Source organism: Cottoperca gobio, chromosome 3 (assembly GCF_900634415.1).
Source record: "Cottoperca gobio chromosome 3, fCotGob3.1, whole genome shotgun sequence".
Lineage (NCBI taxonomy): Eukaryota > Metazoa > Chordata > Actinopteri > Perciformes > Bovichtidae > Cottoperca > Cottoperca gobio.
In genome coordinates, this window is record NC_041357.1 from 10,158,193 (window position 1) to 10,210,767 (window position 52,575).

At 38.8% G+C, this 52,575-nt stretch overlaps 2 protein-coding genes across 3 annotated transcripts; one reads left to right on the plus strand and one right to left on the minus strand.

The window, feature by feature from the left end:
• Positions 1–1,976: 1,976 nt before the first annotated feature.
• On the minus strand, positions 1,977–9,473 carry LOC115005009 (serine-rich adhesin for platelets-like). Its single transcript, XM_029426783.1, has 6 exons — positions 9,418–9,473; positions 5,371–5,513; positions 3,115–3,846; positions 2,946–3,008; positions 2,764–2,842; positions 1,977–2,670 (listed from the first exon to the last, which is right to left on the minus strand). The coding sequence occupies exons 1-6, from the start codon at positions 9,438–9,440 to the stop codon at positions 2,493–2,495; spliced, it is 1,218 nt and encodes a 405-aa protein (XP_029282643.1). The 5' UTR covers positions 9,441–9,473; the 3' UTR covers positions 1,977–2,492.
• A 5,627-nt stretch (positions 9,474–15,100) lies between these two features.
• On the plus strand, positions 15,101–28,350 carry apip (APAF1 interacting protein). 2 transcript variants are annotated; one of them, XM_029428705.1, is made up of 8 exons: positions 15,101–15,215; positions 18,818–18,886; positions 20,711–20,811; positions 22,506–22,554; positions 22,678–22,795; positions 23,630–23,765; positions 27,441–27,608; positions 27,769–28,350. In XM_029428705.1, exons 2-8 carry the CDS (start codon positions 18,821–18,823, stop codon positions 27,866–27,868), a joined length of 738 nt encoding a protein of 245 aa, XP_029284565.1. In that variant the 5' UTR covers positions 15,101–15,215; positions 18,818–18,820; the 3' UTR covers positions 27,869–28,350. The 2 variants fall into 2 exon arrangements, with proteins under 2 accessions (XP_029284565.1, XP_029284564.1); XM_029428704.1 differs by lacking the exon at positions 15,101–15,215 and adding an exon at positions 15,558–15,632.
• The last annotated feature ends 24,225 nt before the right edge of the window (positions 28,351–52,575 follow it).

Sequence of the window (52,575 nt, forward strand, 5' to 3'; positions counted from 1 at the left end):
CCAAGCCTAAGAAGCAAAGCTTAGGACTTAAAGCATAAGAGCAGAGGGCGTGACCTTTAAATGTGGCAACAAACAGTACAGGATGTGTTGCAGAGAGCTGTAAAGCAGAAAATAGAGTACTTGAAGGGTGCCCTCACGGTTATTTATTCATTACTTTTTGTATATATGTTCTTAATGAGTGACTCACTGTGTTTCTGTTTGTAGTCAAAAAAGTTTGCCTGTGCACTTGAATTTCTGTGTGTGTTTTTGTGTGTTTCTGAGAGCAAGAGGAAGATTAACAAGGAAAGAAAGTTGGAGGTTCAACAAGAGAAAGAACAAGAGGGGGGGGGGGGGCTGTCTCTTGAACTCTCCGCAGGCCTGTGCATTACTCTGTGTTTTATTTCAAACTGTTAATTTCTTTGCTATATGACAACCTTGCCTTGACGATTTCAACTGCAGAGTGCAGTCAGTGTGACGACTAACACATTTCTGGATAAAAGTTACCACTGTTCATTTCTATAGAAATTTGGGACACACATTTCAGTAGAAGAAGTAAAGTTTCTCCATCTCCCAGCTTTAATGCTGGTTTTCCTCACAAGATATCACAGATTTCGTACAATGTCATTTTTACACTGCAGATTAAAATATAAATAACAAGCTTGCGATTACATGTAGAGTTAATTAGCTGTGGTCACGTCTGTTTAGCAAGTGCACACTAAATTCTGCCTCCAGCACTCGCATGAATCTAAAGCCGTAACAACAAGGTCATAGGATGTTGGCTGGATATGTATTTGAGTTTAACTCCGTGTAGCAACTCTGTTCAAACCAAGGTGAAAACGGGATTGTTTATTTCTCTTTTCATATAAGCGACAGCTTATATTCATGTTTAAAGTGCCTCCTTGCACTTTGTGTATATACTCTCTTTAGATAAAGTGTATAAATCAAATGTATAGAATTTGACATTTTCATGTCATTTATCAGAATTCTTTTTGCTATGCTAAAAGTTTCTATAAAGACTTTAACTATATATATGCAACGATGTTAGTACGATGTCAGTTTTATTTTTATGGGCCACTAGATGTCCCAATAGGTTGTGAGTTTAGGGTTATTTATTTAGAAACAATGCATTACATTTATCTGTTTTTAACAGAAACTACTGAGCTCCGAATGTTTTAAGGGAAGAAAGCCCAATATCTCTCACCTCTTCAATGAGTTATTGATTATTTAATGGTTATGAGCACATTAAGGCAGGCAGTTGTGTGTGTGTGTGTGTGTGTGTGTGTGTGTGTGTGTGTGTGTGTGTGTGTGTGTGTGTGTGTGTGTGTGTGTGTTGGAAACTATACAGTATGTCTACATGCTGCTGTGACACCTCTACAAACCATCCAGTGTTTGGCTCAAGCATCACCTTCCTCTAAAGAGTCGTCCTCAGTAACTATCACCATAGCCTGATTCATGTCCAAAACCCATTATCTATTAATTCATCACAGCACTTTTCCATCTATTGCATTTGATATTGGGCCTTGATCTAAATATGTCCTTAGTCGACTGGCCTAGTGTAGCAAGTGTTTTCTATGAACATGTGAAATTTTACAATCTTTAGATAATAAAACATATTTTCTATCTTTCTTTTTGATTATATGCACATTTAGGTCCAAAAACGTATTCAAAATGTCCCTTGTGTCTGACATTCATTGTGATGCAAAACATCTTTTCACTTTGGCTGACAAAATGCAAGCAGGATTCAATGCACTCGTACTAAATAAACTACGACAGAGCACATACAATATGTGTCAGGCAAATGGACTGAAAGTGTGTAAATGTTTTAATACTTGTGTGTAAATATTAATGGAAACAAATAAATGTTTATTGATGACGAGCCACCATTGTGTTTATTTCACAGATGAAGGGCACGTGTCTTACAGCATATGAACAAACAATAATTGCATGTTACCAGTGCGGCGTAGGTTGTCAATGAGTTAGTGAGCCGGGCACTGTTCAGTACTCAGAGCATCTTTAATGAAACAACAGAGCAGCTTAATATAAATTACAATCCACAACATAACGTTATTACAAAGAAAGCAATATTAAAACAAAGACACTTTTTCACAGAATAATGTTCTTATGTCCACTAACAGACCTGTGAGATATAAAAAAAAAAAACATTAATTATTTACAAAAAAACTGGAAATAAAACACTGTAAAGTCATTTTTTGAAATAAATGGCATTTATGAATCAAACAGTATTCTTCAGTTAACACAATGGCAATAAATGCACCAACACAAGTATTGCTGTATTTTCAAAGTAAAGGTACAAGTAGAGTTTTTCCTAGTCAGCAGGAAAAGCCAGTCTATGATTGTGGTTCAGACTGGGCTCAGATTTGTGAAAGTTCACAGAAACCTTTTCGCTCAAAAGCCCTGACAGTTTTCTTCCTCTGATCAAATCCATCTGCTTCAAACACAGTCTTATGGTTCTGTGATGAGTCTCAAACCTCGTGAGAGTCTGTGTCTGAACCTCACTGTGATGAATGTTTCTCTGGAAGCTCGTCCAGGGGGATGACTGTGTACTCTTCCGCCTTTCCATTCTCCCTGGGCTTGTCTTTGTGCAGGAATGTCTCCATCTCTACCTCCCTCTGCTGGTTCAAGAAGTTAGTTTTGGTCTCTAACTGGGATGACTGGCTTGGTCCGTTCCACCTGCGCAAAAAAAGTAACAGTTAGAATTTAATTCTACGCTTAATAGTTCCAATGAAAAAATATTTTAATTTGTTTATGATTTTAAAGTCTTACTTGTCTCTGGTAGCGATGGCAACGAAGAGCATTACCAGTGCTGCCAGCCCAACAATAAAACCAACGATGATGATCCAGCCTGGAGACATGAGAGAGTAGGAGTTAAGGAAATGGACTTTCTTAAGTTTAATCATGAAGAAATCTGGTTTATGAAATGTCATTTCATTTTTTTCTGGACTCACCTGGTGTATGGTGTCCTTTGTTCAGTTGTCCTGCAGTGGCAGGTTGTTCCACTAGTTGTTGAACTAAGAACAGAAAAATACAGACTTTAAGTCTTCCATCGGCAATCAATAAAATACAATATGATACTGATTGTAGGCATAACTATTAGGGCAGGTTTGGGATATTTACCAGGATTGAAACTTTCCAAATCCAACTTTCTTAGCTTTTTTGCCATTGTAGTAGTGGTTGGCACTAGTAGGGTCTCCATTCCTGATCCAGACAATTCGTCGAATCCTGATCCTTCGCTTCCTCCAAACATTCCTGGAGCCTTTTGTGTGATAAAAGCAGTCGTGAAGGTTGATGATTCAGAGCTAGTTTTTGTGTTGGAGCTGGTGGTCATACTGGGGATTGTAGAAGAGGACGGGCCAAACATCTCTCTATCTCCAGACCCCGATTCAGAACTCTGGGTGCTCAGGGAGTCAAAGCTGAAGACAGGGTGATTAGTAGTTTGAGAAAGTGAGATGTGGTCTGGAGTGATGCTTGACTCGACTTCATTTGGCACTGATGAAGAGCTAAAGCTAGACTGAGGGCTTTGGGTGGTGGTTGAATCTGAATTGGTGTCCCTTAATGGCAAGACTGTGGAGGTAGAGCTGTGAGCATGTGAAACACTCAGAGTTGTGGTTGCCAAATCGAGGGACCCAGAGGTCGTGGACTTGTAGTTGGTCACCCCCATAGCACTGTCCTCAGTCATGTCACTCTCTTTGGAGTTGGAGGTTGACTGCTGAGTTGCTTGAATGGTCGTGTTTATTTTGGACGATTCAGTTGTGAGTGAAGGGAGGAAAAAGTTTTCCACGAGGAACCCGTCCGTCACGGCCTCTCTGATAATTTCATCCTCAGCTATGGCGGAGATCTGGGTCACAGCTAGAACAAGGAGAGACAGAAAAATCCACAGGTCACCTTGAGTGATTACCTACCAGCTGTGACATGAGCGGAAAGGAAAGTTACCAAGCTTTTTTGATGTATTACAAAATCATCACTCAGAGCTTATATGTACTTTGCCCCAAATTCTTGTTTAAACTTGTTTTGCGTTGTTCTTTGAAGATGTGTGGTGAGAGACAGTAATGATTAACCTGGGTGACTAATTGTCTATGAGTGGGTTAACAAAAGAGGCAACTTCATCAAAGCATCAGTTTAGCAAGAGCCTACCACGCTTTTGACACACCCAGTGCAACAGAGAAACCTTTTCTGTTTTACTTGGATGGAAGCCATAGTCCGGGTTGTATGCCACTAAGGTTACAAAGCTCTTAAGAAGTGTATTTCAAACACACCATAATCAGTAATATAAAGAAAAGTATTTAGCTTTTAGCATGAGCTCAAGTATTGTACTTAAGTTAAGTAAAACCTGAAAACTGTACTTGAGTATTTCCATTGTATGCTTCTTTATACTTCTACTCCACTACATTCCAGTAGGAAATGTTGTGCTGTGTACTCCCTGAGCGCTATAACTGCTACTGACTTTACAGAAAAAGACTTACAGTTAAAATATATATGAAAAGTTTGCATAATACAATACAGAATAAACCAGTGGTCTATGAGTTCCCAGATGGTTTCATTTAAATGACGTTTCACGGCCCAAGGCGAGAAAGTATCGAATATATCATAATAAAAAAATTTAAAAAGCAAATGAATACAATTTTTTTAGGCAGAAATTATAATAACACTATGTTTACATTGTGTTATTGGTACTTCTCCCATGTCAGACCATAATAAATAAAATAAAAACCTGTTGCCTTATAAAATCTCAATGAAGTAAAAAAAAAGATTTCAAAATAGATAAAAAAAAGCCTAAGAATCAAATCACACATCTTTACTCTCCATTTCTGCCCACTCATGTTCCGGTGTTCCCTATGGAGTTATCGGATGCCCAAACTTGTGTAACAGCCCTTTGCTGATCTCTGGTTTCACATTACTCCAGACATACGCATTAATTCACCTCCTGGAGCAGCTCAGAACATTTTACAAAGATCCCCTTGTGTAATCTGGAGGTGCCAGTGAAACCTGTGCACCGACAATGAAATACTACTCTGGAATTTGTACAGAAAGAGTTAGACCTGAAACATAAAGAGCATCTTAGGTAAGGAGGAGAGTGCTGACTCACGGGGTAAGAAAAGGACACGATGGGAAGTATTGAAATTTCAGAGGTCTGTACAGTATAGAGGAATTACTTTATTTGTCAGACTGCAAAAAACATCACTATGGCCTCGTGATCCTAAAGTGGAAGAGTGTCTTTATACCTGGATTTTGATCTTTTTTAAAGTTTAATTTTATACCACAAAATAACATGGGTAATAAAAGCACACAGATACGCAGCTAAAATAGAAAGTGTTGATTTAAGTGTTTACGCTGCAATAGAACAGATAAAAAAAGATAAAGACTTTCACTTACTATTAACAGGTGTTGAGTAGACAACAGCAAGAAGTCCAAGAATAACTCCAAAAAGAAGATTCCTCATCTTCATACCAGAAACTTGTGACGGAGCCATGGCCTGTGTTGACTGTGAGCGAGTCGGAACTATTTGGCACACTGAACTGATAATGAAGCAGATGAATCACACGTTTCCCTTTTATACACAGCAGCAGGAGGTATGTCTTACATCAGTATAACAATGGATGGCCACGAACACACGTAGCAGGGCTGGCACACCTGTGAACACACCTACTTCCTTGCATACTTTCTCACGCTTTTTTTTCTCTTCTTCCTCGGGCACAACACACACACACTCATGAAAAGAAATATCCAGTTGTTAGGGAAGTAAAAGTAACATTTTTTCAGATACATCTTACTGGAAGAGGATGAACAACATAAAATAAATGGCAGTTACTTAAGAAATGTGGCTGAATGATTATATTTATATGTTCATTTCAAAATAAGACAAAATAAAAAGGCAAGAAACCACAGTTCATGAGGCTAAATCTTACGTTTACTGCATCTTAGAGACAACACAAAACAATACGTGCCAACCAGATATTTACTAAAAATCAAACTAAAGTAGAAGCAACAGAAAAGCTCAATTTATCTTGATTTTCTTCTACCGTTCTTTAGATACATGGTGTACGTTACCAGATTCAAACCCAAAAAACAGTGGACCAAACAAAAGTGGAAGAATAAATGTTATATTGTACATCTTATATTCATCTTTGTATTTATACACAATAGGAAAGTATTTATACATGCATACACAGATACACTTTACCGAACATGACACTCAGTATGCAAATACATACATACACGTACATGCAAACATTAAAAATATACTAACAGACAAAGATAAAGAAGGAAAAAGAAACACCCCGAAGGAGGAAGCTAATATGATTATGTAAAGAGTGGAATATTCAATTCAAGAAAATATACTCAAGGAGGAAACTTAAAGATGTCAAATTAAATTTAAAAAGTTAGAAAGATTCCAGCTTATCTATTTACGCCCAAAGGAAGATTTGTGTGCAATATTCACTCATATTCACTTACTGCAGTTAGAGTTATTTGATAATAAGTTAAATGTAAGAATGTAATTACCTGGTCCTAAAATGCTAAAGTTAAAGTTATTGAGGATAAAAACACAATAAAGCTAACCATTGTCGTCTTTGTTGGATAGAGTGTACAGGTTTTACATATAAAATGTATTAATAAATTAAACAAACCATCAGCAGTCGCCACATTGCTAAGAGAATACATGAAGTTCAACCAGCAGTTTGATAATAGGCAACACAGTGATACCACTCGGCACACCATGTGAAACAGCATTCACGGAAGTATTAAATCCGATTGTTGAAAGTTGGGAAAATCCCTGAAAACGATTCAACATCTTAACTAAAGACGTGATTGATGATGTGTGGTTCTGGGAGAAAAAACAACATCACACCCTTTATCATCACTACTTCCTTATCATTCTATCTTTCACTCTTCCAGCGCAACAGGAGTTTCAACAGAATTTTGACTTTTGGTCGTGATTCAAATTCGTGCATGGAATTTTATACTTCACAAGATTTTGCCAGTATCAGTATCATCTCCCTACAGGCAGTGCATATTGTACATAATGACTGTTGTGATTTGCTCAAATCTGAAGGAACTTGATGAGTCACAGCAGAGCTTTAGCCACGGGCTGTCTGGCACGTTCGTGGATTTGATATAGTCGTCATGAATGACTCAGGATGTGTGGGTGAGCACTTGTCCAGTCTTGCACTCCACACCCAGAAAAGGCTAATTTCCGTTACTGTTAAGGAAGTTTGCAATATATTAGTGATGATGAACAGGTATAACCTCAGGGCTCGAACGCAAATCTAGCATTCACGAGAGCGCAGTAGACAGCTTTCACTGGCTAGACACTGCAAATGATTCAGTGTTTAAAATATTCTTACAGTGAGGTTGTCTAGTGAGGGTATAGGTTGTAATATGGTAGGTAATTATATTATGGGGGAAGTAAAACCCTATTAGACAAAATGTCAAAGTAGTCAATGCAACTGTTGATATAAAAAAGATTTTGTCAAATGATTTTGATATAGGTCCAAAAAAGAAAACTTTACATTATTATCCCTCAGAATATTGCCCTTTGGCTACCTGAGCTACAACAAAACATACATTTCTTTAAGGGTAATCTGGCCAGTCCTTTGAGACAAAATAGTTAGTAGTTTTGAGAAAAGGCAGAAATTTATGAAGGCTAACTGTCTACGTATTTCATCATCTTGAAAAAACTTCAATGGCTTTTCAACTAACATTAGGGTGAATCAGTAATGACAGAACTTTAGAAAACGTTCTTTTACATTTTGAGATATTTGGTCTGGGAGTGGTATTTCACTTTGGTCGAACATTTTACATTTTTCAAAAGCAAGCATTGGTATGAAGCCGTGAACATTTGGTAAGGTGTGTCTCCAGAATGACAAGTGCATTTAAATCTTGAAAAGGGGAGCTGAATTTCAAAAACATCGTCAGAACCACAGCAACTTTGGTCAAATCCCTCAAACCGGAGGAACATTTAAGTGGTCATATTTGTTCTTAAGAGTCAACTAACACGCACATCCATCTCAGCATCACTAGATTTTCAAACCCTAAAACATGACACAGGATTTTCTCTCTCATGTACACTCAAATGTACAAATAATACAGAGGAGCAGCAGCCTTTTAAGGGCAGGTCCACCGGGCATGTGTAGAACATTTAGCAGCCATTGTATAAGACTCCCTCCCTCACTTCTTCCACCTCGCTGTTATCTCATGTTTCATGGCAGCCACCATTGTTCCTGTCTCAAAAACCCAGCTCTCTCTCTCTCTGCAGCTCTCACATCAATTAACACCTTGAATAATCAAGAGAAACAACTCAGCCTTTATCACCTATTCTACCACGGACAAAATATCCGCTTCAGTTTTCACATTTCTGCATCAGATTCATAAAAACACATAATAGCGGCACTCATTGCTTGACGACTTTCCAATTTTCACCATATCAGTCAAACGTGAAAATTATTTATGAATTAGAACAGGGAGGAAGATACCGTAATGTTTCAACTGAAAAAGAAATATTACATTTACTGGAAGTTTTTGATCATGTGCATCATGTGATTTGGCCAAAATCTTTAACACACAGCTACACATTTTACATTTTCGAAGACGTACGTGCATAAGCACATTCAAACAGTCAAGGCAAATACAAATATCACATTATATCCTCTGGATACAGGTCTCATTTGGCAGCACACAGATTTTGGTTTCACCAACACTGATGTATAAAAGTTTCGTCCATCCATTCATCCATCTATCCATCCATCATCTACAGCTTATCCAAGCTCGGGTCGCGGGGGCAGCAGCTCCAGTAAGGAACCCCAAACTTCCCTTCTCCGGGCCACATCCTCCAGCTCCGACTGGGGGATCCTGAGGCGTTCCCAGGCCAGTGAGGAGACATAATCTCTCCACCGAGTCCTGGGTCTTCCCCGGGGTCTCCTCCCAGCTGGACATGCCTGGAACACCTCCCTAGGGAGGCGCCCAGGTAGCATCCTTACTAGATGCCCGAACCACCTCAATGAAAGTTATTATGTATAAATTCTTCGGCCTGTTTAAATCTCCTATTCGAGGGATGAAGTTGCTATTCTCTGTTTAAATGCATATTATTATTAAAGGCACTAAAAATGATTAGTCTCTATTTGACGGCACAATTAAAACATCAGGGTAGAAAACATGCAATCATAGAGCTTAATAGATATGTTCAGGGGAGGAGGAGAGCCAAAGGGCTTATACAAAGTCGTCCCCTGAAAGAAAACAATACTAATTTAATTGTAACATTAGTGAGCATTGTTTAAAATCCGCCACACAAATAGAGAGGTTAAGCTTCTCCCCTCCCTTGTAACCTTTATTTAACCCTTTGACACACAAGCTATGCAAACCCTTTCTAATGCGCAACATGTCACGTGTTCCATCCATTATTAGTTTGTTTTCATTTGGTTTTACCTTGTCAGTAATTCTCTTATCATTTCAGATCCTGGTTCATCCTCACTGCCAATCAAATTATTCCCCTCACCTGGTTTCCACAGCCCATCTCCTCAGCTGCTTCTCATTCCCTCATTAGTCTCTCAGAGGATATATACCAGTTCTCTCCCACTTGTTCCCTGACAGATTGTCTTGTCTTTTCCTGCCAAGCTCTCCAGCGATGTTTAGTTTACCCGCGTGAGCACAATCGTAAATTATCATTTATGAAAGTGTTTTGTTTTTTTAAACTGCACCCTTTTCAAAATAAAAGCAACACCATTGTATTGCGTGCATGGTGTAAATAACTTTCTAACTGTGTTGCTATTTTGAAAAGGGTGCTGTTTTTCTTTTTACGTTTGCGCGCCGCGCGCGTGAACAGCTACAAGTGATGCTGGCCGGCTAGCCCTCAAAATGTCCGCTCATGCCAAAATAAGAAAGATTGATGCAGAATGCCGCGTTTTCAAGAAGACATGGACTGCTAAGTATTTATTTACAGAAGTCAAAGGTAAAGTGTGCTTAGTTTGTGGTGCGCAGGTCGCTGTGTTCAAGGATTACAATTTGAGTCGCCGTTCAAGAACTTGTCTGATGAAGAGCGGGAAAAGGAGTCGGGTGCTTTGCTAGCTAAACTGCAAAACCAACAAGGACTTTTTACAAAACTTTGCACATCCAGAGATGCAGCTGTCAACACAAGTTGTCTAATCCCACAAAATTGCTAGAAAAAGTAAATTTCTGACGGAGAGTTTATCAAGGAGTGTTTGGTGGATTCTGCAGCACTCGTATGTCCGGAGAAAAAGGAGGCATTTGAGAGTGCTCCTCCTGACTCACTGTAACGAGGAGGTTTGAGACATCTGGAGCTTCAGCTGCAGAACAGAGAGGTCAACTTTGACTTTTTTCCCCTTGATTTTGGATGAGAGCTGCGATGTACGTGAGTGACACTGCCCAGCTACTCATTTGCTTACATGGGATAACTAAGGACTTCAAAATCACGAAGGAGCTGGCAGCCATGAAAGGGACAACCACAGGGAGTGGTTTGTTCACGGAGGTAAATGCATGTGTGGACAAGTTGGGACTGAAATGGGACAAGCTGGCAGGCGTGACAACGGATGGTTGTCCAAATCTGACGGGGAAAAATGTTGGACTTTGAAGAGAATGCAAAAGTGACCGAAATGAACCCTGGACAGAAATGGGTATTGTTGCATTGTATTATACATCAGGAAGTGTTGTGTAAGTCAGTTCTAAAAATTAACCATGTTGTTGATGTAACTAAAATAGTTAGGTTCATCAGGACAAAATCATTGAATCACAGACAGTTTGTTGCACTTTTGGAGGAGAATAAGACTAAATATCGTGACATAGGCTAAGTAATTTATTGCAAAGATGTTTACAATTAAAACTCACTCGGGTCTATTTGGACCCATGTTGTGCATCAAAGGGTTAAGAGCCAAAATCAATGGTTTTGTCTGAAATCAACTCCCAGTTCAGTGAATCGCTGTACAGTCAATTAAATGTTGGGGCACTAAGTTGCACATCAAAAGAAAATTGGGACACTAGTGAGTTAGCAATCTGCAAAACAATTTCAAGGATGCACACAATAATGAAATCACGTTAAAAACTGTTTTGCTATAACCTAAAATATAATCAGTTTTACATACTGCATGACATGTACATATACACTGTATACATACTTACATTTTGCTTCTCTGGGACTTTCAGGGAGTTGTCAGAAATAAATCTCATCTTATATTATGAACAGTGTTATCTTCAATGCTAACTCACAATAGCATACTTAAATCAATTAATTGTATTGTTCTGCACCTGTGGAAATGTGACAATGTATTTACCTTCACAGGTTTATTGAAAGGATTTACATAATGGAATTCATTGTTACTATTGTATTCTGTTCCTTTTTGGGAACCATATAACATGGTGCAACCCATTTTAATAATGGTTAAGGCTTGCGGAGTGATACGATGATTATGTATCACGTTTGATGTCGGTGTTCACTTGTCCCACTGTTGAGATGGACATTAAGCTGTCCCATTGCTCTTGCTTTAACGTGTCCCGTTAAATAGTTTCATTTTTAACTACCATTTTTATAGTTAACACTATAAGTAACGGTGTTACAATACCATTAGTCATGGCGTGCAAATCACCACTAAATCAAAGTGTTATTAATTGTATAAGCTGCACTTATGTGTTTACTTCTGCTGTGGATGCAGGGCATTTAAACCTCCCAGCTTGCAGCAAGGGGAGGGCAGAGAGTTTAACTGTAGTGAAGGTGGCAGGTATGACATTAAAATATTTATTTGGTCATTAAACAGCAGTATGTAGTGTGGTTTAAGCAGTTTTACAGAAGTGAAGAAAAGGGAACATGTATGTGACATGTTAAATGTTGTATTACAGTGTTCATCCATCATCATCCATTTGAATTCATCATAAATGTTGCAAGACTGATTTCAATAATTCATTTATTTTTTTCAATTCCTTCGATTTCATCCATCAGAACTATTTCTAACTATGACTTAGAATTGTTAACTATGCTGTTGACAGGCTGCATGTGGCACTTTATCTTCTTGCTTCCCAAGCCACTGGTTTGACAAAGTGGTACATTTTAATTCAGGGAAATGGATTTATGTAGAAAGTCAAGTTCGCTGGATTTTTTGCCCCACCTAAGAAAATACAGTAGCTGACTTCCTTTGCAATTCATCATCTATTGAACTGGAATCAGTTTGAGACACACCCAATGTTTTTGTCTCCATGGTGTTAACTGTTTAGGTGATGAAGGAGAGCAAAGCACAGATGTCTCCTCCCCAAATCTGACTTGACTGGATTTATTTAGACTTGTTTATGCTTTCACCGACAACACTTGACATGAAACTAAACATGGAGGCAGGCAGGCAGCTAATATGAAAGGAGCCACTCCTTTTTAATTGAAGGTTAATTATGCCCCACAGGTTTAAGAAAGTATGATACCTGGGATGGGCCTGTCTAAATTAATCTGTGATGTCACATTAGTTGTATGTAGAGCAACTATTTAAAACTAATCTGCAAAAGTTCCTGCCATGAAAGGTTCATATTAATGAAATTAAAATGTTGTACCATGCATGTATTATATAATCAATAAGACATACATGTCTGGTTTTGAGTCCTCGTGGTCTACAATGTTTTTACATCATCTCTCTCAGAATACAATCTGAGACTTGACAAAGGTACAATATCTTACCTTGTCACATTTACTGTAGATTATTGTAATTCTAAGTTTCTTTTCTTTTCAGCTGCCAGACAATAATTGATTGAATTATTCTTTTTTTTAAAGATGGTTGTTTGGCCTTTTTGGGCTTTATTGACTAGCAAAGGTCTAGTGATACAGCTTCCAAATATAACACCACATGGTCGTGAGTTCAATACCAGGCCTGCCACCATTGTGCCCACTAGTTGCTCCACTTAGCTCACTCTAAGTCGCTCTGGACGAGAGTGTCTGCTAAATGCAGCCTTAATACATACATACATACATGCTCTACCTGGTGAGCTAACAGTAGACGGTAGTCTGAGAACCATGAATATCTGTATCTAAACATGTTTAGAAAGGAGCTATTCAATTGAAGTTGAACTGCATTTCAGAAAGTACATTCTGAAGTACATTCAGCAAATGTAATCAAAAATAAAGTAGCAGTATTAAAGATTGTGGCCCTATTTCAACTTTTTCTATAACCCTATTTAGCCTGTGTTTGTGCCACAGGTGCAGTTGGAGAATTTAATGACGCTTGAATCTTACTCTGACGAGAACTGTGATGAGGGGCAGAGCCTCACCGACATCTGTCCAAAAATGGTAACTTCCACAGAATACTCCCAGTTATCCTTTCCCATACGTAAAAGGACTTGGAATCATTTCAACAAGAAACAAAGCCAAGGTTTGAGGAGGAGTGGCAGCTTTAACCATTCAAGAAGGGGATCTTTCCAACCAACAAATAGCAGGTTCAGACTAGATGCAGAAATTCTTAAGAAACATATCTTTGACATTTATGGCTTCCTTGGATTACAATCACATATTTGGTATTTGCATGTATGAGCAGCAGATGCAGTACATTTTCATATGAACACAGAAAACACGTTTACAAACTTGATTTCTGTATGGGTTCGATATCGAGGTGGTTTTAGGAAAAGGGGACACGAGAGCATTTACAGTACTTAAAGGCAGAGATTACTTAAACAAACAAAGGTTATAAGAAATCATGTGAACGTGGTTGTTTTCTTTGCCCTATCATGCACTCTTGCATGCAGTATATGTAGTATACTGTACCAATATGACCTTTATGATGTTTGTTATCCAGCTCTTACCTGTTTGGCTGTATAATTGTTATTTTCATTTAAATATGTAGTCTGGACTATATGAGCTACTAACAACTGGAGTAAATTTGCTTGTATTCTATATTTTTTTATTTTTTTTGTTGCTTTATTGACGTTTATTGTAAGTGTAATATTGTTTGGTAATACATACAGTGTGATGTAGGTTGGAAAGATGGTTTATTAAGTCAAATAGATACGATAGTATCAATGGAAAGAGATGATGCAGTATGTTGTCAAAACATATGATGTTGTTTTGTTAATTATTAATTATGTTAGATATGATGGCATTACTGTGATCACAGTTTTTAAACTAGATTTGAAGTAAACAGCTGGCAGGGGGTGATGTGAAAACCCCCATAACAGCAAGCCATCAAACAGAGCAGTGGAGGCTTAAAAGGTCATAACACCGGCTTAAACAGAGCTTAAATGTTGAACACCAAGGATGTAATGGAAGATATCCAAAAGACACCTTTGATGTGCAGTGAAAGACTGTGAGACATGCAACAAAATGCAGTTTAGCATCTAATTAGAAGGTGCAAGCAGTAGCAAGTGTATATTTAAAGTTGAATGAATGTCCAGAATAAGAAATAAACCAGAGGGGTAGTGAAGTAAGAAGTATTTACTAAGCACACAAACATATAAAAAGTAGGTCTACTACGCATACATGCAGCAAAGTCGGCAGTGGTGGAAAGTAACTATTTACAATATACTAGTATTGTACTTGATAATGTCGAGGTAGCCTACTTATTTGAGGATCTTCAATTTATGCTACATTAAACACTACTTAACTACATTTTAGAAGAAAATATTGTAGCCTACTTTTCACTAGGTTATTTATTTAACAGCGATTAATTACTTTTCAGATTGAGATTTACCATAAGAAGGTTAGTTCTATAAAATGTGAAGTTGTTATAGATTCAACTAAGTATGTAAAGCTATTAAAAACTCCAGTTTGACCAACTACAACATTGAAATACTACTTAGGCCTACCACATAGTATAATAACACTGACATGGACCATTATTTATAATGAGTAAGCCTATGACTTTTAATATATAAAGTAATATTTAAAGTAGGCAATATTGTTTTGGTAATACTTATGTAGACCTACTTTTAAGCTTTCTAGAAGTCTACATTTTGTATTAGTAGACCTAATGGTATTTGTATAGTAGGCCTTGGTATGCACCTCTCACTGAAATCAATTATTACAATGCTTCTCTTACAACATATGACCAGTATTATATTTACAGTATGGACAGAACAAGTAAGCACACATTATATTATAAATAATAGCCTAATAACCTGAGGCGAAACGTTTGAGACAACCAGAAAGAACGTGTCGAACAGTGATGACGCAATATTAGCAGTGGGTTACGTTAGCTGTTTAAGCGTCATATATTTTAAACACGGACTGACTTCAAAACATACATACGGTAAGAAGCTATGTCCTTTATGTACGTTTCACCGCTCTTGCGAATAGTGTTCAACTACCGTAGTGGTACCGCAACACTAAAGTGGTCTAACTAAAGTTTGCAAGCTAAACGAACCTATTTTCAAAGTTAGTCTAGCTAATTGCTGCAGGTTAGCCACAGCTGTTATAGATGGGGCAACATTAGCACACAGAACTTAACAACTCAACCTTTTCATGGTACTAAACCGGGACAACAGTAACGTTAATAAACGCTGACTACTCGTGTGGCCAGATTTAACGTTAGTCAGGGCAGCGAGTGACTTCTCAAACTTGGTTTGTGAGTGACTTTACTAAGCCAACTAAACATATAACTAGCATTATGTTCTCCTCCAGTCAACGACACACGCTACACGTTACATTTAACTTGGGTCCATTTATCGTAAGTCAAAAAATGGTGGTTAACGTTACTTCTAAAGCAAATGCACTCGTTGTGAATGCCTATGAGTTTGCCTCATGTACCATATGATAATTATCTACAAGAGAAATACAAACATTGCCCCTGTTTGTATAACTAAACTGAGTATCTGTATAATCAGAGATGCAATATTGTTATGTTTCTATTCCAGCCCACCGCCAAGACTACAGTAGGTGATTTCACTGACGGAGCCACAAATGAGCCATTCAGCCACGTTAAAATGAAATGGCCTTCATGTGCTCTTTTGTTGCATTACATATTTGCATAATTCAATAAGGTAGTGTCACAGGATTGCTCCACCAACTAGTATGTGTACCGACACGTACCGCATTTCCAGTTCAGTCACAAGTCATGACCAAAGGGTAACAAAAAAAGTGACTTCACAACATTGTTGTGCCCTTCAAAGCTGAGGTTAAATGTAAACTTTGCGAACCAGAAGTGACTACATTATCAAAAGGTGTATCTTATCATATATATATTATTTTTTTCTATGGCTGCAACTAGAAACTAGAGTCACACGTTGGGACTAAACTGTAACATTAGTAAGTTTCCTTTGCTAAATAAAACGTCCATATGTTGTTCTTTAGTCAAATTGCATGCATATGGCTTCACAGGTTATATTTCAGTATGGTCCATTTGTTATAAGGTATCATGCCAGTAAGTCGAGTTAAAAATATTGAAAGTTTTTTTGGTTAAACATGAAACAATGCTCTCATTGTGAATGCGTGTTCGTCACATGCATCATATGGCATTCGTCGCCATAGTAGAAAGGTAGACAAACTACAACATCACAGTTTCAAGTGTAGAATTGACAAATTTGCAAGTCGCCTGTTCATTGACAGTAATGTGGTATATTGCATCTAATCAACTAAATACGATAAACATTTGTTATGTAACGTAATTGTAATTCCTACCCAGTGCCAAGACGACAACCTAAAACAGAGAGCCACTTAATCAAATATAATGACCTGTTGTAGTCTTTCTATGCAATGACAATTTGCATACTCGTTCTTAGATGACACATTATTGCTCATCTAAGTTTTGTCCTGACATGTTTAGTACATCCAGAGAATCTGCAGCAGAGTTTGTAGCAGAACACAGGCTTCAGTTGTGTAAAACATTCTCAACTAATCATGACCAAAAAGTAAAAAGTGGCTTTTCATTATAGCTGTGCTCCCTAAATCTACTTCTCTGGGTCTGTGTAATTATACATGAGTAGGGAAATGCAAACCTTGCTGAACAGAAATTAAGGAGTGAGTGAGTCAGTGTTATGCTGTTTATCTTATCATGTAATTGTTTGTAATTGATTTGTTTTGGCAACTAGCAATTACTTTTGTTATCAATTAATCAGCTTAAATATACTAAATGCCTTAACAAAAATAAAGCAAAGAAAAACTGAAATAAAATAGGCTTCATTTTTATGTATGCATTTAATGTGTAATAATTGAATGAAAATCATGCAATTATTTATCTTTTTGTCTTTAATAACTGAAATTGTTTCAATTATGATGTGAATTTTCTATGTCCACTTTAAAATTACATCACAACACAGAAAACAAAATAAAAAGATATACAGTGTTATGTTAACAGATAAAAACAGAACATCTAAAACATTTTGCCAGTTGAATATATAACTTACAGGTACAAAAGGACATGTCTTGTCTTACAGTATTTTTCTGAAGTGCTGCAAAATTATTTTTTTTACTGTAGTTTGACATTCAGCCCTTCAGGCAATTCAAGCTACCTAGCTTGCAGATATCTAGTAACAATAACATTAGCTTTTCCTTCTCCGTCAAACAAGTCAGTGTTTACTGTAAGCTAACGCAAGCTAACTGACACTAATTAGTTGTCAACATTTACTGAGCCAAGAGGATCCCTGTAGGTGTTTGTTTGTACGGCTACCTGTAGCACAACCCCCTAAAACGATCACAAATAAATCTGCGCCGCCCAGCACGGAAAAATATGCATTAATCAACCACCTGAACCCGGCTCGCAAACCACTAACTTTATGCATTATAGCAGCACAATTGTGTTATTGTTAAATAGCAGCAAAACAAGTAGGCTAACACTTTATCAAAGACATGAACTGTGTCTCTCTCTTTCTTTCACACACTCATGCCCCAGAAAAATAGTGGATTAAGAAGCGCTTCTCTTTTTTTAGGAAATTGACACCAGCAACTTCTGTCAAATGAGAATTTGGTCGGAAAAAAACATATTGACCAACCAATCGACCAACTGACCAGAAGGTGTCAGCCCTAGAGTGGATTGTTTTTCCTTTTGGCACTGACAATGTGTCTCAATTTAAAAAATAAAATAAAATCTACCTTGCACGAAAACTAATGGCAGTGATTTTCATTAGTGACGGCAGGATGAAACACTGAAATGCATCATGCAATTTTACTTCAATTTCTCATGGAAAATTCATATCGCTTACCAATAAACAAAGCACAGAACAAAAGAAAAAGGATAAATAGGTATAATTAAATGAAAAAAAACAGATTAATGCATACATAAAAAGAGAATATGCACAACAGCAATGTGTATTGTATTTCACTTTGTTTCTTTCATTTGTTTTTTATTATAAGCCTTTAAAATTGTACATTGATTATTTGACCTATCCTATCTAAACGGACACAACAACAACATTAAGATCAACTTGTTATCTCATTTTCTTTTTTCCAAACTGTATTTAACAATCAATTCCACATTTTTATTTTATTTTATCTTATTGGTAAAAAAACAAAACACAAATATAGCTTTAAGGGGTTACCATTGTGTAATCTTGCATCTAAATAGAAATTCAAATCAATAATGGCATCTGAGATTTTTAAGCAGCACTGCCTATCTCCTCTTCCATCAAAGGAAACCGTAGCTTCTCTCAAACTGACGTGTGGGAAGAGAAGGAAGTAGAAGAATTAGTGGGAACTGTAAATCACTTCTATTCTTCCCTGTATTAACTAAAATGTATCTGATTTCAACAAAGAATAAATCAAAACGAGGAGAATATGCTATATTTCATTGTGAGTCTACAGCACCACATCTGTCTCGTATGACAGTAAAATCAATGAGACAGCAACCATTTCGCACACATCTTCTCTTGGCATTGTGAAACGTTTCTCAATGTGTTCAATGTTTTTTTTTTCTCACAGGAAATGTCATCTTTGTGTGGCACCAGCAACAGCTGCCAAGATGCAGGTCAACAGGCCACTGAGAAACAGGCAAGCATGACATGACTCATAAACACTTTAAATGCATTTGTATGAAATGATGCCATGCAAACACACCTGAGCTTACCACACAGATAATAATGTATGCATTGGTTACATTGAAGAATAATGTTAGATTAGATTGAACTTTATTTTCCTTGCACACAGTACAAGTTCTGAGACAATGAAATACAGTTTAGCATCTATTCAGAAATGCAAAATGCAGTAAAAGTGCAAAGTTATGTAAAGAGTAAACAGTAATATATAGAATACATACATAATGTAGAATAACCAGTAAGGGGTGGATATGAATATGCTACGAAATATACAGTATCAACATTTTGGGAAGTATGAACAGTGTAAAAGGAATATGCTAAAAGGATATATACAGTAGGTAGGCAAAGCAAAACGTGCAGATAAGTCGCAATAGTGAGAATATACAGAATGAACAGCTGAAAGTATGAATTGAATATGCTGTATGATACCCAATATATCAGCTATACAGATGCACATGAATGTGGACATTAGTATAAATATGTAAGTGCACATATACTTTAGGTATGTGTGTGTGTACAGTAGTGTGACAGTATGATGTAGCAGCCAGAGACGGTTATAGTGCAAACGTTCAGTCGCTGCAGGAAGGTGTGGGGGGTATCCAAGGGGGTAGGGGGGAACCATCACCGTGATTGATGTGGAGTTCAGCAACGTGACAGCTGAGGGGGAGAAGCTGTTCCTCAGCCTGCTGGTCTTGTGTTGGAGAGTCCTGTAGGGAGGCGGGAAAACATCAAAATATGTTACGATCTGTTACAAAGCTTGTGCTGGACAGCCTCTGGTCCCAGACAGAGCAGTTGCTACACCATACTGTGATGCAGTTGGTAACGATGCTCTCGATTGGTGCAGTGATGGAAGTTCACCAGAATGTGAGCATACGGATAGACTTCATTCAGTCTCAAAAGCACAGTGCATATACACATTTTAAGTATGTATTTTATATTTGTTCTTGTTTTCAACAAAGACCAGAGCCAACAGTGCGTTAGTCCGTCTCTCAATACTTAATTTTAGTTAGGGACTACTTTAGCTGTGGATTACAGTTTTTCAGAAGTATTCTCTTGCAAATGTGTTCAAATGCTTTCACACATTTTTCACACCCTTTTTTCAAAACAATTAACAGATCTCATAGAAAGACCCAACTATCTATATTCACACCTGATAGAAATGACTTGTAGTATGAATTCCAGTATGAATCTCTAACGCACCTGTGTGAAACTCCTTTTCACAATTCCTCAGAAATGTGTTTATTTACCTATAAAAGATGCCACCTCTGCGTTTTAAGTATTTCTTGGTTTGGGTGAAATTCTTTCTTGGTTCTTTGGTGAAGAAAGAATGCAGTGCAAAAGCTGTACAATAATGAATGTCCCAATGAAGAAAACCTTCTAAGAAAAATGTGGTGGTTATTGATATGCTTTTCTAGTTTTTGGACAACAATGGAGCTTTATAGCACAGAATAATAATCCGACTCTGGCTATAAAGGCAATACTTGTTAGTAGGATTAATTTACTGCATTGTTTGTTTTGATCCTTTCATGGGAGTCTTTGACAATGAGAAATGTGTAGACTGCAGTAAACGCATGTGCATCGTTATAATGAATAACAGTTTGCTGTTTTCATTAGGGGCAGTCCTGGTAAAGTGATACCGTCAACATTAAAAGCACAGTGTCTACATTTAACCATGTGCATTTAAAGTTTAATGACTTTTATTCATACTGATTTATATTAAGGTTGTTAAACTCGAGCTATGATAACTAAGTTGACAGCTGTGTGTGTGTGTGTGTTACAGGAGAAGGAGCATCCTCGTGTACTCATCCCGGAGTTATGCCGACTCTTCTACCAGCTGGGATGGGTGACGGGGACGGGCGGAGGGATCAGTCTGAGACGAGGGTTCGTACAAAGATTTATATCTTGCAGAATATCGTAAAGGATCAGAAATGACACGCCTTCATTTAACCCTTATGTTTGCATATCTTTGAAAATCAATGTGTATGCTCACAAAGGTGCAGCGAGGCTGACGTGAGGTCCGTCAAATCAGTTTCGACAATGTGTACAATTCTAGTGTGAAGACAGAAGGCCGGGGTTTTGCCATAATAAAACAGAATTCAAACTGAAGGCTTTGACAGGTTATTACAAACATCTTTGAACTGTGTTGTTTTGGATGGCAGCTACAATGAAAGCGCAACCCATCAGCAACTCCCTGTTTTGAAATGGGGGAATGGCAGACATTTATTTAAGCTAACAGGTGAACTTGATGAAATCTCTGATGAAAACAAATTAGATTTACTGTCTGCCGCTCAATGAATGTTGGTATTTCATTCAGATAGAAAAACATTGTAACTCTAAAATGATTCACGGGAGAATTTCCTTTCATCTTTGTTTAATTATTACACCTTTTTTAGGATTTCTGTAGTAGTTCTAAGCTCCACTGCTATATTTCAATGAAACTTCAGTATCATTCCTCGACATGGTTGTGTTTTTGCCAGAGTGATCACTATTTTCTAGTTGTCATTTTATTTTGATAGTTCAAAAATAGGAGACATTTGAAGTCCCAATTTGTTTCCCCAACATCGTAAATAAGAAGAATTCAGATGTATCCATATTGTGGCTGTTTCTGCACAGTTAATAAGTTGTTGAATTAGTTGTTCTGTTTAGGAACCTAAACACTTATTCTAGATTAAATAAAGTGGATAGAAACATGTAATGCAATCTAAATACACAGTAGTGTCATTTCACACAAAGATCCTCAGGAGTGTATTTTTATTTTCTGTGAGTGCAGGTCTGAGTTTTGAAGCTTTTATTTATATATATTTTTTACTGTTAGACGCAGAAATGATTCAGAGCCTGAGGCGGCCTCGCCAAACCTTGCACAAAAAAATCAATACGTTTGTTGCTTGATAAAGAAGAGTACAATCACTTTTTCTTCTACATTCTGTGGGGAAACTTTAAAGCTCTCAATATTTAAGCAAAAATAGCATCATGAAAGATTTTGAGGGGATGAAATTATTGTGTATGTTGAACACTGCTCTTTTTTTACTCTGTAATTTGCTCCAGGTCGTGAAACAGAACATTTTCCAACATTGACTCATTTCTTGGTTGGTGAAACGAGATGTGTTAGCACATCAGGTAGTCATTGAAACATTATTTACACTACAGTTCAGACGGCGTTTCAGGTAGATGGAACAATAGAGACAAAGACACATAAATAATGTCAGATCAAAATAATATGACTTTAGAAATAACTGTAAAAGGTCTTAAAAAAACTGTACTTAAAATAACTGCCAAGGGTAATTGGTTCCTAATGGAAGGTAAAGCTTTATTGAGTGTTTCTCTAACATGTTGCAGGAGCTGTAGTTTCAGCTCCTTACATAATCATAACATTTTCTTTGAGGCAAAGATACAATAATCTGACACAAAGACACAATAATGGAGCATCATGGCCTCCCGTTACGCGGCATACACGTAACGGGAGGCCATGATGCTCCATTATGGAATGACAAACTAATGCCACTTCAATGCTTTATTGTCCTTCTCCTTCTACTTGTTATTAATACATACTATAATGTTTGTTATATAACTCGCAGAGAGCAGATCTACGTTGCACCATCAGGCGTCCAGAAAGAGAGAATTCAGGTAAGCAAGTTCTAACCACAGTGTAAGATCTATTGTTCTGCTCAGTGAAATTATGAGTTCTGATTGAGCAGTATTCAGATAAGGGTGTGTGTGTGTGTGTTAATACTCGTTTGTGTTACTCAGCCAGAAGACATGTTTGTGTGTGACATGGAAGAGAGGGACATCAGCTTTCCACCTGCCTGGAAAAAGTTAAGGAAGAGCCAGTGTACACCGCTTTTTATGAACGCCTATATTATGAGAGGTGAGTCATTCATACACATACCACCCATACCAACGACAGTTTTAGATAGAGCTGATCTGTAACATGAAACCAATTTTCGTTTTAATTAAGTCAATGATATACTCGTTGTGTCCCACCCATGGTGTACTACAGCACAAAGAAAAATGTAGAAGAGAAAAAATACTTATAAAATATAAATGTTTTTTGATTTGAAAGGCTAAATGGAATGAGAAGAAATAGTGATTATGTTCACCTAAGGTGGTCCGCCATCTTATTAGAAATGATGTAACAAATAGCCAAAATTGTAAAATCTTTAATAGTATCCTGATATCTTCCTTCTAGCCTTCTTTCTTTAACTAATCTATATTTTGCACACATTCTATAAAAATGTGGTTTGTAAAATAATTTTCTTTAGGATTACTTTATTCTGGAATAAAGGCTATGGTTTGTAGAAATGAATATAGATAGCAATTCATTGGTTTAGATGTGATTTCAGAAAATACAATATTTTACAAATACGCTGTCGAGGTTCCACTCATAATATACTTTTGTTTAATCAAGTTATTGTTAAAGGTCAACATTTTAATGAAATGCCTCACCGCCTCAATCCTGAAATACCAGGTGAACGTTTGCTCAGTCTGCCTCCTTCACAGATAATGAAACCTCCAAAACTAGAGCCCACTAACGCAATAACATTCACCAGAGAATTTCAAAGCATAGTGCACCTTGATGTGTGATCATCATCTGTGGGTGGTGGCATGCTCTCTCTTGCCTTGTTACAATTATTTTAGAAAGACAATACCAGTAGGCAACACTCAAAAAATCTAAATCTGCTTTTCCTTTGCTAAAATACAGGGGCACAGGCAGTTATACACACCCACTCCAAGGCTGCTGTCATGGCAACGCTGCTATATCCCGGCAAAGAGTTCAGGATAACACACCAGGAGATGATCAAGGGAATTCGTAAGGGCACCTCAGGCACCAACTATCGGTATGTAATCAAGCAGCAAGCATTAGTGAAGTCCAAAGAGTCACTCAGTAGAAATTATAGCTGCAAACCTTTCACATTTCAGCCAAATTCGCCATTTTGAATGAAATGTATGGAACCTACAATCAAACAAAGCTTTTAGCGTTTAACTAACCCTAACCTAACCCTAAGAATTTAATAATGTCCATGCTCCACCTGGGCACCTAAAGCTGGGGGAGGCAGTATCCGGAGCCCGGAGTATGTTGTTTTCTGGCAAAGGTAACAAAAAACAAAAAACCAGGAAGACTTTGAGAGTACAGGCCTTCTCCTGCAGCTCTCCTCTTTGTCCTCGGCCCCTCCCGCCAGACGAGCACCGGCATACGCACGGGACTGTAAAGCCTTTTGAGATATCATATTGTGACTCGAGGCTCGCTCCTATTGGCTGTTTGAGAGATTTTGCTAATAATTTAGCCAGCTAAGCTATCAGCTGTTCACACCTTAACCGAAGGAACTCGCACTCGCACCTGCATTTGTAGAACAGCCAATAAAAACGCAAAGAAGTGAAGATTTGCCAACGACAATCTATGTACAGTGATAATAAGTTAATCTGTAGTTCCTCTTGATCTACTTTCGTTGTTAAGAGAGGAAATATATAATAACAAAGGAAAAGGCTAGGCAGGGCGCTAGGCAGGGCGCTAGGCAGGGCGCTAGGCAGGGCGCTAGGCAGGGCGCTAGGCAGGGCACTAGGCAGGGCACTAGGCAGGGCGCTAGGCAGGGCGCTAGGCAGGGCACTAGGCAGGGCGCTAGGCAGGGCACTAGGCAGGGCGCTAGGCAGGGCGCTAGGCTCAAGGACCACAGATATGCATGTGAAGTGACATATTGCTATGTATATACAATATTAAATCTTAGTACAGGTAAGTGTACATGATGATGACTGTTGTCCATGCTAGTGCACGTAATGTCCCATTATTGCACATATTGACCCATGGTGTCCCTTAAGTCTACTAGAGAGTTGTAATGAATTGTCATCCACTGTAATCCAGAGAGAAAGAGGGACATTTAAACAAACAGTTGTGCTAAAAAGGAGGCTGGAGCCACCTGAGCACCCCATGTCTCCGCTGTGCATCTCTCTGTGGGAGGTATATGCATTGTAACGTCTGATTGCCACAGGAAAAAAGGATGTTGTGGTGGTAACAGTCCGCTGCTGAGGGGGTCCTGTGTGTGACCAGCACATTGTGGAGAGAGGGGGAGAGTCATTGTCCATGATGCTCCGCAGCTTGAGCAGCACCCTCCTGTCTGACACCACCATAGCAGAATCGAGCCTCCCCCCCAGGACAGAGCCAGCCTGCCTGATGATCTCGCTGATTCTGTTGCCGTCAGCACTGGCTACCACAGACTGGTAGAACATCCTCAGCATGGTGCTGCAGACATTTAATGACTGGGCCTCCGCAGGCCCTTCTTGACCAGATGTAGTAGGTGCAGGTAGTTGTAATCCTTCACAGTTTTCACGTCCATGACCAACTCCTTTTGTCACGCCACTGCAGGTGGCTCAGCTCACATCCATCAATGAAGGTCTCTATGACGCTGTGCTCGCCGAGGCAGCCCACAATTGCAGAGTCAGTGAAGAACTTCTGCAGGTGGCAGGACTTGGAGTAGTATCTGAAGTCCGAGGTGTAGAAGGTGAACACAAATGGTGGCAGGACTGTCCCCTGTAGGGCCCCTGTGTGCTCACCCCATTGTTCTGCCCTGCATACATGGAATACAAACAGTGGTAGATGAAGAAACTTTTCATAGTTCTAAGAACTCCCTTTTTATTGTGTCTGCACTGCAAATAACTAGGAACAATTATATTTATTAGAATGGCATTTTGAAGGACTTTTCATTCCCCTATTACAAAAAAAAAACAAGACACATTGTGCAACAGTGAAGTCCAGGCTTTACTAAGCATACATGCAACAACGCAATTTTGACTGGTCAACCGCCGGCTGCCTTACGTCGCAGCCGTTTCTGTTAGCGTTCGGAATGCAAACAGAAAAAAAGCCCTTGAAAGCATATAGTTCTCAGAGAGGCTCCCAAGTGGACAGTTCCTCACAGGAAGTCCCTAAAACTGTTTGGTTTAAAAACGCTTTATAATCAACAGTCTTTGTTTTTAGATATATTTCACGTCATCGTTGAATAAAAACTCCAGGGTGGAGTATTGGCACCACAGTAGAGCTGTGGAAACCAACACATTTGGCGCATTGCCTTCATCAAGGTTAAGAAGGGCGTAACCATCATACATCAAATCAATCGCATGAAAAGTGGTTATTAACACGTAAAGCAAATGACAATATGAACAGCTCTTTCTTAGTCGTGATCTCTTTGTAAAGAATTATTTTTCCGATAACCATAATATAAATCGCAGGCTGAAACATGTGGGTCCCTACCACAAAGTTGTTTTGTACATCAAAGGCATTGTTGCTTCATAATTTTTTTTATACTTGGTGAAATCCAGTTAGGAATACAATTTGAACAATTCAAAAGATATGACGGTGTGCTTGTTACCCACCCAGGCAGCTGAAGAAAGGGGGACATGTTGACAGAGGTTTAGATGCTTCTTTTCTGGTTGGAGCTGCAGGAGGCAGTTAGGAGCTTGTTGGATTACCGTCATTGATTTTTTCTGACTTCAAATTGCTTGCTTTGTTCAACCAATAGTCCGAGACACAAAGATATTCAACTCACAATGATACACAACAGAGAAAAACAGCAAATATTTACATTTGAGATTCTAGAGTAAGTCGCCGCTCTGCTAAAATGATTAGTTGTACTTTTTGTGATTGACATTGGACAATCATGACATTTGACTACGAGTCGCTCATCAGGATGCGGAAATTAACTCACCACTTTGTGGGCTCTCCTCCTGCCGACTGCTACCTGGCCGGTTGACCATTTGCACAGCAGACATTTTGACTTGCTAAAGCAGGAAAAGCACGGATGGAATTAACAATATTAATGTTGGCTGCATTCCATTCAGGTGAGGCAGTTCCAGGGCTCTGGGATTGTGCATGCTCAATCACTGACATGCCTTACTAGGACACTTAATGGAATGGAGCCATCGTTAATGTGATTGTAATAGGAATTAGACACCAGCTGTGCTTCCTGCCGCGGGGATCTTCTCTGCCGGGCATCTCGCTGGTCGGTATGCGAGCGTTGGACGATGGGGTGGACGGCCTCCATGCCCGCATCGGTTTCCAGCGGGATGTCAGGAACTGTGACGACCTTTGTTTCACCAAAACTTGGCTGGATACTAGAGTGCCTGACGACATCATTCGGCCGGGTGACTCTTTTTCTGTGTGCAGCTCTGTCATAGAAGAGGAATCTGGCAGGAAGAAAAGGGAGAGGCGTGGAGAATAAAACACAAGTTAAAGGAGCACAAGGACAGGATTTTATTTTCACTGGAGTTGGACTTTGTACGATTTAATGTGACAAATACAATTGATTGATAAACTGCTTATCCAGTTTCAGTACTTTGCCTGATTTATTGTATCACTTTGATTTGATTGCCCCACAATCAGAGACTGTACAGCAGCAAGCGGTGTCAATCTTTGCAAACAGGCATGTAGAGCCTCTATCTGACAGTACTCTGATGGCAACAGTTATGGCCCCAGAAAGTTATCAGCTTGGGTGTAATTTGTCATTTTGTACCCTGAATATACACAGGTATGATGACAGCCTGGTCGTGCCTATCATTGAAAATACACCAGAGGAAAAAGACTTGAAAGACCGAATGGCTCGAGCAATGGAGGAATACCCAGATTCATGTGCCGTCCTCGTCCGCCGACACGGTGTCTATGTCTGGGGCGAGTCGTGGGAAAAAGCTAAGACCATGTGAGCATTTACCTCCTAGCACTATTAACCTGTTTGATCTGGTGTGTGACTAAGAACACAAGCTAGTAAATGTATTGAGGGCATGCGTAACAAAGATCAACAAAATTCCTTACACTGTATTTTTCTCCTACGACACTTAAAATACTGCCGTGTTTTGTAGGTGTGAATGCTACGACTACCTGTTCGACATCGCCATCCAGATGAAGCAGTGTGGACTTGACCCTTCAGCCATCCCCACAGAAGAAAATGGAATAGTTTGACATTCGCTGGTGCTTTTTAAAGAGACATTTGTTGCAGAAAGGTCAGTGGTGTTCAATCAAGAGAGCATATTGTAATCACTTGCCTTTCACGCCGGCCTGTTTCAAATGTGATGGTAAATTCAAATCCAGAGTTGAAGGAGATTGAATGCCTATGATCCAAAAGCACCTGGAGGTACGCTGAAAAGCACTATGGGACAACTCTTGAATGAGCAGCTGGCAAATAAAGGTCCTCGGGTTCAAATTATTTCGTATTCAAGTTTGACTGCCCTGGAATCAGGGTCTTGGTGCATGGCAGGCATGTACACACTGTGCATTTAAATGTATCTACACTTTGCTTCGATCAATAAAAACTGATGGTATGTATCTTATTGGATCCGGGTCGCAGTAAGCTAAACAAGATAGTCCAGACTTCCTCTCTCTCCAGCAACGTTTTCCAGCTCCTTTTAAAAAAATCTAAATAAAAATGTCCATTTTGAAAACAATTTATTTCTCCTTCTCTTATTTTAAATGCAATGCACACATAATGAGGCCTGCTGTTTTGGTCAAGCTACAAGTTTCAAAGAAATATAATACAAAGAATACAGCTTTTGACTGTTGACTGTCATAAACACCGTATGACTCTGGTCTTCTGGACAAACACCTCTCAGTGAAACTCACCCGGTGTGCTTAACAGGGCCCTTGCTGTGTCCATGGACATGGTGGGCACACCAGGCGAGTGCATTTGGTGCAGGGAACGCACAATGCCTGTAGATCCTTGCACAGCATGCCTCCAGTCGTCTGCATACTCCTTTCTCAAAGAAGACTCGCTGGATACGGGGACTCAGAAGGTTGCTGTAGCAAGTTGTCCATACTGTGGAAAGGGGCCCAGCTGTGCACAGACACCTTTACAAATACCTAGTGCTTGAGTGAACGAGTGCAGACCTAGTGTGCAGTTGGAAAGGGGAACAAATGGGCATTAACATTTTCCGTGACCAGTCTATAATGTGTATACCTCATTAGCAAAAGCAATGCTTTTGGGCAGTTGGGGTGGGAGAGTTGTCTGCTAACAGGGTCTGTGTCCCCACATCTAACTCAGTTGGCATGTTTACATTTTTTTAAATGATATAAAACCTAGATCTTAATCAAGTATCAAACAAATATATTAGAATAAGTATTTTCAGCAACAAACAAATATGGTTCTGCAGAGAAATAGTTAATTTCCATTTTCGGGGTTGTTTGTTAAGGAGCCTTATAGCAGAGGGAATAAAGCTGAGCTTGCCCCCGTTTGTTTTGAATAAAGGGGCAGCATATCGCATAGCCAAAGGGCAGGATGTGAAAGCAGGTGCTGAGGTTATGAGTTGAGATTTTATCTTGCTTTCTTCACCGTCCTCTGCTCATAGAGCTGCTGGAGTGTTGAGCTCAGCTCCCCACAAAGCTCAGCTCCCACAAGCTCAGCCCCCCACAGAGCTCAGCCCTTGGGCGATCACCCTCCGTAGTTTGGCCTGGTTAGTCTCTCAAAGCCCCCTATACAAAGCCAGAAAAGAAAAGGTGAACAGGCTCTCTATATGGTACATGTAAAAGCTGCGGGGGATGGGAGGGGCTACATCCAGGTGCCTCAGCCTCTGAAGGGGGTAGATCCGCTGCTGGCCCCTTTTGTAAAGGTTTGTAGATGGTGTGATGTAGTTAAATGTCAGCTCATTGTTGATGGTGGTCCCGTGGTAGCTGTTCACCCTCTCTACAACCTCTCTGTGGAGTGTGATCTGTGGCACCGATGACGAACACTGGAGTCGCAGTGTAAACTCGTGCTTTTTATGTAAAAAAGCAATTGGTAGTCCGATAAATGTAGTGAAATAAAATACAATACTTCCCTTTGAAATGTTGTGGAGTAGACATTTAAAGTGGCATAAATGAATGTACCTCAGAAATTCTACTTGAGCAGATGTATTATACATGGAATCGGAGTTTCCGGCTTCCGGTGGAATCGCAATGCATGCTGGTGTGGCGGGCGTAGAAAAGTGAGCACCAACTCTACAAGGGCCGCCATATTGGATTTCTTCTCTACGTGTTTACATTGTATTTAGCTTATACTTCAAGCGTGTTGTAAACAAAGCTACTACTCTACAATGAGTTCTGAACTCCTTTCTTATGATGAGGTTCAGATGTGGAAAGTCGAAGCTTTGAAAGTATTTTGCCGCAAGCGGAATTTAAAGGTTTCAGGTACAAAACTCAAGCTTATTGCCAGGGTGTTTGCTGCATCAGAGACGGGCAACCAACAGCTAACGAAAGAATTTCAATCACAGAAAAAGAAAAGACTAAGCTTTTGGTTATGCCGAGTGGCGTTTCAGTACCTGATCCCTTGACATTGCAGGATGGCTGGGTCAATGAAAACAACAGCATGACTTCTTGGCCGCCGATATACCTCAGCGATATAACATTATTTTAAATGTCTGACCACCCAGGGAACCATGTCGAGTTTCATAAACGAACTTTGAACGAATACAAAGAAGGCAAAGCATTTAGACTGTTTGACTCTGGCTGGTTGAAACACATATCTTTCAATCCCTCTCGCAGATTCTGAGTATTGCTTTTTGAAAGCAAATTGTACTCATTCAATGAAAGTTTCCCATACGCCACATTCAGGCATGGATCTGCGCAGTCAAGAAAACTGGCGATATCATAAGTGCTTATTGCAGTTGTGTTGCAGGGTAAGCTATTATAAATATATACCTAACTTGTGTTTGTTAATTATTATAAAACTCAATATATAGAAATACATTTGCCAATATATAAATCAAGTAGATAGACTACATACCCCAGGTCGAGTTCAGGATCAGGGAATTCATTTGTTGGTTTTCCTTGCATGAAATGCTCACTGCAAATCCGCAAAGATTTCTTGGGCTCCCAAGACTTCCCATTGTAATCCTGTCTCTTTACAGCTTTGGTCCATTCTAGCCTTCTATCATTGTTCTTTAGTGCTGTTGGAAATGGAAATAGTTTGTGAAGCTCACAATGAGATTCTGCCCATTTATTTAGCTTTCTCCCACTGTTTGAACAGTCCTTTCACCACACAATGTCGGTGTCCAAATCCCCAATCCCATAACTAGAAGAGCGATGATTACACACTAAAAACTAGCCAAATACAATGTAAACACGCGGAGAAGAAATCCAATATGGCGGCCCTTGTAGAGTTGGTACTCACTTTTCTAGCCCCGCCACACCAGCATTTTTTTTGCGGGACAAAGACACAAGGAAAAGACGTGACTGTCGGAAAATGTGGTTGCAATTTATGATGCACCTACAGACGGGTAACAAGTGTCTTCTTTTTTTGGGGGGGGAGGGGGTTTGCATTCAAAAAAGGTGCATTGGCCTTCAACTGGATTGAAAATATGACTCAATCCTCCCAATCTCCTAATCTAACTAAAGAGAAAATACCAATAAAGAAAAAGTTAGTCCCCAACCCGTTCTCTAATAAAACTATCACTCTAAGAGGGCATGAAAGTCTCCTACACTACAGCCCCTACACTTTCTCGCTAGTAATTCTTACAAGATCCAAATAGTTTCTTGCAGCATCAATGCAAGTGTCTTACCAATCGAGGGCTTTTATTTTGAAAAGGTCTTCTGCCTGCCCCTCGCCCCTAATGTTAATTTGAGAAAAAAAGCAAAAACAAAAAAAAGCATTGCAGTCACTTGTGTGTACACTGCTTCAAGAAAGAAAAACAATTGATCTGAAGGTACACAGATTCATTAAGTTACTACCGCTGCATTTTCCAAGGTTTACCAGACTGTAGCTTACACTAATGACAGTCTATGTAGTCTAAGAAAAGGATAACCTATGTAGACTTAGCCTTAATGTTAGTCCAGGAGGGAATGAACAACAATAGATGGAGCAGTGTGTTCTACTGACCAGTATAGCCGCCACATTGTCGGAAATTAATGAAACATTTTAACAACAAAACACACGTTCAATTGCAATATGCAAATGTTGCATAGCAAAAGCACCAGCAAAAAAATAAACTTTTCTTCTGGCGCTAGAATTAGCCACTTCTATCTTCACATGTTTGCATTTCTGTTTGAACTCCTTCAAAAAAACACATTATAATTCATTTGTTCATACAAATTGAAATGGTAAGCACAGTACGTGCCTAGATAGAAAATAAATCACATCACTGTTCCTTGATCCTCTTCGCCTCCAACACTACAGCCATTAGCAGTCTTTTCTGGAACACATTATCAGTTGTTGCGCAGGGCATCTCATTATAAGCATTGCTGAAAATGTTATTTTCCCCCAGCCCTTTCAATCAATTGAGGGATGTATAACTGTTCAAGTGCTGTAGTGGCGCCTCTCAACCCATAAATTATATTCAAGTTGTATTAACGTGTTTGGCACCCATGTCTCCGGAGAAAGGGAACACTTATTGCTGCACCATATTTTTTATGATATTGATTAAAGTGTAAATGTGTTTATGATTTTTAGCCTCAGTAAAAGCCTTGTGACAGGCCAAATAGTGATATAAATTAATATTATTGACGTTCAGACACAAGTACTGTAAGCTTATGTGTGTTAGCCACTCAGACAGCAGTCTCACATCCACACAGAAAAATACTTGCAGCCCTCTAATGTATCACAGGGTCAACATTTAAAAGATCACTTTTGCATTTTGACATTCTTATAACACTCCTTTCTGACATTCTGTTATTTTTTGTCTTTGTGCCTTCATAAGTTAGTTCTAACAAGACCTTGATATAAAATATAGAGAGAAGAGAGCCGGCCTGGTAAAAGTGGATTTCAAAGCATAACATAGTAGTTGCATTGTAATGTATGTTCTTTAGCCCACTGAGACCCTTGGATCCATTATTGTTGCTTCTTGAATATATATAGTATATTTTCACTAAGAAGACTTTTCCACGAGTGGGTTCAGTATTACGTGATGTTTCTTTACCAAGAATACACTAATGCATTGTTCACAATAAAGACCCAAGTATGAGAAGCGTTCTATGGAACCACTTGAACATGGCAACCTTGTTCTGGTTATTAAAGGGTTAATACACAGGACAACAAAGAAATATGGATTTTCTTTGTTGAGTGAGCAGCAACCACATACAGGACTGTCTCAGAAAATTAGAATATTGTGATAAAGTTCTTTATTTTCTGTAATGCAATTAAAAAAACAAATGTCATGCATTCTGGATTCATTACAAATCAACTGAAATATTGCAAGCCTTTTATTATTTTAATATTGCTGATTATGGCTTACAGCTTAAGAAAACTCAAAAATCCTATCTCAAAAAATTAGAATAGTTCCTCAGACCAAGTAAAAAAAAAAGATTTATAACAGCAAAACAAAATCAAACATTTGAAAATGTCCATTAATGCACTCAGTACTTAGTTGGGAATCCTTTTGCACGGATTACTGCATCAATGCGGCGTGGCATGGAGGCAATCAGCCTGTGGCATTGCTGAGGTGTTATGGATGCCCAGGATGCTTCAATAGCGGCCTTTAGCTCATTAGCATTGTTGGGTCTGGTGTCTTTCAGCTTCTTCTTCACAATACCCCACATATTCTCTATGGGGTTCAGGTCATATATATATATATATATATATATATATATATATATATATATATATATATATATATATATATATATATACATACATACATACATACATACATACAGTGGACAAAAGACTGAATTTACACAATGTATCTGAACTAAATGTCACAAGGTGTAGTTGAAGCAGCATTGTGATTATGTTATCTACCAGTGCACACAGATCAAGCACTCATGGATTCATAACTGTACTAATTAAAGCAACATCGTGTGACGGCTAATGCTGGCAGGCAACAGAACTAGTTAAGTAATATATAATAATACAAAACTAGTTTTTGTAAGTTCACAGCTGTCCATATTTACGACAGCGGTGTACAGGACTGTCTCAGAAAATTAGAATATTGTGATAAAGTTCTTTATTTTCTGTAATGCAATTAAAAAAACAAAAATGTCATGCATTCTGGATTCATTACAAATCAACTGAAATATTGCAAGCCTTTTATTATTTTAATATTGCTGATTATGGCTTACAGCTTAAGAAAACTCAAAAATCCTATCTCTAAATATTAGAATATCATGAAAAAGTATACTAGTAGGGTGTTCAACGAATCACTTGAATCGTCTAATTAACTCGAAACACCTGCAAGGGTTTCCTGAGCCTTGAAAAACACTCGGCTTGGTTCAGTAAACTAAATCACAAGTATGGGGAAGACTGCTGATCTGACTGCTGTCCAGAGGACCATCATTGACACCCTCCATCAGGAGGGTAAGACACAAAAAGAAATTTCTCAAAGAGCAAGCTGTGCACAGAGTGCAGTTTCAAAGCACATCCACAAAAAGTCTGTTGGAAGGGGGAAATGTGGCAGGAAACGCTGCACAACCAAGAGAGATGACCGCAGCCTTAACAGCATTGTGAAGAAGAGTCGCTTCCAGAATTTGGGGGAGCTTCAAAGACAGTGGACTGAAGCTGGAGTCCAGGTATCAAAAGCCACTGTTCACAGACGTGTCCGGGAAATGGGCTACAATAGCCGTATTCCCATGGTCAAGCCACTTCTGAACTCAAGACAACGGAAGAAGCGTCTGACTTGGGCTATGGAAAAGAAGCACTGGACAGTTGCAGAGTGGTCCAAAGTCCTCTTTTCAGACGAAAGCAAGTTTTGTATTTCATTTGGAAGTCAAGGCGCCAGAGTCTGGAGAAAGGCTGGAGAGGAGCAAAATCCAAGTTGCTTGAAATCCAGTGTGAAGTTCCCACAGTCAGCGATGGTTTGGGGAGCCATGTCAGCTGCTGGTGTTGGTCCACTGTGTTTCATCAAGCCCAGAGTAAATGCAGCTGTGTACCAAGAGATTTTAGAGCACTACATGTTTCCGTCTGCTGAAAAGCTCTATGGAGATGAGGAATTCATTTTCCAGCATGATCTGGCACCTGCCCACAGTGCCAAAACCACCAGTAACTGGTGTACTGACCATGGCATTACTGTCCTCGATTGGCCTGCCAATTCCCCTGACCTGAACCCCATAGAGAATATGTGGGGTATTGTGAAGAAGAAGCTGAAAGACACCAGACCCAACAATGCTAATGAGCTAAAGGCCGCTATTGAAGCATCCTGGGCATCCATAACACCTCAGCAATGTCACAGGCTGATTGCCTCCATGCCACGCCGCATTGATGCAGTAATCCGTGCAAAAGGATTCCCAACCAAGTACTGAGTGCATTAATGGACATTTTCAAATGTTTGATTTTGTTTTGCTGTTATAAATCTTTTTTTTTACTTGGTCTGAGGAACTATTCTAATTTTTTGAGATAGGATTTTTGAGTTTTCTTAAGCTGTAAGCCATAATCAGCAATATTAAAATAATAAAAGGCTTGCAATATTTCAGTTGATTTGTAATGAATCCAGAAAGCATGACATTTTTGTTTTTTTAATTGCATTACAGAAAATAAAGAACTTTATCACAATATTCTAATTTTCTGAGACAGTCCTGTATAAGTGAGCAAGACAAAATGGGAAGGGGGACACATTTCAGTTAGCCATCAGGCTAAAACACTAAACTAATTGAGGACCTTAAAGAACTGCTGCTGGTTTATGTTGGCTCTGAGATTTTTTGCCTCTATCAAGTTTAATTTACTGAGCTGCATGCCCCATAATCTCACTTGGATAGCTGAATGAATAAGATTAGTAAAGCATATAAATCAAGCGAAGTGTGTGTAGCTGATGTGAGTTGTAGCTTTACAAACAAAAGGGTTCGAGCCACACTCTGCGCTGCTACAGGTTTTTAGCTACAGTTTAACACAAACGAATCGTCTGCTTTTGCTTATGTCCTCTGCATGCAGTAATGGTTTGATGTCTGCCTAATTCCAATGTGAATCAGCCTCCTCAGCTAACTTATCAGACCAGCAGCAGCACTTTGCTCTGGGCCCTCTTCTTCCCTTAATCCTTCCACCCAGGCCACACTTTGTTTTCTTGCCTGCTCTGACTTTGCAGATTGAGATGTAAAGAACTTCACTCCACTTCTCTGTTTGCACCCCAAAACACAATTTTTTCTCTCTAAACTCTAGATATATGCAGTTTCAAGTCAGTGGTCAAAAACAACCCAAAGTGCGTATGCTGTTCTTTTTTAAACTGCATGAATATCACATTTGATTCCTGAAGAACACTTTAAAGAGCATATTTTTCTCTTGAAGTTGTATGATCATGAGCCCAAGCTTCTTAAAGTACAATTCTTGTTTAGAACAAAGAGCTTAAAAAGTTGTCTGTTTTGATACAAGTGTGAAGTTTATAAGTTGGACTCTACAGTATGTTTAATAAGTGCCACATTTGATTGCAAACCATTAGATATGTAGTTGCCAAGATATTTTACTCTGGAAGTGTTATACTGACCGACATCACCATCCCTAGAGCTATGCCACAAGCAGGGCTAATGCATAAATAAATGAATAAATTGGGTGATTTCAAAGTTCACATGTACAATCCTGTAAATGAATTACATGGTGGTGCATATTACTGCATAATCTACTCATTTAAATCCCCTATCAACAATTGTAGTTCTCAAAGTCATAATGAACTAAAACTCCTGAGCATTATTGTTCCATGTGTAAAGGTTTGTTGTATTCTTAATGCCTATGTCTTTGCATTACATTACATTAACCAGATGATGTGCCAAAGTGAGCATTGCTTGAGAACTAATATTACTGTAGTTCTGTACTGTAATGTCGCTGCATGTGAAAACAGAAAGAAGTATGTAATGTGGCAGGTAATGATCGCCGTTAATCATAAATGTACAAAAACAACATTACATTACAAATACATTTAAATACGAAAGCAGCAGTCTATATTTTTGAAAACATAAGTGTGGTAGCTCAAGTCAATGACCAATGCAATTTAAACTGTAAAATGTTAGATGGGAAGATTCATAGAATAGTTCATGCTTTAGGATTAGGTGGAAGGAAACATGAAATGAGATATGAAATATTTGTGCATTCATTCAACTTCTGTTAAAATAATGTCTTTGTGCAAAATTGAACCTGCCAATTGTTCACTTTGTTTTATCTATATTCTAGAGAAAAGGGCACGTGTCATTAGAATCAAAATAGTTTATTCTTTTAGGGTCATAAATGTTCATTTTCGGGGCAATCTGCCATGCAATCTACAATTCTAGGTTATGAGAGATCATGCATGCAGAGTATAAAGCATTCTGTGATATGTTATCTGGCAAGCCAACCAGTTGTAAAATGAATAATGGAAAGTTTAAACTTTATGCTTTTGTTATATAAAATATATGGATTTCTCTAGCATTTTGAATGTTGCAGAGAAATGATTGGTATTTTATATAGGCTTGAATTAAGAAGGCTTTTAAATATGACAAGTAGAAATAATAAAACTTTTAGAGACATACAACCTTGTATATAGTTTCAGTTCCCATGATTTTATCGGTTGTGCAGACTGGATGATAGATGTCTTGTCTTGAATCTGGCATCAATAGTTGGCTAATAAGATTTTCTATAGTATACTTAGAGAGCAAAAATAAAGCTCCATTAAAACTGGTGTGATGGTCAATGAACAGCAACCACCTGCTTATGAATAATTGATCAACGTTGACTGCATCTATACAGTAGCATTTTATATTTGAGTATAGTAGTCTTTGAGGATAGGCCCGCATGTCTGACTTCAAACACGTGGAGTTCATTATAACTTTGGCTTTGAGAACACAGCTTTGGTTTTCTCCTCAGCAGAGACCTTTCTCCCCTGAGGGCTCTGAACAGATCCTCAAACGGAAAGATCATCAATAAAATCTCTGAATTAATATTACCTTTTATATGCAATTGTGTACATATATCTGCCTTTCATTTTAATTACACGCAATATATATCTCCTTTATTAAAAATCTAATCAGAAGACATACAGGAGAAGTAAGGAGAGAGAGGATTTGTGGCACGAGTTATGAATCAGACTTATCATTGATTGATAATAATTCCTCTAAATCCTAATTTGCAAGTGACAACCAGGCCCTGGACGCCCCGAAGTCATAAATTATGTTGATCCTGCAGACTTCAGAACAGGCAATACATTTCATTCTGAATCGAGCTCCACGACACTCCTTTCTGCAAAGGAACAACACAAAATAATGATGCTGATGGAAGTCGAAGCAGACACTATTCTCCAGAAGCACATCAGAGGAGCCTGCGTTAAATTAGCTGGTGTTGAATATTAGTTTGACAGGCCAATACACTGTAGGTCACTTTCTCAGGAGCCCCTATAGGCAACGTTATGATGTTGAATTGAAAGCATTGAGGCGCAAACATATGTCTAAACTGACAAAGATTAAATATATTATGACCATAAATTCATGTAATGCATCCTCTCACATCCTTCATGTCACATGCAAGTGTAGTCAGGCCTGCAGTCATAAATGTGCTAATATGTCTACGAGTAGCCCTGATGAGATTTTACATGGTATTAGTTTGTAAATATTTAACATGCAACATCTTAAATTGTGTATTAGTTGTGAAATAAGTTCATTTCAATTATGAGTTATATAATAAGCGTATAAACCTTAATCCTCAAACACTATTAGTGTAGACGCTGCACATGGAGCCTTATATTGTATGTTTTAATAATGATATACACGTCATACTTCTCTAAATCGAGTTAATTTACTATTTACTATGAAGAATAAAACATAAATATTGAAGACAATGGGTATCATAAAAGAACAAAAATGATTGAGCATAGCAATAACACTACAGTTTCATGTGAAGCCCAATATGAAACAGCTCATACTTTTATTTCATTGTTTATTCAAATTATGTTTCAACGTCCCTCCTTATCTTACATACTTGCAATACTATTTCACCTTCATGTCATTGTTTTATAGTCGTTATTTATTTAATTATTTGTTCATTTGATGAAGTTCAAGTTCAAATTCTTTGTTTATCAGATGCACAACAGTAACATAGAAGCAGTCTTTGGATTGCAATGCTAATTAAATAGGTATAAACCAACATTTAAATAAATGAGGTAATAAGAAATTAGATGGTAAGTACAGATCATTAATATGGTGTTAGTGTAGTTACTATACTGGAGTGGTTTCCAACATTGTCGTCTGTCCCATGCAACCAACCATTGCCAATCTCCATTTCTGTTATTACATTTTTACTGGATACAGAAAACTAAAGAACACATTTGTATTCTCGGCTGCATTCACATGTGGAACCACATGGGAACTTGACTGTAGATAGCCTATCTTACTGGAGTACTAATCAGCATGCTCAATAAATACACATAGCACTGCGCAGTCAAGGACAGCATTATTATGCATTATTCAACCCCGTCTTGTCGACTCTTTTGTACTTACTTTCCAAGTCAGAGTGAGGGTCCAAATCCTTCTACTCGCATGGACCTTTTTATATCATGTTAAAAAATGTTAGATCCACCGGACTGTAATATTATGTAACAGCTTCAGCTGTAAGATAGTCATTTAACGGTTACATGTGGGTGTGGGTGTGTGTTGCAGTAGATTTAGTCTGTACAACCAAATTATGCGGCTTGCAGGCACAGAGCATCTGGGCACTTGGGGGTTTCAAATAACAGATTAACATGTTCAAACTCTTCCTTTTCTTTGTTAGCATCAAGAAGCTATTCATTCTGACCTATTTGGAGTTGTTGAGTTTCAACTGAGGTCTGTGACTGAAAATGCAAAAGATGATATTTCCAACAGCATTAGGGTTACAATTACAGGATACCTGTAAAAGGTTTTGGGCCACCAGATATTAAAATCATATAGTTTAAACTAAGCTTAGCTGAGTTTTTGGCTATTTACGGGCAACAGAAATCAGCTGCAAAAAAACACATAGCCTGACATATAGCCTTTAAGTTGACATAAGTTGCTTATTTTTACATCAAGCAGACATAGGGTAACATCATTCGGAGTATTTCGACGACAATACTCAAATAAATGAAAGGATAAATGACACATGATCCCTTCATAACAGCCTATCGTCTTTGCTTTCCCAAGTTAAAGTTCAAATGACCTGCTGACTAATAGTATGCTCATCCCTTGTTTCATGATCAAACAAATAAAAGTTCAAACTTGGTTTCCCTGAAATGTGTATACTGTTTTTCCCCAGCTGGAAACAAAAAATAGCAGGTCTTCCTTGAGCTAAAGTGCAATGAACGAGATTGCGGGTACAAGCGGCCAAAATGGGTTTTCTCAGACGAGTGGCTGGCGTCTCCCTTAGAGATAGGGTGAGAAGCTCAGCCATCCGTGAGAGACTCTGAGTAGAGCCGCTGCTCCTTTGCGTTGAAAGGAGCCAGTTGAGTTGGTTCGGGCATCTAGTAAGGATGCCACCTGGGCGCCTCCCTAGGGAGGTGTTCCAGGCACGTCCAGCTGGGAGGAGACTCCGGGGAAGACCCAGGACTCGGTGGAGAGATTATATCTCCTCACTGGCCTGGGAACGCCTCAGGATCCTCCAGTCGGAGCTGGAGGATGTGGCCCGGAGAAGGGAAGATTGGGGTTCCTTGCTGGAGCTGCTGCCCCCGAGGCCCAAGCCCAGATAAGCCGTAGACGATGGATGGATGGATAAAGTGCAAACATCCCATCATTGGGAGTGTCATATTCTACAGGCTGGAAAGAGAGAAGGTGTCTTGAAAGTAAAAAGTATTGTATGTCTTCTTATCATTAATAGTTTGTCCATGCTTGTTTTTTGGATAAAAACAAATATCTGTAATAACGGAACGGAAGCTTGCAGATAATCAATGTGATCCGCCATCTTGCTACAACTGTTTACTTCCATTGTGCATTTTGCAATGCCCTCTGTTGATGACGCATCATTGATTACAATGGTTCTGCTGAAAACTGGTAGAAACGCAGGCCGGGGCACTAGATAGCACCATGGTTCCCAGAATCGTCACCAGAGCTAATTTGGTAGAAAAAGGTACAAAAGCATCAATTTGTGAGCCGTAAAATCAAAAACATTGAGCTGAAAGTTGCTGAAATCCTCTGTAGAGCAGAGAGGAATTATTGGTGATAATACTCTGTGGGTTTTTGTGACTATGAGCGATAACTTTCACAAAGACAGTCATTTGATCCATTCCTTTACTAAAAAATATTGATTATCTTTAAAGTGATGAAATGTTATGACTTGATAAGTTGATCGACAGAAAATGAAGTTATTGAGAAGAAATGCTAAACATTGGCTCGTTCCAGCTTGTCAAATGTTTGAAACAATTTAAAGACTTCCCTATGGACTCTGGAAAATTATGACATTCTGTAAACCTCTGACATTTTATAGACTACTACACGATTAATCAAGTCATTAGAACAATAGTAGACAGATTGACCACTAATGAAAACAAATTGTTTGTTTCGCCAATAACCATTTTTTTTCTACCCACCCTGAAAAGGCAGGGTCACATATGGACAATCTTTTACAACCAGAAACTGCAACTTCCACACAGACACATATATACAAGCCACACACGCACCGGCACCAGACAGCTAGAGGGTTCGAACCCCGGAGCCTTCTTGCTATGAGGCACCAGCCATGGACCTACTGCACACTGTAGAGCAAATCTATTTGCATATATCCTCACTGCCATTTCAAAAATGAATATATAATGAGATGCATTAACCAAGTGTATTGTTTGAGCCCTGGGCATCCTCCTCCTGACTCATTTAGCCTCCTGGCCATGTGCGTCACCACCCCCACCCCCCCTCCCCCATCACCTCCCCCAATTGGAACTCCAGGTTCTGCCATGCAAACTACTTTTTGCCAAATCAAATTTGAATGGATGGGAGGGATGACAACCATTTCCAGTGAATGGATTTGCAAGGGACTTAGTTCCTTCTTGGCACACATCCCTGCTTGAAGAAGCAGCCACAAGACAGAGTGCCTATGCAGCTGCTGCTGCCGCCGCACATCTATGCTATCGCAGTTATTCGTATTCCTGCAGTGTATTTCATACATAACGTGATTGGATACATCCAGTGGAGATCTGGCAGACTTGCTTCTAATCTAGTTACCGCCACATCTGGATTAAATGAACTGCGAGCCAAGTAGATGTGGGATGATACATTGTTTTACACATATTTTATTATCAAAGGAGAAGCATGTTTATTTGACAGATCTGAGGAATGGAGGTTGTTTTCTCTGGTGAAATGATTGGATGACTACATTGTTACATTAGTCGTTACTCTGAACGTCAAAGGTAAAATGGTTTATCCCAGCATGTAATGGTGGGAAAGAGCTGCAGTGCGAGTGATTACACAATTCCGCATCTCAAACTGTTAATAGAAAGCGGACTGTGATTGCTTCTTCAGTCAGAGCTTTTGAGACAGCCAGAACTCTCCAGTCATGCACGGCTGGTACTTTTAAGGTTTGAGCGAGCTGACAGCTTCACTTCTGCAGAACAACATGACAGCAATGATAGCCCAGTTTAGCTCTCACATGTAAATCCCATAGGCATGTGGCTATCCCACAGCTTTCACATTTCTTTCTGCTTGTCCCCGCTGCATCTTTTGGATTCTTGTTAAACATAGCTGTTGGAGGTGCCCTACAAATGGTTGGCTGGGAACATGATGATTTTTTTGATGCTCTCTGCTGGTGCCTTGTTGTTACTAATTGGTGCTTGTGGAGTTCTATTAATAATACAGTGATTCAACAGAAAAGACACAGGAAAACTATGAAAACAAACAGACAGCTGAGCCATAAAAGAAGAAAAAAAAGTGTATTATTTATCATCGCGAAGGCATTTCAGTCATCAACAGACGAGAAAAGAGGTATTTTTGAGCTCTTCTGCAATTACGTTTGTTCACTTGCTCCAACGATCAGCTGATTTGAACTCAGTGTTGCTGTTGCCATAGAGCTGCCGCCTCAGCGAAGTGGCATCATGTGGCAAATTAGGCAGCCAAAAGTGAATCTTTACTCCTTTTTAAAAAGAGGCATATCAGATAATTATGTTAATAATGAACAATTATGCTTCATATACATGAATCTCAATGTAAGTCATTTGATGTAAATGTTGAGGTTAAACTATTTGTCCTCAAGGTTTCATATTTAATAACACCTGAAGTGACCGCTGCTGACATCAATTCAGTCTCATCTGCTTTGTTTATACATACATCTCATGTTTCAGTGATGTTGTGCATTTACCGAGACAGAACATCATATAGGTAATTACTGGGCAACCAAGGCATCTATTAGTATCCATGGTGATGGAGGTTTTCTGTTTTCATTACCAAGTGCATGCCACAGTTAACTTTTTCATTCATATTCATAATATGGAGTAGTGCTGAAACGAGTGGCGGATCAGTCAATTAGTCGACAGATAATTGATTGAGAACAATTTTCCTAATCAATGAATCGTTAAAGATGCAACAATCAACACTTTTATATTAAACTTTGACACGTGAAAGTTGTTGCTCGTAGTGATGAACTCACATGAATGATCACTTGACTCTGAAGTTTCTCTCTGCATCTTTACTGTTGTGGTTCACTCTCTCACTGCCCTATTTAACCACATTTCCAGCAGAAGCAAGCAGATTTCTTTTCAGCGAAATAAAAAGCTCTGATAAAACCACTACAAGCTACGTGCCCAGAACCAAACCAACATAGCAGCTAGCTGGTGAACATAGTGGAGCATCTAGCAGCTGAACAGAGAGATATGTGTTGCCAATGTTGCTTCATAACTGCTGGATGTGTACTAGGCAACTGCATATTTACCAAGGTATATGTCAATGTTGTATCAACAGGTAAGTTACACTTAATTGATGCTGTTTTAAATAATTTATGAAGCTTCTGAAATTTGAGCAACTGTTCTCTCTGTTCAATATCATTGTTAATTGAAGTAAATGAGTAATGACATATTAATCAAACATCCGTTCATGTAGCCTCATTATGCATTCCCCTCAGTAGTGAGTGTAGCAACATTTTATAATGAAGGGTCAATCGAGATGGACTGGTTTGGAAAGAGGTTCATGACATGACTTTTTATAAAATCTTATCCCAGAGTTTGAAAGAAACAAGGAGGCCAGGATGCTCTCAGGCTATCACAGTAAAAATGCAACTACTGATATCATTCACAAACTGGAATTCTGGACGTCAGTGAAGGAGCGTCCCTTTAGCAATGAATAGAGGAGGAAGAAAATCATGCGTGCTGACAAAATGCTGCAAAAATGTGCTATGAGACAACGGAGAAGTTTCAATACTGCGTCTTCATTAGCCCGCCTGAACCTCAGCCTGGGTAATTAATGGAAATATCAAAGTAACATTTCAACAATAGAGATGACGAAGACAGCCAGGCAGAGGAGAGGTCCAGTACAAAGTGGGGGCGAAGGACATCTCTCTTTAAGGCTCTATTTCTTACACATTCAAGTGTTCACAGAACTATGCCTCATCTCTTACATGTCATTGTATAGACTCTATACAATGACATGTAAGAGATGAGGCATAGTTCTGTGAACACTTGAATGTGTAAGAAAGAAGATTTGATAGTGTACTCTCTATACTATAGAGAGTAAACTCTCTCTATACTATAGAGAGTAAACTATCAAATCTTATCCAACTTTCAGTGCGATGTATGAAAAAACACTTTTGTAAACTATTAGAAACACACCTTACTTACCCAAAGGTGTCATGCACAATCAAAACCCCACCACACACAGATTATGGCTGATATTTGCAGTTTTGCAATGTTATTCAAGATTGTATGTAGCTTGCAAAAAAACAACAAATGTGCCATCGTGGGACTGCAGAGAAGCTACACTTGCTATAACAATGACTCCTTGTAGCCATTTCATTTGCAAATATATGCAAATCCTCGTGACACTTTATATTTGTGTAATTTCTGCTAAAAAGAAAATGTCCACTTTGTTGTATTTTGGATCGCATTGTTTGCCCTACTTTCCCTTTTTCCACACCAACTTGGCATGCTGAAGCACTCAGCAGTAGCCCACAGTGCCTGGCAGAGACATGTGTCTCGTGCACGTTTCTGTCAGCCTCCCTGCCAGTTATGCTTTCTAGGGCCACAGTCAAACACAGAGGGACGGGGCCCTCGCTATACAAGCTCACAGCGAGATCTGGACTGTGATCTGCGCCCTGCCCGTATGTTTTTTATCTCTTGATTGAATGAGTATGCAGCGGGATTCATCATAAAGACTTGTTTGTGTCATGTATTGTATAATGGCAGTGATTGCTTGAGACCCGCTGCTCCAGGAATGTGTAGACACACTTGTAAAGTAAACTCACATATTAATTCTTCAGATACTAAGTCAATATTGCTATGCGACTTCCCAAGTGATCGCTGAATCATGAAACATTCAGGCTTACTACAGCAGTCAGAGTGGGAATAAAAAATAGATGACTATCAGAGCTGAGATTTCATTGCACTTTTCTGGGGGAAAAAAAGGAAGCATGTAATAATAATAATAATAATAATAATAATAATAATAATACATTGTATTTATAAAGTGCCTTTCAAAGCTAAAAGCAATCTCAAGGCGCATGTGTTTCCACGGTGATGGTACTGACCGACCCTGCTTTGACGTTAGGGTTTTGAATTGAAATCTCTACTACTAGATGTTATGCACGCTAGACTGTCACCCCAGCCTCTAGAAACCAGCAGGCACTTATTCGTTTAAACAGCAAAGATGTATGCAGATGATTATCTTACTTCCAACAGAAGATGAATAATAAAAACAAATTCCTGAGCTCACAAGACCCGAAGGTCTGCAGCCCCACTGGAATAACCCAAGGAAGGCTGAACGCTACAAATGCCTGCGAAGCTGAGGTAATAATTTAGACGTGCCGCCAGAAGACAGATCTTACTGGGCTCTTAGGAAACCATGACTGCACCTCATCAGTCATCTGTCATCCTCCCTTCAGCCCATCTCCTGGGCCCGGCTGGAGAGCATCCTCCGTCTCTCTTTGCCCACATGTACAGACACATACTGCCTCAAATATGATGGATGAGGGGAGTGTGCACACAAGCCTTACTCTTTCAACAGAGCATGACTCCATTTACACCTACAGCATTACCAGGGAGCACTGTCTGGCTGGTGGATCCCAGTGATGTTGTCCTTATCCTGCCCAGTTTTATGATCAAATGCAGACAGATGTAGGGTACATCTGGCTCTATTTTCACTCACTGTTGTGTGACTCCAACCTCAAAGCTGCTGGTTAAAGTGGATGCAACCATTTCAAAGAGCTGGTGCCATTAAGAAGGAAAACATATTAGCATATTAAAATGTTCCTTCCTGCATGAGAATAAAACAGTTAAAAATAGTGAGTCACAGTGAGATCTGTAACCCAAGTATTTGACTGTAATCGGTTGTGAAATTATCTTTGGAAGTACATAGCCTGGAATGAGTGTACTACGGTTTAAACCAGTTGAGTTTAGGCCAATGACTGTCAGAAAGGTTTTGGATCTGTTATGGAAGGAGAAAAGTCATAACTGTCTGTACTTTGGTACTTTATAGTATTTAAAGCTACTTTACTTTAATGTCCTCAGCACTGTCAAACTCAGCCTCTTATAGGTAAATATGTCATGATTCGTGAATCATTCTCTGCTTTTAAATAACCTTAATTATTTTTTTTTTTGTGCAGCTGTCAGCTGTTATGATTTCTCTCTCTCTTAAGAAGCAATGAGATACACAGTGTGTTCACTTTTGTACAGTAAGTCACCTTGTTAGGATTTGCTTTTAGGGAAATTACAAAGTTATATTACAGTTTCTAAGGTGGCACATCTGTCAAAGCCTGTTTCATATTTAATATGTTTGCTTTACTCCTCATTTCTTATGAAAACTGGCAAGATTTCACAGCTGCAGTACTTCTTTATGTCAAATATGACTGCAGGTAACTAACAATGTTTTAGGTTTAACATAACAAATCTTATTCATTTAAAACCACCACAGCAGTTTGTATGCAATGCTGTGAATCCAAATCCCAAACGTTTCACACTCCTGCAACTATTCCTAAACTTTGATGATTTAAATGTAATTTTGGGAGACCTAGGAAAGACAAACGTTCTCAATATAATATTGTATACTGTAATACTGTAATAAAAGAGTCATACGACTGCCCCCTCATACTGCATTGCACCATGGTGATGTGTTGATTCAAGAACAAACTGCATTCAAGGACAGCCTCGTTCTGTTTCTATATCTTATCATCAGTTCTGGGGGAAATGAGGATGAAACTTTGTGGCTACTAAACCCTACATTTTCTTGAACAAATGCATCTGCTTCATGACAATATATTGCCTACAATATATTACATTTAAAAGTATACATTTTGACTATGCATTTTAATGAATGTGATGATTTTTTTCATTTGTTTTATTTACAAAGCAGTCCTCTAGGGAAACGAAATGCAAATCACCACCACTGGAGGCAAAGCAGCAGCATGTGTCTATTTTCAGTACATGTGGTTTGAGGGATTAAACACCGCAGCAAAATAAGTTATTTTCCCTAAAGAGTAACTTAACACTAAGCTGAAAAAGAGTTCTTAAATGTCCTATCTGGTTGAAACTTGCAAGTCTGATTTACTTCTGTCAACGCCAAGCATCACGAATGGTTGTGGTCAGAAGCGTGCTCTGTGGCACCTGTGACCACACCCAACAGTGAGGTCAAGGTGTACTGACACACCCTGAAGTGCACTCCTGCATCACTGCAGCGAGGAGGGATGTATCATGAAAAACTAACTTATTTTACTGCCCGTGCACGTACTGTACATTTGGTTTAGGGCCTAAAGAGACAGGCACCAAACACAGAGCATTTCAGACACAGAGTGAATACAGGTTTATTCAGACAGACAGTGCGAGAAAAATAATGTGTTTTCGAACATTAAAGCATGTACACATGTTCTAGTAGAAACACAAAATACAAGTATTGTTGGAAAAATATTCCTAATAACACCACGAAGTCAGGATCTAAATCAAATTAAAGGTTTAATCAATATTCTTGCGAGAATGAGCCGAGTTTTATTCATACAGAGGATGATCAAACTCACGCACATACAGGTTGTAAGTTCTGCTGTGTTGCTCACCGGAGCAACTCTCCCAGCCTCAGTATTTATACCCATTCAAAGGACAGGAAGTCATGAAGACCTTCCAGGTCAGTCTTCCTTTGTTCTACAAGATGGGGGTTTACAGTAAACACAGATGTACTAATCAACTCAGGTCCCAGACGTGCTAATGCAATCGACTGAGGACTGTTCTTTGATTGAGCAGTTCACCTCCTGTCCCCTGCTGTGTTTAACAATTAGTATTTCCTGTATTTTGCTATCAAGTATGAACCTGACAACCTTACAACTATGGAAGGTGAACTAGTGAAGTTAACACCAACAATGACTTTGCTAAGGATAGGGAGAGATCATGGATAAAGAAACCAGTGTTGACAGCTGGTATAAAATGGGATCTGAACCATAGAGTCAAAGTCAACCTGTTCACTAAGACATTGTGCCACAACAGTCTACACACTACTAGTCTCTACTCTACAGTCTCCACTCTCACGACTGTAAGAGGTAACTTTTCAGCAGAGCGTAAAGGCGGCTAGGTAGGTCGTATGTTTTAGGAGTTGGAACAAACAACCAATGCTGTTATTTTCTAATGGAGACAGTCTACAAATAGCAGTGCATCTACTGACCACAGGCTCAAGCTGAAATAATCGTGTTATAATTGTAAGGGTAACATGTAAGATGGCAACAATCCACATTTTACATAAGAGGCATCATCACATCCTGAGATGATGAAAATGTTGTCAAATCTGTGGATTTATTCATCCACAAGCAAATAAAACACTGTTTCATTGAAACTGTATGCCATCCACAGCGTGCACTTCTAAGGAAACACAGCATGAAAGACACAAAGCTCATCAAAGCTTTGCACATACCATATTAGTCTGTGTCCAAGTCAACACCACTGTAAGTCATATCTTTTTCATCACAGCAGGTTAAAAATGGTACAATTTATCCTTTTATATTGTAAATGATTGTATTCCTAAACTATTGAAGTGCTTTGTTTTACTGTGAACCTAACTGGGGAAGCTAGCAGGAGAGAGAGTGATTGTGAATCACTCTCAGTTATGTGTTGATGATTCTTCACATTAGTAAAGTGAGCTGCATATAAAAACTATTGTATTTACCGGTGTGAAGAATTTCAGCCACTTAGAAAAACCGAGGGATTAATGGGTGCAGAAATATGAATGAAAACTTAATGTTCTTTAATTTTCAGCAAATGTACAGTACTATATATAGTTGTATATACACAAATCAGTCAGTACATAATGATAACCTGACTGCATATGTGTGAACACTAAACTTACTCTCTTCACCTCCACATATAATATGATATCATAATCCATCACATGCTTTGTTTAATAATCCATTGCACATATTTGTGTTACCTGCTCAGTGAGTTATACTCCCACGTTGCCTTTATTCATTTGGAACTAGGAGGGCCACTGTTATTTAATTTGAAGATTTCTCTTTTCATGTCAGGAATAGACAAAGGTTAGCTGTAAAGAGATGCAGGGTTCCAACCTCTTTGTCTCACACACACACACACACACACACACACACACACACACACACACACACACACACACAGACTCCACCGCTTATATCCACAAATAAAAATGCCAAATCCACCTTACAGGGATAAATTAAAATTAACATAACCACATTTAAATCAGCTTGTTGTTTTTTTGCCTACAGCGATTCTAAATAAGAGTATTTCTTCATTTTCTTACCACACATTTTATTCATTTATTTATTTATACTATTGCTTCCCTGTTTATTTAGGTATTTATTTCTTTACTGTGTTTTTGCTGATCCTGCTCCTATTGATTGGCTGCACTCTATTGCAGCTGAGAGGGATGGGTAGGTGGTGTGTAGGCGTTTTTTATGATCCGTCCTCATCCTCTTTCCATCCTGTAAAGTGCTTAACTACAATCAATCTTAACCCCCCTCCTTAGGAGATAACGTCGACCATGAGGTTGGTATTGATTTGTGAAGAGGCCTCCAGGTGGTCTTTAGTCATTCCACAAACCTCACCTACCTGCCGACACAGAAAAATACTGATTTAGAAGGAATCGAGGAACCCAGGAGACACAACCTCTATTAATTAAATTAGTTGACTGGTGAATGGGGAAGTTAGATTAGTTGGTTGTATAATTAATTGTGCTGCCTGTCTGATTGTCACTTAGATTTATGCCCCAGTTACCATTTACAGGTGAGTATATCCTTCTTCTCACATTTCTCACGTATGGCTGCTCAGCTCACATTGTGGCTCAAAAGACCGTAACACCAGATTCTGTATCGATTATTACAACCCCCTGACTATATCTGTCATCAGCCATTTTATAGGATTTCAGAGGAGAGAAACTGGTCTTGTTAAGTTGAAAGTTTTATCGTCAAGACACTAAAGAGCGCTCACTAGTCCCAGATTGTTTTCTATCTAAAAATTGATTTTTGTACACAAATGTGTTGTTTTTTACTGAAAGATAAGATTTCAAATTCAGTATGTGAGTACTGAGAGAGCAATGTTGAAGAAGACTGGCTCGGGTTGTAAGAGGCAATCCTACAAATGGAAGGTCACTGCTTCGGCTATCTATGATACCCACTGTCCATCGTGATCAAGAAAGACATTGAACTGCCACTGCCGGAGCACCACCAGTATGTTAACCTGCAGTTATGATAAATACATGTTCGTCTGCATCTTCTGAATGGGGAAGGGAACTATTTCCTCCACACATTTAATTGATGCTGTAGGATATTGCTGGTGATATGGGATATTGGAATTCTCTAAACCACTTTAAAACATTATATACATTTCTTCTATCTCAAATATAATTCAATGCATTACTCATCCGCTATTCCTTTCATCGCCAATAATTGTAACCCTTGAAAGCATTTCTCAGTATAAAGATATGTCATGCATCAGGCTCAGGATTGCACCCTACAGATATATGACCGCGTGCATGTAATGAGCTGGTTTTGTCATTTCTCACCACTCTGAGGCTGAACACACACAGAAAGCACCATAACTCAGTGGGTTTTGATTTGCTTTATTGGGACATGCTACAGCATTTACGACAAAATAACAGGTCACACTAAATTTCTCTCAACTGCGGTCCCTTTGCGCTCCTCAGTGCCTAATGCATTTGCATTAATCACCATCCTCACGCATTTTGTTTTTCTGAGCTGTACTGTAGAGGTTCATGTGAGGCGCTAAAGTTACCAGATTAAAGATATAACTCCCCATCCTATTTATAGAAGCATCTCTCTGTCTTCATGTTTTTGCTAATAAGCCTCATTATGATGCTTTATAGAAATCTGGGCCCGCACAGGAAGTCACATGACGAGGACATTCCTTTGGAGGTCATTCAAATTCAATGGGGACAGGGTGTAATTAATCAAAATAATGTATCCTGGAGAAGCAAGGCCTATTGGACAGCAGCGTTCAACAACGATGGGAACATTTGACTATGTGCCAAGGTATCCATATTGGTATGGCATAGGAGTGGAGGCAGCTTTGCATAACTATTCATTGTTTCTCTGCACCTAAAATAATCTGTCCTAGAACCTATGAGAAGAGATGCAGCATTGTTCTCTTTTGTGAGCTTTCTTTCACACAACTTTGCATAATATGCCTGTAGCTCATTGTAAAGCACCCACCAAGAAGTCTTAAATGTCTAAATGCTTAGCAGATGTTGTTGCATTTATCATAAAAATGGAAGTCTATGGTGAAAAATGTTCCTCACCGATAATGTCTTTAACTTAAAGTACACAGGTGCTGTCAAACTAAATGACAAACAGACATAAGCTGTTAAGTCTTGATATACTGATTAAATGTTCACTCTGGCTTCCACTTAGCTTAGCTTCAAATGTATTCAGTTCATAAAGTAAATGATCAGCTGTTTTTCAGTCACCAAAGTTTAAAAAAACGAGGCTTTTGTGGTCAAGGATACGAAGGCCAAAAAAGTCTAAATGGAAACCTTGTCCCACTTTAATGGCAACAAATATGAATAAATACTTATATTTGACCTACATAAAGATTGTTTTCAGCCTTTATAAGCCAAAAAAAGATAGTAGCTATTTTTGAAGGGTACTGCACTTCAACATACTAGATTCACTTATGCACTTGTAGACTGCACACTAACTCCAGATTCCCTTATTTTGATACTAATGAGGCACTGAAATATTTATTAAATATTGTTTTGCTGCACATATTTTACACATTTCTCAGGATTGTTTAGCTTCTTATTAAAACAGGAAGTGGTCGTGTTGCCCCCGGGGATATCTCAAACTGGCACCTTTCCATTCACCACATAGAGGAAACATGTTCAGCCTCCACAGCCATTTCACCAGCCGAGTAATTTTTTTTTTAATCCACAAAGGGGCTTTAGTGTAATATGCATACACAGAAATGCCACTTCAGTTATCTGGAACTGCTGTAATGAGAGGAAACACGGTCCATTAAGGTTCATCCTCCTACGCTGCTTACTGTGATCACTGAATACTAAGAAAATAAAATGAAATGAAACAAATACAAAATAAAATGCCTTGGGGTTTCTCTGGGGGTGTGTTTCTATTGAGCCACATGCACTAACAAATTAAAGTGGTTAGGGATACAGTAGGTGTGAAGGAAAGTCTTAATGAGCAGAGCACTGGACAAACCAAAGAA

Excerpts from the sequence above, each read along its gene's own strand:
- LOC115005009 (XM_029426783.1), bottom strand. The coding sequence starts at position 9,440 with ATGATAAGAGAATTACTGACAAG. Across the intron at positions 5,514-9,417 it reads ATAAGAGAATTACTGACAAG|TTCAGTGTGCCAAATAGTTC; the intron begins GTAAAACCAAAT and ends CTTCATTATCAG. Across the intron at positions 2,843-2,945 it reads CAAAGGACACCATACACCAG|GCTGGATCATCATCGTTGGT; the intron begins GTGAGTCCAGAA and ends TCATGTCTCCAG.
- apip (XM_029428704.1), top strand. The coding sequence starts at position 15,573 with ATGTTCTCCTCCAGTCAACGACACACGCTACACGTTACATTTAACTTG. Across the intron at positions 15,633-18,817 it reads TTAACTTGGGTCCATTTATC|GAAATGTCATCTTTGTGTGG; the intron begins GTAAGTCAAAAA and ends TTTTTCTCACAG. Across the intron at positions 18,887-20,710 it reads AACAGGCCACTGAGAAACAG|GAGAAGGAGCATCCTCGTGT; the intron begins GCAAGCATGACA and ends TGTGTGTTACAG.